General features: G+C 34.0%; 3 protein-coding genes across 3 annotated transcripts; all 3 read left to right on the top strand.

Annotated features, from left to right (window-relative positions):
* The first annotated feature begins 6,953 nt into the window (after positions 1–6,953).
* Positions 6,954–10,274, top strand: LOC123525569 (uncharacterized). Its single transcript, XM_045304712.2, has 2 exons — positions 6,954–7,189; positions 8,378–10,274. Exon 2 carries the CDS (start codon positions 8,394–8,396, stop codon positions 10,140–10,142), a length of 1,749 nt encoding a protein of 582 aa, XP_045160647.2. The 5' UTR covers positions 6,954–7,189; positions 8,378–8,393; the 3' UTR covers positions 10,143–10,274.
* A 10,286-nt stretch (positions 10,275–20,560) lies between these two features.
* LOC128555443 (uncharacterized) lies at positions 20,561–21,664 on the top strand. The gene has a single exon (XM_053537719.1). It carries the CDS (start codon positions 20,561–20,563, stop codon positions 21,662–21,664), a length of 1,104 nt encoding a protein of 367 aa, XP_053393694.1.
* A 20,655-nt stretch (positions 21,665–42,319) lies between these two features.
* LOC123525570 (uncharacterized) lies at positions 42,320–68,267 on the top strand. Its single transcript, XM_045304713.2, has 2 exons — positions 42,320–42,467; positions 65,583–68,267. The coding sequence occupies exon 2, from the start codon at positions 65,698–65,700 to the stop codon at positions 67,135–67,137; it is 1,440 nt and encodes a 479-aa protein (XP_045160648.2). The 5' UTR covers positions 42,320–42,467; positions 65,583–65,697; the 3' UTR covers positions 67,138–68,267.
* The last annotated feature ends 3,822 nt before the right edge of the window (positions 68,268–72,089 follow it).

Here is a 72,089-nt window from a genome sequence, read left to right as displayed (position 1 = left end):
TGCGACGAATGAAATATGCATTAAAGTTGGGAATAAGAAGGTATTCCAGAGTTTTGAGACTATTACTTGTCGAAAACAAGAAAGACAGCAGTCTGTAAATTTGGGAGACTATATCCAAGGAGATATTTTGATAAGACCAGATGACATTACAGTGACAAAGAAGACATCCGGTGGAAAATGTTTGCTAGGAATTGAAATTCAGGCAGGACGAGAGTAATGCTTCTGCAAGCATTATGAAACTATAGTTTATTTATGAACTGTTTAAAAACACACGATACTTTAAAAGTTTACAATGTTTTCAGCTGTTGTTTTATTTTATTATTCATGCATATAGATATATGTGAATACATCAGAGAAAGTGCATAAGTTTTGTTTATATATTTCAGTAATTAATCAAAGTGTTTTAAAACATGCGGGACGCATGTAGACGGAGGCGTGGGTAATGTGACGGATACTCACCTAATGCTTTTAAATAGGAGTCGTAACATAGTTACTTCCCTTATCTGCTTCTCCGCCATTTGCCGTCTCTACCCGTCAGAAAGGAAAATACCATACATTTCATTGGTACAGCTATTTTTCTACTGTAGGTTTTTTTTGTGATCTTACATTTAGAATAAGTTATTTAAACGGTATGAATTGATATATGTTTTCTGGAATGCATTTATGAAGTATTTGTTGTTTTGAATGCGGGAATCGGTCTTAGACGTTAGATGCTTATGAAAGTATATTGAGTTAGAAGGCGCTCTATGAACTAAGAAGGCTGAGAGTTTTAACCAATCAGAATAGCTTTAATATTTGTTGCGGGTATGATTGAGAATTTTAGCCAATCAGAATAGTCGAATTATTTGCTGCGAGATATGACTGGGGTATAAATAGATCTGTTCAATGCTGTAGAGTCAGTCTGCTGGTTGTCCATGTAAGTGTCGGATCGGAGCAGTACTTATATTTACTGATGCACAGAAATCTCAGATATCTGGCATTAAAAATATTTTACTGTTCCAGTAAAACCTCATGGGCAAATGTTTGAAAGGGTTTAGAATATATAGAGATATATTATATAGGAATATATTTAGAGTTCTTAAATAGAGGAGATCTATTTAAGATTCCTTAAATAAGCATTCGAACGAAGAGTTGTTTGAGAGTTGGGGATATTCTGAAAGTTTGAAATAATTCACAAGTTTATGATTTAATTTGTTCAAATGTTTTGAGATTTAAAATGTAATTGTTCCATAGATAAATCATTTCTTAGAATAGAAGTCAATCATAAGGTTAGGAAACCTGAGGAAAATTTATATATTTGAATAGTTAAAATCATTAGGCAAAATAGCCCAAGAAAAATTATTATTATACATATTTAGATATTAGGAATAAGACACGCTCCTGTTGCACGCTACAATATTCATCACTTCATAACTTAACATGAATAGTAAATCATTACGGTAACGCCACATCTGTCCGTATTCATTTATTTAAAACATTGTCAAATGAACTGTTTAATGTAATTTTGTTGAATCTGTCCCTCGTAAAATCCCTTCATCTATTTGATACCAATGCTTTTCTATTTTTCTTTCTCACTATATTTTCTCTATTCCATCACGATCACACCTGTCTCGTTTTCTCAGCCCAAAACTTGCTGGCAATTCCTTCTCACGCATCATAGTATTCCTGGTTTAGTTGTAATGCTTGTGGCGGCTTCTCAAGTCTTCCTACTGTTTGGACTGTTAATTACTTAGTTACACGAATAAAAAAATCTCAAAAGAAGCCGTCATGCATTCATATAGATTCCAAGGGCGCTTCCCAATGTTTATGCATATCTTGTTTTTGATGCATTTTTCTAGTTTACCTGAAAATTCGTTCTCACTTTACACGTATATAATATATTTTCAAAAGCAGAAACACAACAAGCATCACCTAGAAAAGTCTCTGTGTACACTAAGAATTTTTTATACTAACCTTCGTTTTACACAATTCCTTCTCAAGGTTTTGTTTGTAGTAAACTTTTACACATGGTTATCTCTACTTCTGCTAACTGCTGGAGATGTCCACTCAAATCCAGGTCCAAGTTCCTCTTACTCATCGGTGTCTTCCACATCAACAGAAATGATAAACATTCCAAATCATCTCTCTTTTATCCACCTCAATGTTCAAAGTATACAGCACAAACTTGATATCCTTTACACAGAACTATGTGACTTTGACATTCTCGCCTTTTCAGAAACTTGGCTTAACAATTCTGTTCCTACAGAAGATCTGCTATTATCATCTTTTCATACGCCTGAACGCAGAGATCGGGTGGGTGATACCCACGGCGGTGTTATCTTGTATATTAAAGACAGTCTTCACTATCGGAGGAGGCTTGATTTAGAGTTGAATCGTTTGGAATGTATATGGGTGGAAATAACGTTATACAGTAACAGACATATTCTCTTCGGAGTGTTTTATCGTCCTCCAAATTCTGATACTATTTACAACAATCTTGTTGAGGATTCTATCGGTCTTGCAATTGATACAAATATATCTGATGTCATAATAACCGGTGACTTCAACTACAATGTATTCAGTCCGATAACAAATCGCAAAATTACTTCAATCACACAACAATTTAATCTTGAGCAATTAAATGATCAGCCAACTCATTTTACCGAACACTCCGAATCTTTGATTGATCTTATTTTTGTTTCCAACAAGAACAACGTTCTCTATTCTGGTGTTGGTGAACACTTTCTTGACCAAGAACAAAGATATCACACTCCTGTATTTGGACTTCTTAAATTTCAAAAACCAAAACGCCACTGCTTTGATAGACTTATTTGGGAATACGACCGCGGTGACTATGATAGTTTGAGAGATGCTGTCAAAAATCATCCATGGGATAACTACATTGATGTAGATATCAACACATATGCCAATAAAGTAATAACAACTATATCTGACTTGCAAAACAAAACATTCCTAACAAGACTATTAAAGTAAGACCCCTTGATGTACCTTGGATGACAAATGACATTCGAAGAAATATACGTAAACGCAAACGTTTATACAGAAAGGCCAGAATAACATCAACACAACACTACTGGCAAAAATTTAGAACAGTTCGAAACGAAACAATCCTATTGATACGCGAGGCCAAATCAAATTATTTCCTTAAACTTTCTGACAAACTCAAACGCGGTTCTCTATCGTCCAAGGATTGGTGGAAAACTCTTAAATCCTTTATTTCTAAACCAAATAAGATAAACATTCCCCCTCTTCAAGACCTTAACACCACCCAAATAACATACTCTGACCTTGATAAGGCTAATCTTCTTAACGACTACTTTGTTCAGCAAACAAATATTGACGACGACAATAGAGAAGCACCTGACCTTGGCCCTCCCAACTCCTTGTCCTTTCTATCTAATCTAATTCTACGCCCAGTCGAAATTGAAGATGTCCTCAAATCATTACAAGTTGACAAAGCAGCTGGACCAGATGGTATCAGTAACAGACTCATACGAGAAATTTCACATGAGCTCTCCTTCCCTCCTTGTAAATTATTCAATGCATCTTTACAATCTTGTACACTGCCGTCAGCTTGGAAAGAGGCCCATGTAACTGCTATTCACAAGAAAGGCGATGCATCACTTCCAAGCAATTATCGGTCAATTTCTCTTTTAAACACAACTGAAAAGGTGTTTGAACGTCTGGTTTTTAAGCACGTCTTTAATCATCTTCAAGATATCAACCTTCTAACTACAGCTTAGTCCGGTTTCATTCCTGGTGACTCTACTGTCAATCAACTGGTCCTCATTTACGAAACACTTTGCAAAGCTCTTGATGATGGGCTGGAAGTTCGTGTCGTTTTCTTTGACATAAGTAAAGCCTTTGACAAAGTATGGCACAAAGGTCTTTTATCCAAACTAGAATATGCAGGTATTACTGGACCCTTGCTCTCTTGGTTTCAAAGTTATCTATCAGATAGGCGTCAACGGGTTATACTTCCTGGCACTCAGTCATCATGGGCTCACATTAAAGCAGGAGTTCCCCAGGGGTCAATCTTGGGACCTCTGCTATTTCTTATCTTTATTAATGATATTGTACAAGAAATACGATCTTGTATAAATCTCTTCGCAGATGACACTAGCCTCTATGTAATAGTAGAACAGCCTGATTCAGCCGCAACTCTTCTCCAGTCAGATATCCAGACAATCTCGTCGTGGGCCAACAAATGGTTAGTAACATTCAATCCATCTAAATCTGAATCTCTTCTTGTAACCAGAAAACGTAACCGTCCGCAACATCCGCCTCTACATATGTTCAATCAAGAAATACCTGGGGTCCTTGAGCATAAACACCTTGGTGTTTTCCTTTCTTGTGATTGTACATGGCATAAACATATCAACTACATCACAGACAAAGCATGGAAACGTGTTAACATCATGCGTAAATTAAAGTACTCACTAGACCTTAAATCCCTAGAAGTTATTTATACATCTTTTATTCGGCCAATATTAGAGTATGCTGACGTTGTTTGGAGCAATTGTGCCCAGTACGAACTCGATCAACTTGACAAAATTCAAAACGAGTGTGCACGTATTGCTTCTGGGACAACAAAACTCATCTCTTTGGAAAATCTACACCAGGAAATCAATTGGGAACCCCTATCGGAAAGAAGATATAAGCACAAACTCGTTATATTCTATAAAATGCAGGCAAATCAAACACCCGATTATCTTTCATCTTTGATTCCCGACGCTGGTAACCCACGATACTCACTAAGAAGCTCTGATGACATACATAACATACATGCCAAATCTGCTTTATATTACAACTCCTTTTTACCTTCAGTCATTCGTGATTGGAACCAACTACCAGCAGACGTTCGCAACTGCTCAACTTTGTCAGCCTTTAAAAGTCAAATTTACAAGAACAAAACGAAAACGCCACAGTATTATTACGTTGGTAGCAGAAAACTCCAAATTCTTCACACACGACTTCGCACTAAATGCAGATCCCTCAACCATCACCTCTTTATGAAAAACATTTCTCCGTCTCCTTTATGCACGTGTGGAAAAATTGAATCAAACTTCCATTTCCTTTTCGAATGTAGATTATACAGTGCTTGCCGTAACGTCTTACTACTTAATCTACAAAACTATGAGATTGATCTCAACACATTGCTCTTTGGAAACCCATTCCTTTCAGACCAGGATAATACTATAATATTCACGCATGTTCAGAATTACATATCTGAGAGTAAGAGATTTTCGTGATGCCTTTCCTTTCATTCCGAGACAATACTCCCCACCCCCTATCTTTCTCTGCCTTTCCTCTTTCTGATTACTTTAGTCTTTAGTACTTAACGTTGTTCTATTTTCTATTTTTAATTATCATTATCATTTTACACTATACAGATACTTGTATCACGACCTATTCCCACTACGAGTATAATATGATATAATGCTCTTTTGTGTTTACAAACAAACTTTATTGTCCGCCTAAGGAGAAGAATTCTATAAGACATGTCTTTCATTCTTATCCTTTCCTTAGTATCATGTTAACTTGTTGTTGTAAATATACAAATCTATGTTATGTACTCTTGGGAATAAATATGTTTAAACTAAACTAAGACTATGTTCAAACTCTCCACTACACCCTCGTGCAAAAATAGGTTGAGACGTGCTAATAACCACTGCAGACCCGCCATTGCTGTTTTAATAAATGTATAATGTTTACCAGTTGCAATAAATAATTGTCACATTCAAGAAGTATATTCACATATGGGTCTTTTTCTTATTTACATTCAGAAGACACATGTATAATCCTTCAAACATATATTTTCATTATCTGGCACATCTTCAAGAGGGGCCTCCGTTGTCGAGTGGTTAAGGTCGCTGACCTCAAATCACTTGCCCCTCATTGATGTGGGTTCGAGCCTCACTCGGAGAGTTGAATTCTTCAAGTGAGGAAGCCATCCAGCTGGCTTACGGAAGGTCGGCGGTTCTACCCAGGTGCCCGCCCGTAATAAAACATAAGCTGGAAAGTCTCCATATGACCTATAATTGTGTAGGTGTGACGTTAAACTCAACAAAACAAACAAACAAACATATTCAAGAAAAAAAATTTTCTGTTATTTATTTTGTTTCATTTTTGAAACGCTAAAATAACGAAAATAACAATGTTTAGTTCATTTGTTTGATGTATTAAAGAAATAAAAAGTATCAAAATTAGGTTCATCGTAGAATAACCCGAGTTTGGAGTTCTTATGCGTAAGAGGCAAAATAAAGAACTTTTACCGCGTGTAACTCAGTATTTTTAAAGATGTCTAACTCTACCCTTTCTGTTTCAGAGGTAAATTCACTTTGAACAGCAAGAAATCGCTTATCAAATGTTTTTTTTTTCCATTTTTTGTACAATAAATCAATAATAAGTTTTGAAAGAAGTAAAAACTTACTAGAAAAAAAGGAAACTGAAGAAAAAAAAATTTGGTCCCAATGGGGTTTGAACCTACGCCCCCCTTAAAATTGCAGTCAATGTAGGTTTATTGTAGGAATTGAATACTCTTCAAAAAGGAGGTACTCTATTATGGGCCTAATACCTTAAGTCAGATAATCGCGACATGACCTATAATGGTATGGTAGTCACGTTAAACTCAACAAAAGCAAATAACGGACACACGTTTAACTGCAAAACAAACCAATATATGTTAGCAATTTTGACGACATAATCCTGTGTAAGAGATTTTGAAAACGTGTATTGAATTAAAAGAAAGTACTTGTCAATGCAGTTTCAAAGAAATAGTAGAGATTCATTGTTCGAACAAACATTGAAGTTTTTAATATCCTGTTCTTAAAATCACTGTAGCTAAATCCATTTTATATTATCTTTTAAGTTAATTTCTTTTATCTGTGTAACAAGAGAAATTATACATAAACACTTTACTGTAAAATGGAATGTGTCATAATTGTCTGTTTACAATGGTGGTATCTTATATGAGACATCTGCTTATTTTTTAATGAACATCTGTACAAAGTAAAGTAGATGGGCCACGATTTATTGCAGTCATTTACCACAGTTTTCAATATAAACATAAATGTGTGTTTAAAGTAAAACTGAATCGTCACATGCCAATAGTCATACGGGTACTATTGTGAAATATAAAAATACATCTGACCTAGTTTGTCAAAGTTGTTGTGTTTACAGTAAACAGGTAAGAATGCTATGACTTTTTATATCAGCTGCTTCATTATATTATATTGTAACTAAAGTTGAAAAAATATAAATGTTTCCACTAAAAGTGTTTCGTATTTGATAACTACATTGAATGTTGTGTAGAACTGGTTTAAATTCAACATGTGTGTACCTGTTTAATTCAGTTTGAGGTAAAGATTGTAAAATGAAACTTGATTAACGAAAGTCATGTGCTTGGCGTATTGAAGATTTTATAATTCTTCTACTACAGTTGAATCGCTTAAAAGTCGCACAATGTTGCTGTTATATTAATAAAGATACTCACATACAATACTGGTTTGTCTTATAGTTTTCTTTGTTTGTTTTATTTCTCCTACTTTTGATGTGGCTTAATATATTCTCTATATACTAATCCCCAATGATAACGTGATTCCCGCCAAAACGCGAGGGAGAGTCTATTTCATGATAACTGATGAAATAATAATTCATAATGGTTACCCATTACTTGACAATTAAATATTAGTATTTCTTTCGTTTTGAATATCCGCTATATATATGGCAACATAGCTCAGTTGGATAAACTGTTGGATAAACTGCAGACACAAATTGGATATAAGCAAATCGTTTTGTGGGTTCGAATCTTCATGAGGGTTTTTTTCAGATTTGTTTTTTTCTATTCGTTTTCATTTTGTTTCATTATTTCTGTTTCTTTCTTTAATGGTTTGAATTTGTATATATGTCTTTATATAACACAATAGTATGTTCATTATTTGCATGGCTTAAGTGCATGCATTTAATCAGTATCATCTTTGATATATAATAAACTATTCTGATCTGCCATATGGACTTCTGATACCTCTCTGTCGTATTGTCACAGAGCTCATGAAGGAAACTAAATTTTTATACAAAAGTGAAATAAAAAAATTCTCAGTGCTGAGTTTCGAACCCACACGGCAAAAGATCTGTTGACCATGGACAGTATGCTTTACCACTGAGCTAATTTGTAATTCGTACAAAATCTAGAAATATTTAGATTGTAACATGCTAGAAAAATGCTGAATTTCCTATGTTCCATTTTAATCTATTTATAGTCATGTTTGTAAATATCAAGTTATCGTTGGGGCATAGTATTTATTCGTCTTTTTCATGCACAGGTGAGACATCGAAAGAAATTGGGCCTATTCCTAGTCTTGTTATTGTATTTCAGACCTCTTTGCTATAACATGAGCATGGAAGTATCAGGGAGGAAAGGAGCAACTGCAATGTCAGACACTGTCAGCCAATCATCAACTGAAGATTATGATATATCTTGTCAGCCGTGTTCGTTTGAGAGAAATAATGTTGGAGCTGAAGGCTATTGTCAAACTTGCAGCGAATATCTTTGCAAAACCTGTCTTAATGTACATCGTAAACAGTCAGCTACAAGGAATCATATCATTCTTGGAAATGACCAAATGCCAAAAGAGCAATCAAAAAGCAGAGACGTATGTACTAAGCCTTGCTCAGTGCATGTTCAAGAGATCATTAAATTTTACTGTACAAGTCACGATGTTGTTGGATGTGGGGATTGTATGGTAATAGATCACAAGTCATGCAAAGTGGACCTCGTTGAAAATGTATCAAGCACGACTGACAATGAGAAAAGGGAAGTCAGAAAACAGATTGACCAGTTTGAAAAAGATATTAAGAAAACAAAAAAAGATCTTATATCTTCTAAGCAGGACATTGTGGAAAATTACTCAAAAATTAGCCAAGATATTGCAGAGTTTAGAAAAAAAATTAACAAGAGTCTTGATAAGATGGAAGCTGCGATTGTTTTGGAGGCAAATGAGGCCAAAAAAGACGCTGAAAGTGTAATACTGCATATATCAACTGAGTTGCAAACGCTTGAGAAAGACCTCAACTATTTATCCACAGACATCAAAGGCTACTCAGGAAAACACAATGATCTATTTGTATCACTGAAAGAAACTAAAGCAAAACTGTGTTATCTGAAAATGTCACATGCGCACTTGAAGAAGAAAAATAAAATACAGTTATTTGAATTTGAAAAAAATGACAATGCTGGTATCCGTAACCTTTTGTCAGGTGATGCAGTCATTGGGATGTTAAGGATCAAACAAGATAAACCGCAGGAATTTCCAAACGTACCGACTGATCGAATACCGGTAAATATGCTGGAAATGGCAGCATTATACGTTGGAAAAATTGAATCTAAAGATGAAAAATATGAACCAAAAATGTCAGGAATAGCTGTATTGTCAGCTGACGAATTGGTTGCAACTGACAACCGAAATGAAAATGTTAAGTTGGTAAATTTAAAGAACAATGAAATTAAGTTTAAACTTCCTCTCAAGTCTGCACCTTTTGATATAGCATGCATTGGTACAAATAGTGTTGTCGTGACAGTACCCAAGAAAAAGCTTGTCAAAGTTATATCTGCGATGGATGTGATACTAACAGAACAGAATGATATTTTAGTGAATGGAGAATGCTATGGAATCACTCATTTTTCAGACGGATTTGTCATATCGTTTTGTCGTCCAGAAAAGATTGAAACGATTGATATGCGAGGCAATGTGTTAAGATCAGTTGTTTTTGATCCGAGCGGAGAAAATTTGTTCTCGAGACCACAATATGTAGATATTTGCCATTCGACGAAAAGGATATATGTTTCAGACCGGACAAAGGAAGAAGTGATAGTGATAACACCAGAAGGGAAGTTAATCGGCAAGTATAAAGAACCCACATATCCTCAGGGCGTGTGTGTTTTAAATGATGGGAGGTATCTAGTAGCGATGTATGTAGGTGATATCAATGTAGTATCCAGCGGATGCATCAAACAGAAAACATTGATAGAAAGGAAAACTACTTTAAGATGGGCTTGGGGTATATGCTACAGCTACGAGCATAAGAAACTATTTGTAAGCTACGAAAATGGAAGATACATTAATGTTTATCAGTTGCAATGAACACATATACGCGAACAAATAAAATGCTAGCACGGATATGCTTCATTTCAATAAAAAATATAAGAAATTCCCTTGTAGGCGTAGAATGCAATAAAATAATAATAGTAAAAAAACAAAAAAAAAAAAAAAAAACCCGAAAAAAACAACGTCTGTTCATCAGAGATAATGAAATGTGCAACACCTCTCACGCCAGTAGCACCGGCTTAGTGGCATTTTTTATGATACACTCGAATGGACACCATGATCCCAACAGACCAAAAATATACTAGCGATAAAAAGAAACTGTGCATGTGTAAAATGTTCATGTATCGCTCTATTTTATAAATTAAAGCTTGAAACTTTACACAGGTAAGCTGTGTATCCCTCTCGGTCATTTGCTGATGCAATAACTATATCAACTGAGCTGGTGTTAAATAAAGGTCAGATAAAACCCTGTTAAAATTTTCTTTTGCGATTTCTTATAACCTCCTAAGTTATTGCATATTATACCCATGTACAGTTTCTTTTTTCCGCTAGTATATAACAATTCTGAATCCATGTACGGGGATACTGTTTACAGTCACCACGCGACACTTAAAGAATGCTGTTGTGATAGTAAATAAAACCTTTAAGAAGATACTTTAGAGACAGTAGTAGTTAAATTTGTACCCAAGAGGTAAAGAAACACTTCTTACACCCACTAGCAGTTATATCGTAGAAAAATGGAATGAATTCCATGATGCTAAAAGACAAGAAAATATAACAACCTGACGCATCTGTGGAAATAGTATTTGCTTAAGTCAATATACATTTTAGAAACTTTTAGTTAAGTAATTTACATCAGCATATACACTTGTCAATGAATCATTCTATAACAGAAAACATATATAAGATGAAACACAAATGCAATATTTTGCCGCTAAAAAGAAAACACATAGCGCATCCGCAATCGCAAAATGTGTTTACATGTAAGGTAGGAAGTCTATTCACATGGTAATACTTTTTTCTTTATATAATTTAGTCATCCGCCTTAAGTAATTGACATTTAAACATTCGATAGAGTTGTAAGTGTTTTGGTCCTACTGATTGAAAGTGCGGATCGAGGAGGTTAACTGTTTTGGCGGTAATGAGGCACTACCAAGTAACCGCGAAAACAATTAGTTTAATAATATTTTATTGCATTTGATATACTCAGTGGGGTTTGGCACAAGTTGTATTAACATTATTAAAACCCTCTCCGAGAAAACACCCGAGATCCGGATATTTCCATCTATACCTAAAGTCAATAATAGATTCTTGTGCTTGCTTACCTTATTTTACAACTAACAGATGGTATAAAATGAAACGAATATTTTTCTTATAAGCAAGTTTATTTCTGTAGCGTATGAATTTACGCATTCAGTCATAATTAAAGTTCTAAAGTCATCTTACACCTCAGTTTTTTCCAGCACCAACGAAAACATGAAACAATCCTGTTTGTCACACTTTTATTACTTGTCTCATATAAATTGACGGTTCGTACCTTGTGTTGTTGACCGGTCTGTAGTTCAATCTTGCAGTTCTAAAGCCAAAATGTTATGAAATTTATTTCCAATGTCTTGTAATAAAACAGCTACTAATAGTTTTTAATCTTATAGTCGGAGGGAAATATTCAGAAATAAGACACATCGTGTATTAGTCCCCGCACACAAAAATTATCTGCTTGGACTTTGTCGATCTGCAAAGACATTGTCAGAAATGAAACGCACGTGTGTCTTTTTCGACTTTAGTGATAATACACGTTTTTTTGTGTCGAGGTCACAAACATATCCTAAGGGCTTCTGCAGACGTATATTCACAAAACAAACGTGTATTGTCGCTATTCTTGCATAAAAATATATTTCACAACGATTCATGTATGGTTTTCATATGTGATGACTTGACGATTCCGGTACATTTTTTATTTACCATTCCAGTTGTTCTTGGAAACGGTAAACATGTTTTAAATATCCGTATCCAGGGCCCGGAAATAAACAACACTATCAAAAGCACATCCTGAAGGTTTTTAAGCGATTTTTTTATCTCTCAGTATTACAAACATAAAATTACCAATAATTGTTCATATCATTTCACAATTTGGTGGACTCGACCACAATTTCAAGAATAATAACTTTACATTCGAGTTAAATTGAGTACGGACACGCAGTTGGAGTACGGATGAGTACGAACGTAGTGTCAAGTTTCCAAGCTGTTTATATAAATTCTTCGAGAAATTAGATAAAAACATACTGACTGATACTTACCAAAATCATAAATATGATACCTAAAAACAAAGAATCGCACAGGTAAACACGCGATTCTTTAACATTCACGGTTGTCTACAAAATCTGAATTGACGCAGAGTTCTAAAAGGGGAGTAAACAAGGGAAGAAACGAGTACGAACAATGTTGGGGACAGCGCATTTGGCGTTCGTTACTTGTCTAAAACATTCTATGGTTTAGATTGCATCTTTAATGCTTCAAGAAGAGGTTTTTATGAAAGAAAAAAGACACAGCTACCAGATGTCAATCTGCGCAGAATTACATATACGTCCCTGGGAAAGCATTTAAAAAATAAAAATCGGGTATTAACAGCACGTGAATTGCCTTGTTTGCACACGATTTTTCTCCCGTTAATACATGGGCGGATCCAGGGAAAAAAGTAGTTTTTATGCAAGAATTTACAATAGTGCATCAGCAATGAGATATTTTCAGCAAAAGCGTTTGAAATATAGTTTTTAGCTTGCTTTGATACCCACGTGATACTAAACATCTATGGTAACTGCTCGCAAGCAGTATAAGTTTTCAGAAACTTCGACTATGAAATCTAAATATCATAGCATTCGAACAGTAATCTAACAATGTAAGTCATGTAAGCCGCGGCAACAGTGTTTTGTGTTACTCCTCCAACGAAAATATATAACATTCGGATAAGTGAAGATAAGTGAATGGGTGTTTTACACCTGGCTAGTAAAAGGATCTTGGAATCTTCTAGAATTGGAGCGTCTTCTGCCTGCAACTAAAATAACAATTTCAAACAGTCTTATGGAGGAGTTGCCAGTATGGGTTACCGATGGCGATAGTAAATAAACTGAAATATAATAAGCAATATGTTATAAAACCGATGGCCGTTGCAGTGTCATTTGACAGTAAGTTATATATAAATCTGATGAGTGTTTGCTTTTAAAAACATTTGAATTGGAAGGTCAGTTATTATGAAAGTGATCCGTAAGAAAATGAAAAAGCTATAACCAACATTGGAAAATGTGGTTAGGTCAATGTGAAATGACTGTACATAAAATCGAATGACTTGAGACCAGGAGTAATGTCAAAAGAATCCGTAATACAAAGAAATTGCAAGCAAGCTTTGCAAGGTTAAAGCAGATCTAAAAGAATATGCAAAGATTATTTGATTCCGGGGGAATAAAATACTGGTGAAAGAAAATACTGTCTAAAAATCATACAAGTCAGTTGATTGAAACAATTCATTTTCTCATTGCCCAGGACCAATAGAACCTGAAGTGGGTAGTTGTTTTAGGTTTCAGAAGGTAGTGCAGGATACAATTGTAACGTCAATTCCAGAGACGCCCGTTTCTTTTATATACAAGATGTATGGCAGGGGTAGACGGATACATGGTGTCTCGGTATAAAACAAATCAACCGAACAACCGAACCGAACGCTTTTCCACTTTAACCGCCTCAAGCCTAGTGGTAGAGCGTCCCTGTTGAATATTCACCCTTGCTTTTTCCACTTCCTTCAACACCCCCGTCCCGTTCTCTATCCCTTATCTTTTTTGCATCTTGTATCTTATAATTGATATGTACTTGTCGATGGAATTTTGTATTAACCTGTCATGATGCTAGAGCTATATCTTTCCACTACAGTTTCTTTTTGTTGCGGGCCTACTTCGCGATGTATTCTTCTAATAGATCCTAAACAATTTATATTAATTTCAAATTCATTCCTGTTTCGAATACATGCGGAACCGTTGATTTCATATTTGATATACAGTGCATATATGTAAAACAGGAAATTATGTACATGACTACATGACCTATTGTAGCCGTTTTGTCACAGTTAATGTGGTTCGGACTTATTTTTATATATAGCCGTTTTGTCACAGTTAATGTGGTTCAGACTTATTTTTATATATAGCCGTTTTGTCACAGTTAATGTGGTTCAGACTTATTTTTATATATAGCCGTTTTGTCACAGTTCATGTGGTTCAGACTTATTTTTATATATAGCCGTATTGTCACAGTTGATGTGGTTCAGACTTATTTTTATATATAGCCGTCTTGTCACAGTTAATGTGGTTCAGACTTATTTTTATATATAGCCGTTTTGTCACAGTTAATGTGATTCAGACTTATTTTTATATAAAGCCGTTTTGTCACAGTTAATGTGGTTCAGACTTTTTTATGAACGTGGTCTCATCAGATCTTTTATAAATCTCTTATGAAGAGAATGACCCATGACATAGAATAAAATCATGTTTTATGATCTTTGTAAGATTTTGTAATTACCCCCTTTTGTATGAAAATATTCAACAAGCGCAGTATTTCGTTTTTTATGTAATTTCTAGTTTCACATTTAATAGATATATTGGGATTTTACTTTTTTAAAACCACATGTAGCTTCCAGATTTATTTAGATCTACTGCGCAATGAAGACAGGCAAATAGAGTTAACATTAATTTTACAAATTTGTATTTCTAATAAATTTTGGCTGCAAATATAGTACAATAGTTCTAAATTTATATCCTTCCCTGTGCAAACTATGTTAAAATAAATCTCTCTTGGTTAGGCAACAAGAATGAAAATATCATTTTAAAGATACTTCCAACTTGACTAGTCTGGAGTATAACCTGTATCAAGAACTTAGTGTATTCAGAACGGGGATCCCGTGCGATCGGAAAAAAGATTAATGGCGACATATAGCAGACTGTTAGACAATATCTAGTTATCACAAAAAGACATGTCGCCAGTCCGAGTTCCGCGACTGGACCGATCTATGACGTCATCAAAATGGCGGCCAAGTTTGAAAATATAACTTTGCTTAATTCATTACTTACTTATGTTACACAGCCAACATACTTTGGATTGTTACCTTCATATTAGAACATGTCGGTCATTTTAGCCCAGTCAGTGAGAAGGACATTTATCATGATGGGTATCACGATTGTGTAATGAATCATTTGCCATCGTCTGGCATTCTGAGAACTCCTGAAAGTTCTGTGATAATTTTGTCAATTATCAAGGGATGGCACAACATTTTTGGAGAAATTTTCATAACAGTTCTACGACAGATTTCTTACTGTCAAAAGTGGCTTTCTTGAAATCACAATTGTCAACTGCAAAGAAGATATGTCGACCATTCATAAAGTTTCTTGGAATATAGACAACCTAATCAGAGAATGGTTATTAGTAGTAAGGCGTAAAAAAAAATTGTTTGTTTCCGGTATCCCGACCTACCCTAAATTTTTGGCCCGACCCTAAATGTTTTTATGGCCTTGGAGAATATTTTTTTCAACTTTTTAACAAAAAGATGCAAAACTGCACTTTTTATGCTTTAAACATGGCCAGTGATGTTACAAATCAACTTACTGATGCTCTAAATGCATAACCCCCTTATTTGTAATAATTTCTTGACAAAAAAAATAATTTCCGAAAAGTCTCCCTTAATAAAAAAAATTTCCAAAAAAAAAAATTTTCCGACCTACCTACCCTAATTTTTTTGAGCATGTTACCGGAAACAAAGAATTTTTTTTAGGCCTTATCTGATTCTAATCTTATATAACCCGTGTAAAAGTATTTTAGTTCTATACTTCTTGATCTTTAAAGTATCATACACCGGCTGCAACCTGTAAATGTTAGTTATAACCACGAAAAGTTGCAATAGGTTTGTAGATGTATGCGTACATGTACGGGTCGATTATGTGACGAGCTGAGAACGTGACTGTCCTTGACATGTTCAAATCGTCATTCTTGATTTCCGCTGAAGGACTCAGAATCAACCAACGTAGATAACATGCAATGAAAGAGGTATGGACTTCCAAATAAGATCTTGATTATCATGGTCCTGTAAGTACCAGCCTGAGGGATGAGTATCATTTTCCCCTAAAAAATTTAGCTTAAGAGGAAAGCTCTTGTATGCTAACCTTTCCGTTCAAAAACTGAATTGCTATATATTCGTTTCATCGACTATAGTTTGGCATATTTTGTGTTTATTGCCGAATTTAGACGTATTTGAAATATTGTAAGACTTTGTGATCGCCGTTTGTAATTTTTCACCCACAGAGCGTTGGCCTCTTGCAACATGTAATATTTGCTCTTGCCAGTCTTGACAAAACAAACAAGTTTTTTCTACAACCTAAGTGGACGTTTTATATTACGAGGCCGGTGTCCGTCTGTCCGTCCGTCCGTTCTTGAAGGATTTTAAAGACACTTGTCACAGATGTTCACCACATCAAAACGACATGCATAGTGTATATTTCGGATGGCTGGCTTCAAGGTCTAGGCCACACTTATGGGTCATATGTCATACCTTCGGGCCTATATTGCTCCGCATTGCGGTGCTCTATTATAACACTTCTAGTTAGTACTAGGACGTTTGTTAATTGTCAGTCACATTCGACTCTATTGCTTTTGCAACAATAATCGTTTCGTATTTCATTTTAGCGCGATCAGTTGTGTCCCTACTGACGCGGTTCTATCACGATCTCTTTGCCAAGATGCAAAATCAGTCTATGTCAGAGAAATTGCGATCATCATATTACTTAGTAAATGCATTCTCGAATTGTAGAAAAAGCTATTGCATAAGCACTAGGGCACATTTTACCACAGTATGTTTAATATATCATACCCGTGCATAGCTTCCATATCATGAAAAGTTGTGCTACTGGAGCTTAGTGTTGTTGTGAGCAGACATTTTGATACATATTTACAGATATAAACTAATACAGAGAAGATATTAACGAACATATGTTAAAACAATATCAAGAAAATGATAGAAGCAAATTTAATGTTGAGTTTCATACAGCGGTTTAAATATTTCATGGTTGAAGGGTTTAGCGACGACACATCAATTCAAATGGGTTAATAGTGTCACAACAACAGAAACGAAAAGTAGAAAGTAACTATCAAAATGTGAAAGATAAATTAGATATAAATATACTCTTTTATTCTATAGTTATGTCCAGCTGTGTTAAATAGCAAGAGAAGAGGTCACTAGAAAGAAAAGTGTGCACTAATTCAGAAAGATACATATAGAATTATATTTAAGTATGCTAATATATAATTTTGAAGGGTCGTGAGTACCTGCGAGATGATTGTGCTTTCGGTTATAAGTTTGTTTAATCTATCATTACTGTTTTCTGTTATGTAAGATTATTACTATTAGATAATTATCAACAGGTTTCTATTTTTGATTTACATTTAATTTCGACGCAGCGTAGAATTTACTTAAACAAAGCTTTTCCTTTAGTTCACGTCCCTTTAAAGATGTACTATGCTCACCTTCTACATAAATATTTCATCATTGCATATTGCTCTGAATCTAGTAAATTCTCATTAAACATCTTTACTTTGGCTAAATATATAAACCAACTATACTGCAGTCACAATTAAATGTCTGTAAAGGAACAACATTTGTTTCAAACAATCTTCCGGAGTTTTACTAGCGTAATATATTCATACTATGTTTGTTTAATTAGTATGTAGAATTTAAACCTAACATACTACCTTTCATACTCGCAAACATGGTTATTTTATAATTCCATAAATGATATGCGATAATTGTTCATATATTCAAATATGAAATTTGGGCGTAATATATCTTTAATATTGTATAAATGACATTCCTTTGATATTGAAGATAACAGAATACTAATAATTATGTATGTGTACGATATAAACTACAAAAAAACTTCACTTTCAGCAACAAAGACAAACAACTCTGTCAGTCATTTGAAGATGATGATATAGGCTGATCACTACCAAATAGAATGTAAGCCTCCGCAGGTCTATCACAAGTAGTCCAAATATAAATAGTACTAATCTTTTTTCCTTTCCTAGTGCATTTTCTCGGCAGCAACGTGCTTACTTTTACCCTATCGCGTTTCAGTATGTATCACTTTGCATTCTAATGAAATCGGCATGTTCCTATCGCATGCTAGATAAAAATGGCGGCGTAAGAATTTAATGTCACGAAAAGAGAAATTGAAAGAAGCGAAAAGTAGTAAATTCAGCGGGTTGTATTTAACGAACTGTAGTTTTCTTATATAAAAGTTAACACCCCCTTTTCTTTTTGTTTTTCTAAAGTAGCGATCTAGTTCTTTATGGAATATAAGTGTCTGAAAATCTGATATGCTAGAAAATGTCGAAACACCGTTATGAAGTGAGTGGATTTTATATGAAATAAAGAACAGCTGGATTTAGTGGTGTTCAGCCTATAGGGGCAATACATGTTATTTTCTGAAACCCCTCGAAAATGAATGGAAATGCCATTAATCTATTCTTTATGATGTAAAACGGTAACAAATGGCTGAAAACGCTTAAATTTCTTGTGTTTTTGGAATTTAGATCGAATTTTCGACCAGGTGGCACTATTTTGGTTCGTTTTAGGACCTAGTAAATGTCTTTTCTCGCATTTTAGCACTTCAGTTGTCTAAATAATATTGAAATTAGCATGTTTCTGAATGAAAATGACAAACATCATAACGATTAAATGGATGTTAAATGTAAATTCCACGAATAAGGTAAAATTAATTGAAATATTGCTTGCACAGGGCTAAATTTTGCATATTTTTGGGGATGGGGGTGACCTGTAATGAATTGTCATTTCTCTATATTTTCTCAATATTTTGCACCAAAACAAAGCAAATCATTGTGAAATAGGTGTACCTTGAGAATGAATGCAAATTCATGGAAAAATCAAACAAAAATTTTCTCTTATAGGCTGATCACTACCAAATAGAATGTAAGCCTCCGCAGGTCTAGTCACAAGTAGTCCAAATATAAATAGTACTAATCTTTTTTCCTTTCCTAGTGCATTTTCTCGGCAGCAACGTGCTTACTTTTACCCTATCGCGTTTCAGTATGTATCACTTTGCATTCTAATGAAATCGGCATGTTCCTATCGCATGCTAGATAAAAATGGCGGCGTAAGAATTTAATGTCACGAAAAGAGAAATTGAAAGAAGCGAAAAGTAGTAAATTCAGCGGGTTGTATTTAACGAACTGTAGTTTTCTTATATAAAAGTTAACACCCCCTTTTCTTTTTGTTTTTGTAAAGTAGCGATCTAGTTCTTTATGGGAATATAAGTGTCTGAAAATCTGATATGCTAGAAAATGTCGAAACACCGTTATGAAGTGAGTGGATTTTATATGAAATAAAGAACAGCTGGATTTAGTGGTGTTCAGCCTATATTTAATTCTAAAAAATGGCCGCCATTTTGATGACGTCATAACTCGGTCCAGTCGCAGAATTCACACTGGCGACATGGCTTATAATGAACTTCAGACATTACGGAACAGAATGGTATATGTCGCCATTAATCTTTTTTCCAATCGCACGGGACCCAAAATATGGCTCTAAGCGAATACACTAACTCAGTGAACACAGATAAGTGTAAATGTTCAATTGTTAAAGTTTCAAACAAATCCATTCGTTGACCAAATTCTGATTAACCACCTTTAACAATCCACAATATCAAACGATTTATCATATTTTCCGATATATTCAACTCTACACAGATGCATTTTACATTGACAGAATAGATACACGTCAATATACAGGTATTTATATTTATGTAGTTGCGGATCGTTAAATATATAGTTTACGGTCACACATCAGAATATAGACACATACGATGAAAATATACCAATGAACTCTTAAACGTTCGATGGCAGTTGTTTAAATGAAGGCATATCAATTATAGAAGTAGAAAAAGCTGTAAATTCACTTAACAAGAACAAGGCTACCGGTAATGATGACGTACCCGCAGAAGTAATACAATCTTTAACGTGTATCGACTTCCTTCATAAACTGTTTTGTGTTTGCTTTGCAACAGGAAAGATGCCTAAAACATGGAGTGAGGGTCTAATAACACCAGTACTGAAGAATCCATCTTCTGATAAAACTGATCCAACAAATTACCGTGGAATAACAGTGACGTCAGCAGTATATAAAGCGTATTGTTCCATTCTGAACGACCGCTTAGTAAAATGGTGTGAAAGTAATGATGTTATATCTGACTCACAAAATGGATTTAGACAAAAGCGAAGTACGATAGATCACTTATCTACTCTTACAAACTTGGTAGAATGCAGGAAAAAAACTCAAGAAATCAACATTTGTTTGCTATGTCGATTACAGTAAAGCATATGACCGCATCGATAGACAAATACTGTGGGACAAAATGCAGAAAATAGGTATACAGGGTAAAATGTTGAAAGCTATAAGGTCGTTGTATACTGACGTGAGGTGTGCCGTTAAGATAAATAATTTTACAACTGACTGGTTCAATGTAGATATTGGCTTAAAGCAAGGATGTCTCTTATCAACGACCGCCTTTAACATCTATATCAATGATCTCAGTAAACAGCTAGAGCACTTAAATAAAGGTATAAACGTAGACGGAAGAATAATTTGCCATCTCTTCTATGCGGACGATCTAGTACTTATCGCCGAAAGTGAAGAAGAACTCCAGGGGCTTATGGATGTTCTATCAGGTTGGTGTTCTCGTAACAGGATGTCAGTAAACATGGACAAAACTAAAGTGATGCATTTCCGTAATAATTCTGTATCAAGAAGTGACTTTGTTTTTAAATTGAATGACACAGTTGTAGATTATGTCGAGCAGTATAAATATCTCGGATTAATGCTGAACGAAACACTAGACTATTCTAAACCAGCGAAATATGTTGCTCAGTCTGCAACCAGAGCTCTTGGTTTGCTAATTAGTAAATTCAAACTACTGGGCGGAATGCCTTTCGACGTTTATACTGAACTTTACGACACGATGGTATGGCCAGTGATAAGTTACGGAGCTGCAATCTGGGGGACAAGAGAATACTCTGCCGTTAATGCTGTGCATCATAGGGCTTGCCGATTTTACTTGGGAGTTGGGAAGTATACTTCAAACGCGGCTGTGACAGGGGATATGGGGTGGCTTCCTCCCAGTATTCGTCAATGGAAGTCTGTGCTTGGGCATTGGTTCCGGTTAAACCGAATGGACAATTCCAGAATTAACAACAAGGTGTTTAAGTGGTCATATAGACTAAGGAAACAAACAAAAAACTGGTGCTGTAATATAGAAAACATAGTGCAAAAGTCGTTAAATCGCGTTCTTGTGATAGATAATGTTTATAGTAAAAGTGAAAGATATGATACTGTTCACTCACTGCAAACTTGCTTATTTATTAAATTCAAGGAAAAATGGCAATCATGTATTAACTCAGAGACTGGAGTCAGTGGCCGTAACAGTGGCAATAAACTTAGACAATATATACAGATTTATTGAAAAATAAATATATTTATGCAAGTACGGGACGGTACGGGTTTTAATATTATTCAATTGCGGAGCACGAAAAGCTTACGCGCAAATTATCAACAACTTCACGATTGTCAATAGAAGAGGTTCTAGCACGTACAGTTCTGATGTTTTACTACAATTTGATGTCCAACACAATGTAATGTTATGCTGCAGACATCGCCGTAGTGTACAACACTGGACAATCGTATTTTTTGATGATGCATATCAACTGTTAATATTTGTCTTTTCTTGATAAAATTAGTCACATATTATGTATGATGCTGTAACAGAACCATTTGTAACGATTACTGAATGCATAAAGGGAAGTAATTCCATTAATATGCAAATTTGTAAACCTGTCAATTGTCATTGAAGTAAGATGACAGTATATATGCGCATTAAATCACCTTTGGTGATGAGCTAGCTTTTCACCGATGGGATTTGTGTGCGTCTGTTCGTGTGGATGCCAGTACATGGCACTGAAACGTTACAAAAGGTGGCAGCGGTGGGATGAAGTCAACTGCCGGACTGGAGTTGCCTTACCCATGAATTTCCTAGGCCAAATCTCGGGACGAGATTTCTCGGAGGGGAAAGTAATGTAACTATTACTGAATGCATAAAGGGAAGTAATTCCATTAATATGCAAATTTGTAAACCTGTCAATTGTCATTGGAGTAAGATGACAGTATATATGTGCATTAAATCACCTTTGGTGATGAGCTAGTTTTTCACCGATGGGATTTGTGTGCGTCTGTTCGTGTGGATGCCAGTACATGGCACTGAAACGTTACACATTTATTGTTAATTGTGTTTTCAAATTCGTCATTTAGATATTAAATGACAGATTTCAATCAAAGATACGTGTTGGGTTTGATTTGATTTACTACATCATCAAACAGAGCTCATAAAGTGAGTGTAAGATAAATACCTTGGTTATATGGAGCTAATGCTACGGAGCTTGCATAAATACAGATTTATTGAAAAATAAATATATTTATGCAAGTACGGGACGGTACGGGTTTTAATATTATTCAATTGCGGAGCACGAAAAGCTTACGCGCAAATTATCAACAACTTCAAACCCTCCCTCCCATCCCTGGTATGCTCAGTATACCTATAGTTGTAGATAGTTCAACATGTGTCAGTCAATTTTTGTTGTCTTGATAGATATGTCATTACAGTTTCATTGTAAAAATGATGTTCAACATAAGATAGTCATTGTTATAATAGATATTTCTCATACTTCTTAATTGTTAGCATGGCATTCAACATACATTTATAAATGCTGTATTGATACTTCACATGTAAATATAAATATATTGATATCATTACTTTTAACTGTAAGGCTGACATTCAGTGTGCTATTGTTATTATGCTAGTTATTGTGCCATTACTTTTTGACTATAAGACTGACATTCAACATAATATTATACTGATCATTGTTAATTAATGGATATGTATTTTAGTATTTTCCTAGATGTAAGACTATCATTCATTGCTTATTGGCATAAAGGTTAGATCTCCACCTTTGATGATGCATATCAACTGTTAATATTTGTCTTTTCTTGATAAAATTAGTCACCTATCACATATTATGTATGATGCTGTAACAGAACCATTTATTGTTAATTGTGTTTTCAAATTCGTCATTTAGATATTAAATGACAGATTTCAATCAAAGATACGTGTTGGGTTTTGATTTGATTTACTACATCATCAAACAGAGCTCATAAAGTGAGTGTAAGATATATACCTTGGTTATATGGAGCTAATGCTACGGAGCTTGCATAAAAACGATTTAAGACTGAGTACAAACGGAAGCGTATGTTAGGTCAGAAATTTTACAGAGACACCACAGAAGTGCTCTGGCAAAATTTAGGTGTGGCGTTGCCCCACTTAAAATTGAAACCGGGCGATATCAAGCTTTACCAATTGAACAAAGAACATGTTTCAATTGTCAGACTGAAGTAGAAGATGAGTCACATGTTTTAATTCATTGTCCCGTTTACGAATCTCTTAGACAAGAACTTTTTAAAAATGTTACGAAATACAATATGTCTTTCTCAATGTATACTGACTCTGAAAAATTTATTTATTTGCTATCAAACGAAAATATTGTTAAATATACTGCCAGAACCTGCTTTGAAATATTATGTGAAAGACGAAAGAAGCTGTATAATGTTACTTAACTTGTACACAATTTGTTCTTTTATATGAACTTTTAAAAATGTATATATGAATATATGTATGTACCATTATAAGGCAATTAACATGTATATCGTTTTTTTTAAAAACGTTCTTATCGGCATAGTATATTAAGGTGCTAATTTAGCTCTTTTAGAACTGTACGTGTATATCTTAATATTCTTTATTTTTAGTGATTCATTGTCTTAGGATTTTAGTCTCTCATAACTCTTATAGAGTGGTTTTGTACGTGTATTTATATTTTAAAATATGTGTTATTATGTAATATATGTACAAAAGTGAGACTTAAATAAACTATTGTTGTTGTTATTGTTGTTGTTGTTGTATATTTTGTGTACTGTGAAGGTAAGCATTATTTTGACTGTTTTAACAACTTCTAAATGAATTTAATTTTAATTTAAGTTTTCATCAGTATATTGACCATATTACTGGTGTCAGCTGCATCAAACTTTCTGTAGATCTAGTTTAAATAACCAACCTAGTTCGTTTAAATGAATTTTAAACTATATGCTATCTAGATGTTGTTCGCAATTTTCTTCAATTCTAGTGGGCCAGTCGTTCAAGTGCCTGGTCCATCTGTTCATACAGCCACTGGACGATTCTACAAGTACTGAGGAAAGTGAAAAAGTTTTACAATAAGAAACGTCCAAGCAAAGGATGGTCAGGAGTCTATCTTATACACGACAACGCCTCCTGTCACAAATGCGAGATTGTTAAGTTCTTTTTCTTTGCTTCTGAAAATGTGGAAGTTGTAAACCATCCGCCTTATTCACCTGACAAGAGTCCCTGTGACCTTTCTTATTTCCAAGGCTTAAGGAGATGCTTTAAGGTAGTTCTGCACGTTTGGATCGGAATTTTTTCTACAATGTAGAGTTTGGTTAAACTCTGACTTTTCAAAACTTCAGAATAAACCTAGAAAATTCAGCAAATAAAAATGACAGGGTCATGTGCTTGATTTTTTGCTAGACTGATTTGAAAAATGTGGACCTCACGCAATATTTCATAACGCGAGCCTATGGGAAAATCATAACTTTCATAACATTTTCGCGAACAGAAATTTTTCTACAATGTAGATTTTGATGAAACTTCTCACAGTTGTAAATAAACACGTGGCCTATAATTTGGTGGAATAAAATGTATAGGGCCTTTTTCTTATTTTTGAGATATTTGACCATTTTTAAAGTGAAGTGGACATTTTAAGACATTATTTTGAATTTTTTAATGTCATATGTTTTAATAACATATTTTGACTTCAGAAATATAGCAATAGTGCCATTGTAATAAATTTACTCACAAGTTTCGATTTATTCATAAAATGATTTTCATTTCCGTACGCCGAATCCAGGCTTTATTCTACGTTTTCCGGATAAATGACGTTACGCCATTACTTCCGGTTTATCAAACGTGCAGAACTACCTTAAGGATAGAAATATAAGTTCATAAGTTCTCTTGTCAGCGCCATTAATCAGTGTCTCAAACAGATACAAAACGAATACTATTTATCTGGTTTTTGCGATTGGGTAAAAAAGGTTACAAACGTATGTTTCGGTATAGGGGGAATACTTTGAAGGTTTGTAATAGCCCATTTCACTACGGTTTTTAACGAGAATCCACGGAAAACGGCGATCATGATCCGAACATCTAATCGTCTGACCAATCAAATGCTGGAGGATACATGTACAAATACGCTTTAAATAGTAACATTAATCATAAACAACGGCGCGTATTTACTTTTTAAAGTATGGATTTTATAGTAAAAACGTCAACTGAAACTACTTCATTATTTATACTACCACTCAGTACGTTTAACCAAAGAGTGGTAATGTGAAAAAAGGACAAAAGTCCAGCAGGAAAAACTTCACAACTAACTTAAAGTTCTTTGTCTTGGAACTTGACCTACATACGCTACGATACCAATATACATGTATACTTACTCGGACATGTCCGTTCGTGTAGTGCTCGAAAGAAACTTCCCTGACTGAGTGAAAATCGGAATGCGTATAGAGGAAATAAGTAATAATAGTAGAAATATTGAATTTTCTGAAAGTCTGTGGCAGTTTTCCAATAGAATAAGCGTCTTTTAATTCAATAAAAGGGGTGCTCGTCTGCTGCTGAAGCACTCGCCATTACAAAAGAGTCATGAACAATTAAGAACCAGTATTTCATTGGTCGAGCCGATCAGCTGATAAGACTCCACGTGATTTGATTTTACGAAAATTTCCGATAAATTCCGAAGTTCCTGTGAAATGGGCTATAAAAATAATTTTGATAAAACTTAGCACTTAAGAAATCCGAACCCAGTGACATAACTTTTTGCAGGACCCTCGTTAGCATATGTGTTTAAGTCCAATAAACTGTGCCTAGGTATATCCGCTATAAAACAAGTTTAATTTAAATAGCTTAAATATTAGAACTATTCAAAGTCTTCTATATCAATATTCTGTTACAATTTGAGATGTGACAGTTACACAGCCGTTTTATATACTATTTCTTGTCTAATGATTACTAATAGCTATCAAGACATCTGTGTCATTCATTAAAAAAATCTTTATTATTGACGTGATTGTTAACAAATTGTGATAGAAACTGCAGTTTTATTCATTTGAGCAATCTAGTGCAATTATCAGTGTTTATAAAGCCATTTATTTATATCATTTTACAATATTTTCGCTTCGTCCTTAACGTTTTCATACACCGCGGATGTACAAAAATATCTAATTACAACATATCATGCATATACGGTTTAAGATCTTTTACCCAATGTTATCAGACTAAATAAACATGCGTACAACATGTCGTAAAGATAACACTGAATCAACATATTTCAACATATAGTAGTCGCAACTTGACCGCGATGGTTGACCTTCGGCTGATTATTCATATCGAATATTTCATTGTATAAATAAAGGGTTATGACGGTAGCCATGTATATTTATATGGAATATGTTTGTATCCAGTGCAGTATCAAAGTATGTATACTTGCATTTGATCAGTTAAAACTTTCCAATACACTAATTTATAATTGTACAAAATTATATTTCCACTTTCTCATGCAGCTCGTGTTTTACGTACACTCCTTTTCAATAATAGGTTGTGCCTCATTATGTATTATAATACAAAGGTCAACCATCGGGGTCAAGTTGCGTCCACTATACCTGTACTTGGTATATAATTGCGGATATAACAGCGAAAAGTACATTGCTTTGACATTTATCATCGGCTAAATAAAATTGTAACATATCAAAATATTTTATTAACATATTGTATAATGTATTTGTTTAACTGTATTAAATTTCCTGCAGTACAACTATTACATGTTTCTACCCGTATCTGATGTGAAATTTAATTACTGAAAGCTATAAGCATGGTTTATTCGATATTGTAGTACATTTTAATTAAACTGTCTCTACTTTATAGATTACACAGTTTAAGCAGTAGAACATTGTTATGACATTTCAAAACAACGAAATGGCTGTATCAGGAAGAAAAGGGGCAAGTGCAATGGCGGACAGCATCAGCCAATCATCGATGGAAGATTATGACATATCTTGTCAGCCATGTTCGTTTGAGGGAAATAATGTTGGAGCTGAAGGTTATTGTCAAACTTGCAGCGAATATCTCTGCAAAACCTGTCTTAGCGTACATCGTAAACAATCAGCTACAAGGAAGCATATCATTACTGGAAATGACAAAATGCTAAATGCGCAGTCGAAGAACAAAAATAACTGCACTAAGTGTTGCGCTGTCCATTGTCAAGAAAAAGTCAAATTCTATTGTAAAAGTCACGATGTTGTTGGATGTGGTGATTGTATGGTGTCAGATCATAAAACTTGCAAAGTGGACTTTGTTACAGAAGTAACACATATGATTGATGATGAGCAAAGTGCGGTCAGACAACAAATTATTATGTTTCAAAAAGAACTTTTATACAAAAAAAGGAAAATTATGTTTTTTTTTGTTGTTTCTTATTGAAATAGGATATTTTAACCTTGATTTTGTGAGCAGTGCATGGGTCGGTACCGTAGATGAATCTTTCACAAAAATCTCACCGTGTTTATTTCGTGTTTTTTGAAGTATTAAATGCAAGAATAAATACTATCTATTATGCCAAGTACGATTATCAAAACTCAAATTAAATCATGTCAAAAGTATGTGAACTTTTTTATTACATAAACACTCAATCACCTGTGTAATACAATAAGGCCTATATACTCAAATTCATTTCAATTTGCTAATAATATAGCAAAGTACAAGTACGTTTTTTTCAGCTTAATCGGAACAATATATTCATAATTTTTATCATCAAAACATTTTAAACATAGTGAAGGAAATGTTCATGTACAGTGTCCAGAAAATGTTAAGGGACTGCTGTTTGTTATTAAGTAAGAATAAGTGAGTTATTGCGACATGTCCAGAAGTTATTACAAACAACTCTATTTTGTATTTGTTATAATATAGTTCATATTCGAATGTATTTACACAATAAAATCATCCAGTTCACGTTACTTCAATCTCTTAAAAATTACAGTCACAGTCTCTAAAAGAGTCCAAAGTAATTTCCAAAATAATGAGTTTTCAACTTCTTTTTGAAAACATCTATTGTGTCTGAGTTCCTTACTTCGAGAGGCAATTCATTCCAGGGTTTAGGTCCAAAAGTACCAAAACTTCTGTCGCTGAACGTCTTGCGCTTGTTGAAAGGAACAACGAAACACCCAGTAACGGAATTTGAAGAACGCAAGTTCCTTGTCTGTGTTTGTTTTATGAGAAGTTCAGAAAGATATTCTGGAGAATTTCCAACTTAACAATTATACATGTAGGTGAGCATTTTGAATGTGATTCTGGCTTTGATTGGTAGCCAGTGAAGGTCATACAGCGCTTGCCTGGAACTGTCATATTTTCCTCGATTTAGGACAAGTTTTGCACACATGTTCTGAATTCGTTGCATTTTGTTTACTTCGCTTTGAGCACTACCATACAGAATGGCATTACAATAATCTAAATGGGATATCACCAATGACAGGACAAGGGTTTCGGTAGCCTCTTTGGTAAGATATTTCCGGATACATTTTATTCTGAAGAAGTTGAGCATTGCTGTTCTACACTTTCGTTTTACATGCTCTTTTAGATTCAAGTTTTCATCCAGGAATGCAACTAGATATCGAATAAAGCTCACTGATTTCACTTCATCACCTACAATGCATACTTTGTCAGTTGAACACTGAGAGAGCTGTTGCCTACCACCAAACATGATGAACTCGGTTTTGGAAGTGTTCATTTTAAGCTTATTTTAATTCATCCAGTTGTTGATTGTTTTAGCACATTGTTCAAGTTCTCGTATTGCCTGGGATTCTACTGTTGGAGATGATGGTTTAAAGCGTTTTTTAGCAGTGTGGTCATCCACAAAGCCGTAAACTGAAATCGACGGCGGAATAACATCAAACAGTGTCCCCGCATATGTCAAATATAGCCACGGACCTCCACGGTGTACTGCAATTGGAACACTTGAAGTTTGCTTTAACTAGTGACTGTTTTACTTGACATTTACTTGTGAACACAGTACCACAAACACTGTTAGTATAAGTATTTAGTCAAGTTGGTTACTTTTGATGAGGATTTTCTACATTTAAATTTTGTTTCTAAAACAAAACTGTTTAAGCGAAAGATGCGCATTACATATCTTTAATTCCGATTAGTTTTACCCCGAAAACTATAAGAATGTTCGGGATGCGAAATTGAAATGTATTGAATTAGATGGGGCAAGTCCAAAATAAATTCAAAACTAGATGGAAAACACACATATGACCTTACTTACTGTCACAGATAAGTTAACGATGTTATATCAATTAAACTTTTTTTTTTTGGTTTCGGTCAAAACTAAAGTTTTTGAGTGGACACAGCAGTTTCTTGATTTTTTTTGTAGAAACGGTGAAGTTGACCTTACTGACCCCAATAACGTTTGAGAGTTCATTTCTAATTGCACCTTTTTAATTTTCAACGTAATGAATCACTACCCGTCAAAATTTGTATATTCAAACTGGTACCAAAGACCAAAAACTAAGGCCACTTAGGGAAGCTATAACAGTACACTGCAAAATAAAGTGTTGACGACTTTGATTTTAATATATTGATATTTCATTGAAGTAATTGAGCAGACATACGTTTTTTTTTTTCAATTTGTAGTAATGCTGTTTTTTATTATCAGTGACCTTGACCTTAAACCAAAATACACATCTGTGTATGCTGTTGAACATTTGAAAAAAATACATATCATCACCAGGTCGTACACTTCTCAGCATCAGTCCACATAAGTTTGCAAAAACTTATTCAAGGGCAACTCAGTAATATGGTGAAACAGAAATCTCTTTGAGCACAGTTCCACTTACTGAACAACAGTCGCGCGACACTAATGCCCAGGATTACATGCATATATTTTTTCTAAAAAAAGTTACTAGATAAGATCACAAACAAACCCACAACACAACTTATAATACTGAAAATATGCTTTAAAATTGCATGACTAAATCAAATACGTTTTGTGATACGTGAGAAACAAATTTATTTCCCTTTATACATACTTTTTACACAGTCAAGGGCTATGATTATGGTCTTATTGTATGAAATCACAAAAATACAACCTAGATGCACTACTTTGCATGAGTTTTGAATTTCCTACATATTATCAGGACTATAAGTCAAATCCTTGTTTAGATTACACAAATGATATCGGACGGAGGATTGAACGAAGGACGGACAAGGACACATTTAAATTCCCCCAGCCTGAAAACAGTGGTGGCGCAATATTAAAGGAGACAGTTTAATATAACATCTTTGAACATGTATAAAAAAAACGTTTTATTTGGTACCGAAAAGTATTTTCTTTGTGTGCCATTATAAAGATAAACTATCTAATTTTCCTATATTTTTTTTTATTTATTTACCCTGCATATTGTAATATGAAATAAGGCACTGCTTTAGTTGGAAAAGGGCTTACCTTTGACATTTTTAAGTCGGAGTTACTGACTGGCACAGAGAGGTCATTTCAGGACACCGGAGCGTTATGAAGAGTATATGAAAGCATTCGTTACATCAGTGCCTAAAAAATGCTTTACTTGCAAAACTGTTGCCAAAACGTCTGCGCTAATAAGTGACATGTTTTGCCGGAATATTAGCCAGAATTCGTGTAACATCATATGATGAAAAAGACGTAGTGTTTGAAATATTTGGCCAACTAGTTTCTGAGAAACATTCTGATATACAAAACATTCACACAATGTTACAAAGGGTTTTCATTTTGAAAAAAAATGTAAGCCTGTTCTATGAAGTCATTGCATGATGCAAAAGACTTTTGATAAGTTTGAAAGCATTCTGAGCAAAAAGCTTACACTACGGTGTTCCGTTAGGGCCAGCGCCTGCTCCCTGTGAACGCGAAGCGCAAAGGTACGACGGTACGATGGCGAAGCGCGACAGTACGATGGTGACAACACGACGGTGCGATGGCGAAGCGCGACAGTACGATGTCGAAGCGCGACAGTACGATATCGTTGTGTCACCATCGTACAGTCGCGCTTCGCCATCATACTGTCGCGCTTCGCCATCGCACTGTCGCACTTCACCATCGTAGTGTCACCATCGTACTGTCGTGCTTCGCCATCGTACTGTCGCGCTTCACCATCGTACTGTCGCGCTTCGCCATCGCATTGTCGGGCTTCACCATCGTAGTGTCACCATCGTACTGTCGCGCTTCGTCATGGTACTGTCGCGTTTCACCAACTTCTCTCTGTTTACTTAAGGGCCGATATTAATGTATAGAATTGTACGGTCAGACGGAGGGACATGCTTTGGATTTACTTACTTATAATCTTGTTTAACATAAATCTACATTTTTATCAATACGTTTCTTCAACTAAAACTTTAGGGTCAGTGGTAAAAAGACAGGGTCGGTCGGGTAAGCGGACACAAACAACTGTATTCTAGACCTAATTAACACTTTTGCATAAAATTTATCCAAAAGCTTCATAAACAAAATTTATACAACAGTGTATTTTTATTATTTTTAGCTGACAATATTATACTTTTAACATTTCATGGCTTGAAACATATGAGCTGATTAAACAACCTTTTCTCACAAAACAATTAATGACATGTAAATACATTATCATTTATTTTTCAACAGAGAAGTTAATTTTGAATACAATGTTATTTTGTTCATAAATAAAACTCGATTGGGTGATATTCGTTTTTATTATCCCTCAATGTAAAATAGCCACAGAACAACAAAACATATTTTGGAATAGTATATTTCAAACAATATTAAGGTATGATACTTATTTTAATATCATCATGCCAGATGATATTCATTTGAGTGACACTCTGCCGGGAAATTTTCATTTGAATAACACCAGGTCTGGTGATATTCATTTCAATAGTACCCTTGCCGAAAAGCGTACCGATTATTTGATCATTGGACAGAGTTGACAATACTATACAATACAGAGTTTAGTTAAAGTCAGCCCTTAATTGAGCAGAGAAAATATAGTGAAACGCGACAGTACGATGGCGAAGCGCGACGGTATGATGGTGACACTACGATGGTGAAGCACGACAGTGCGATGGCAAAGCGCGACAGTACGATGGCGAAAGCGGTAGTACGATGGTGACACTACGATGGTGAAGCGCGACAGTGCGATGGCAAAGCGCGACACTATGATGGTGAACAGCGACAGTACGATGGCGAAGCGCGACAGTACGACGGACTGTCACCATCGTACTGCCGCGCTTCGCCATCGTATTGTCGCGCTTCGCCATCGCACTGTCGTGTTGTCACCATCGTACCTTCGCGCTTCGCGTTCACAGGGAGCAAGCGCTGGCCCTAACGGAAAACCGTACACACTTTCTTAAGATTTCTGTTTAAAAGGAGCATAATTTTGACAAAATAAAAGCTAAAGGTATGGACCATCTTATGACGCAAAAGACTTGTTTGGAGTTTGAAAGCCTTTAGCTTGGTAGATTGGAGAACATACAAACATTTAGTAGACTTTCTCAAACTAAAAAGCGAATAGTACGGACAAAATGTGAGTTAGAGCTACGAACCTTGCCCTGTAAATTTATCTAATGATGTTAAACTTGTGTGGAGTTTCAAAGCATTTGGCCTAGTAGGTTCTGAGGACCTTGTGGAACTTTCTAAGTCATAAAAGGGCTTACTTTTGACAAAGTGAAATCTAGAGTTATGTAACTGATGTCAAAGACATATATAATTGAAGAAACTAGGAAGAAACACCTTATGATGATCCTACCACGTTTCATGAAGATCAAGTTTTGTTTATTTTAATTATTTTTAGCTTTAACGATCTCTTAAAGGTGCCAAGTGCCCTTATACGAACAAATCTGAGAGAAGACCTTACAATGACGCTACAAACCAAGTTTGATGAAGATCAATCAAGCAATTCATGAACAGAAGTAAATTAAAGGCGTTTTCTATTTTTCGTTCTAGATGCCCCTAACAAGGAACCAAACACCCCCATTGACCAAACAAGGACCGTATCATGATGCTACATACAATTTTTGATGAAGGTCCGTAAAGCCATTCATGGGTAGAAGTTATTTAAAGTTTTATTATATAAGACTGAGAGAGAACCTTACAATTATGCCACTGACCAACGGGTGAAACACAATATAGGGAGCATTTAGAATATCGGATTGTTATACATGGTTTTCAAAAATTTCCTAACCCTTTATTGCAATTTAACATTTACACTTCATAACACTAAATATGAAGAAGTTCTGTGCCAAATTTTATTGATCCAGCTCAAATAGTTTTCAAGCAGTGGCAAAAAACGCATCTAGAAAAAGTCATTTTTGAAGCGTTATGTTGTTGCACTTAGAATTTTCCATATTTTCCAAATAAAATAAAGGTATGATATTAAATATTTCCATGTAAATGTGTGTTATCAGCATAAAGACAATTTTTTAAGGATTATTATGGTATTTGATTTATCATGCGCGGATGAAAATTGTTGAAGCTGTCGAGAAAAATGTGAAATGGGTAAGATGTTATGCAGTTTTTTCACTGAAATTCTTCCTTTGTTATAATGATTAATTGCAATGTAACATTATTTTTTCTTAATATTTTGGTTCAGAATCATTTCTCTGTTGTAATAGTACTTAAAGAAAAAAAAATCAAAATCACGTATTTCTGAAATTTATTTGTATGAATTTTTAAAATTGAAAATCAGGTTTTTATGAAATGATGTAGAGTCCGTAACCAATTGTATTTTATAGATTTGTAAGATATTATGAGAGTCTTTATTGATTTTTTCTTATCAAATTTAACTGTTGACATTAAATTTTTATGCTATTTCCTGTATTGTTAACTACATTTTTGCTGTAGCACCACTAACATGGTTACGGACACTACAAAAACCCTGTAGTGTCCGTAACCTGTCTTTCAATGGTGTAAATAAACATTTTTTTAAAATTTTATTTATAGCTATTCTTATGAAAGTAATAAATGATTTCACAAGTTAATTAATCAACTTTATTTTTCATGAACTTGTTGATGTTGCAACCACATTGGAAAACCCTTATTGCGGCATCTTTATATACAGCATCATTTTCTGTTGCTGCAGCATGAAATTGTAAGATGTCATAGCAAACATTGAAGCGATGAGGGATAAAGGATCACTATTTCTTTTCAATTTAAAAGGTTCACTGATGACAAGTTTAATAAAGTCTATTAATAATTTCACTATAAAAGGTAAATTTTGTCTATTTAGTAACGCTACTTGAAACTGTAGTGTCCGTAACCAGAGCTGAAAAAGTTAAAACTTGCATCTTTTTACAGAAAAATGAAAAATTATCATTTCAAAGTTTATTAATATTGAGAAAAAAAACAAATATATGTATTTGTTGACAAATATTTTCAGATATAAAAATATAGATACAGTTCAAAAGTGCTAAAAATCATGTTTATCATCTAAATTGCACAGATTTATATTAAAAATGTAAAGATGTGATAGTGATAATTAACGAACAGTTATTCACTTAGACAAATTTCTTCAGGAGCATCATTGTTCAGATAATTCAAATTCATGTAGCTTACAATGTTTCTTTTCAAAATGTTTCAGAGGGGCGGTGTTATCTGGTTACGGACACTACAGAAATTAAAACAATGTAAAAAAACATCCAGTATTACTGAAATTTCTGTTTGGATTATTATACATCTTACAGTTCAAGTGAATAAATCTTTACAAGTATTTATGATTAAAAGTAATATCTAAAAACTTGCAAAAGAAAGAAAAATCTCTTCAAGAAGTACAAACCATGTGATGACAGGTACATGTATATTCATTTAGATGAGATTTTATATTTATGTGATGGGCATATAGTGTTGCTGCTCTGTGTATGTACGTCCGTCAGTTTGTTCAAAATCTTGTGTGTCCAACTCCTCCCACAATTAGATTGCTCTGTTTCAAACTTTCATAGATGAACAACCTTGATGTGTAGATAGCCATAAAAGAAGGAATTTCTCAGTGACTATTTTAACCACAGTTATGATACTATGATATTTTTATATAGAAATATATCTAGAAAAATCTTTTGTGTCTAACTCCTCCCACACTATTAGCCTGATTCAAACTTTTCACAGACGAACAAGCTCAAGATGTGTATATTACATAAAAGCGATGAATTTTTTCTGTGACTATTTTACTACAGTTATGGCCCTTTGATAGTTTCTGTTTAATCATAAGGAATATTGAGAAACATTTTTATGTGTCCAACTCCTCCAACACTAGTAGCCTGATTTGTTTCAGACTTTCACGGATGAACAAGCTTGATCAGATGACCGTAAAGGGAGAAATTCTTTCCGTGACTGTTTTTACTTTAGTTATGGCCCTTTGATAATTTTTGCTATATGGAATATAGTATGATAGGGGAAAATCCTGTCAACGATTCCCAAACTTTTAGCCTGATTTGCTTCAAGCTTTAACAGATGAACAAGCTTTATGTGCAGATGAAGGGAAGGAATCTTCTCTGAGTATATTTTTACTGGCGGCAGTTATTATCATTTTTGCTTTATAGAGAATGGGCAATGGCATGTGTATGTGTGCACATCTGTGTCGTATGGTTATAATATCTAAATTTATATTGCAATTTAATTGCTTTATAATAAAGTAGAAGTATGTCTGATTTCATTGTGCATTTGTGATTCAGATAAAGAGTTTTGATCTGATGAGGCAGCTGCAGTGCTGAAACTTTAAAGGCACAAAAATGCTGAATAGGTTAGAAGAGGTTAAATGGCAAGAAAGGCAGAAACTCAATCCAGGCCAATGTGAAAATTAAAAGAAAAATGAGAGAGAAAGAAAGAAAGATTGTAGAAAGAGACAGCGACAAGAAGTAGAGAAGAGTAACTCAAAACTAGATTAGTTAAGAAAACAGAACTAATATCAAAATCACATGACGAAGGAAAAAAAGAGTAGAAAGAAATTTATGTGTCCGCACAAACAGGATCTGTCATAGGAGATAAGAGACAATGTTGTTACATTTATAGATGAATCTACTATGACTGATAATAGGGCTACATTTTCAACACCAAGACATCTGAAAATCTGAAAAAAAGTTACAAGAAGATTATAGATATGTGTACTTTTGTTAGATAATTCATATTGTAGTGTCCATAACCATGAACTTAATTTCTTTTTTCTGGTTAGTGACATTCTTGAGTAAATAAGTGTAAGTGTTGTGTGATATGAATACAAAGTATTGATAATAATGTATCACTTAGAGAACCTAATATTGCTTGTAAGTTACAAGATTTCATGAAAACAGGAAGTTTTCAGATTTTGTTTTTCTGTTTTCTTTTTGATTGGTTTTAATTTGGCAAGTTGTATATTTCTGTTTGAAGAATATCAAATTTAAATACACTTTCCATTCAGATATCATTTTAACATTATACCAAATAATTCATGAGTGGATTTAATGTTTTTGACATAATCTAATGCAAAACCATTCTTGAGGCTTTATTGTAGTGTCCGTAACCAATTACTTGTATCTATCAATATTTAGGATTTTTTTGAAAATTAATCACTTTCCCTTTAATCTAAGTCATTTTGTTTCAACAAAGACAGAATTTGTGTTGATTTTTCATTAAGTTTACATCATTAAAACTGAAATTGAAGATGTCAGATGATTTGAAATATACATGTTTTTTTAGCAACAAAGTAATATCCAACAATATGTTCCTTTTTTCAGTATCTGTACCTTTCTCAGTCCTATTTTTGCCTTGCATTATGTATTTCCATGTGTTTGTCCTACAAAACAGTAAATATAATTCAAGTTTATCATAAATTTGAAGCTTTATTTTACAAAATGTACCACTTGTAGTGTCCGTAACCAGCAAAAATATGCATTTTATCAGCCTTTAAAAATTACATTTCCGATGCAAATACCAGCAAACCACTTAAGTTGCTTATACTTCAAGCACTCTACTATGTAGAAAAATACTTTTTTTGCCAAAATTAAGAACTTATTTTTTCACCTCCAAGTGCAACACTACTGTTCCCTATATTGTGTTTCACCCGCAAGTTTGAGAAGTAAAAAGGTACGGTAATATTACGTTTATTACTTAAATATACAATTATAATATCATACATGACTATGCTGTATTCTTTTAAGGTTTACTGTCACATATGTTTAGCCCAGATTTTCAACACTGATTATATTATTATCACCGTATTTTATACATTAGTTTAAAATGAATTTAATCAAGTGAGATAAAAAAGTCATTAGAAAGGAGATATATGCATAAATGTCAATTTGCCTGTAGCATTTGATTTACTTTCTGCTTAAAGTTACAATGGTGAATAGGTAATTAATCATGTAAGTTTTCAAAACTTTTCATGATCCTGGCTGAATAATATTTGATTTCTGTATATCACAACCTACATAAGCCTTTATAAGATAGTTACAGATTAATATTGTCTGAAAACCAAGGATAATATCCAATAGGAAAAGCAACGTTCAAAGAACACTCATTAAATCAAGTCACTACCAGCATTTCACTATATTACTGCATGAGTGCCCCAGTAAACTGTTTTATCACGTGTTTGACGTTGCGGGAGTGATATAAAGCCATTACTTATACCTTCATTGATAATACACTAGTGTAAAAAAGCTTTGACGTATATTGAATATTTCTGAGGGGACTTTGGTAACAATTCTGTAACATGCTTTTAAATGTCTTAAACAATGCCTCGTTGAAAATAACTTACCAAATTACATGATACCTGAGAGAAATCTGTTTGCAGATAGGATAACGTTACAACAACGTAGTAGGCTTTGCATGCGGATAGACTCTCTCCTCAGAGAGGGGCCTAGGGTGTTACTGAGAATTAAAAAGATGAGAGATGCTCTTAACATGCTCTATCGTTCACCGGAAGAATTTCGGTTATTTTCCGAACGCCGCCAGAAAGTGGAAACACTGATGCTACTGTTGAAAGTCTACAATGTTGAGAACTTTAGCGATAGTCAGGATATAGAAAGCTTTTATAGAAATATATGCACTGACGACACCGTCAACATAGTTTGTTAATATATATGTAGACTGATTCCTGAGCTTGGTGATATCTTTGGTGAAGAAAACAGAGATACATCATTGAGATTAGATCCCGATAATGTTATCAGAAATATACATGCAGCTGACGAAGGCCTCTTGATAACACTTGATAGTTAACACATTAGGAAAATATGTTTGATTGAGGGATCTGTTCTTAACATATAATATTACACCAAAATGATAAAATGTATTTTGAAATAGTGTGAATGATTTAAACTTTGATTTTGTAACCAGTTCATTGATCTTAACCGTGGATAAATCTTTCACAAAATAATCCTTTTGTGCTTATATGCTGTATTTTTGAAATAATAAACGGAACGAAATAAAATTATCAATTCTAATATGCTTGTCTCTGTTAAAACACACTTACGCTAGAATGACGTCACATTAACGTAGGGTGACGTTTATGTTGCGACCAAAAAGGAGCGCTACTACTGTATATTTTATCTACTGTTTCAGATTAAAGGCTTATTAGAATTGAAATGATTTATAGCAAACCCGTGTTTAACACTATTTATACACTCGGGCGGTAATACGTCGTACAAATAATTTCAAAACACGCTTACGCTTGAATGACGTCACGATAACGTGCGGTGACGTCAAAGTTTTGTTGTGACCAAGAAAGAGCGCTACTGTATTTCATCTAGGCCTACTGTTTTAGATTAAAGGCATATTAGAATTGAAATAATTTATATCAAAGCCGTGTTTAACCTTATTCATACACTCGGGCGGTAATACGTCGTACAAATGCGCCCTCGTGAAATTATAACGCCCGACGTGTAGCCGCCCATCGTGCATAAATAGTGTTAAAGCATTCTTTTGCTATAAACTATTTTTTAAATTACACAGTGTGCGATTACCAAAACTCAAATAAAACGCGTTTACAGTATTTCTAAAAATCTTTATTACACAACTCATATTTTACTTTAATTTGATCATCTGGATATTTCATATGAAAATTTATTATATACCTATATAAATTCTGTAAAAATTCGGCTTGTATTTCACAATTAAATACGAACAGACAGACAAAAATTCCGTATTGTACCTTTTAAATTCCGTATTGTACCTTCCGTATTGTATGCTGCCGGACTATTTTCATTAATATGCATGCCCCGATACATTTCTATAAGTAGCGCACATAAAAACTTCACTAAGTTCCATTTAATATCGATAAACATTGAAAATTGCGTTCAAGAACAAAACAAGAATCAAAATGGTCAAGGTATATAATAAAAGGGTCATTATAACAGTAGCTAGATCTGGGACTTTGTATTCGGCTCTCATGGATTTTGCAAAATTCACTCGAGCCGAATACTGCATCCCAGATCAAGCTAGTGTTATAATAACCCTATTATAAATAAAGAGTCAGTTAAGATACTCTTGATTATATAACAAAGTACGTCCTTTATATTCAGCTTCTTCGGTGGATATGATATTTATATGCAAACATGTTTGGCGCAGAAAAATAAAAAAGAGAAAGTAAATGGTGAACAAAAAATTCCAAATTCTGGCCCCGTGTTCAAAAAACAATTTTCGATCTCAGCTGAGTTTGAGTTTGATATTTTAATATCAATTTTACGAAATCTTCAAGGTTATATTTCAACTGAAACTGACCATAAATACTAAATGGCCATTTGAAAATATGTATGAACTTGAAATTCACTTTTAACATGCTATTTAGATAGAAATGACATATTAAGTGTCATAATCAAACTCAGCTAAGACTGAAAATGTTTTGTGAACACGTGGCCAGGTTAAATTGAATAATATTTTGATAAAAGATTCTGTTTTAAAGTATCGTAACCGCCATTTCATACAGATTTCTAATATACGCTACCTATGTCTTGTATTAATCTAAAATGTTCTGTGATTGTTTTTGTTGGGTTTAGAGACATCTAATGATTGTGAACGTTATCTTATAAATGCTACATCAGGTATAGAACCTAGAAAAACAGAAAATAATCCTTATAATTCCAGCAGAAGCATTTACCAAGTGCGATTTGACATGTTTCATATTTTGACTGTCTGTACCGAAAAAAGTTAAAAACAACATTTTTCCCCCCCTGAATTTCTGGCCAAGACAATTGCCATTGTATTGGAAATATTTTAACTTAGAAGTGCTCACAAAACTTTTTTTGTTTAGAAACAAGTTAATGTTATGCATTGAATTTGATTGCTGTCTGTTCCATAAAACATGACGTCAAATTTTATATTAACCATTATTTCAATACGTTATTTGTTTCTGTTAAAGAGCAATTAATATGTAAAATTAAGTAAAATTACAACTTAAACGATCATATATATATTATCACCAGTAGCATCAGCCGTGGAATGCATCGAAGTATAAACTCTGGTCAAATGATCTAAAATGTTTTTAACTTTCAGGGCCCCCAAAAAGGGGAGAAACAATGCGTAGTTTATAGTTTCATCAACGTTAAAGAAAAAAAAATTTGATGAACTTCCCTGTTGAAGTTCCGTTTTAGATTACAACACTATTCTGATTGGTTGATGTGAAAATGTAGGTCAGTCGTCGTTTCACTACATGTTTTCTCAAACTTTGTATACTAGTATGCAGCACAAACGTGCAATGAGAATAGAATAAACAAAACAGATGTATACCAATGTATGACTTCAAATTAAAAATCATTTCTAAGATGAATTTCATTCATCGTTTTGAGTTTTATTGTATAACTGTGAATATTTTATTCTGTTTATGGTTGTCTACATTCCACCTTACTTGTGCACTTTGCTGTGGCCTCAGGACCAGATGTTCATTAGGGAAAAGTTCTGTAACGTTGAAGAAGCATAAAATATATGGAGCATCTCTGCAATATGAAATATTATGACAATGTGACTGGTGCACGATGGAAGATAAATTACCGCTTGTTCAATATGCTTGGTACCCATTTATTGCACTGCAATGAGTTAGTGCATTTTCCTTTCTATGACCATGGTCCCTACCTGGGGTAGGGTATCACATCTTTCTGGTCCAGTACCTGTGGTTAACACAAAGAAGAAATTTCACGTAATATGTTAATATTCTAGAACCTTCATTTCTTCAAAGATGTTAATAATATTTAAATTAGAGGAAATGTAACTATAAAACCTTCGTCTTGTTTCATTGTGAGTCACAGTTTTATTGAAGACTGCTTGTCCTTGATTTCAGTAGTTAAAAATGATGTCACCACTGAGCTGCATTAAATTGATGTTACCATTTTAAACTGTTAAAACATTGACGCTATATATTGAGCAGATGTGGGCACTTCTTTTAGCAATAATTACCATGTAGCTTTTACGTTTGACACTCATTAAACCACGTATGTATTCCAAACTTGGATGTTAGGGTGTAAATCATTAAATTATAATTTTCTGGTAAGCGAACAAGACCGATCATAAAGACTTACTTAAAAATACAAGTACTGGTTTTTATCGTGAATTGGAAGTGTAGTCTTTTCTTCGGGAGATTATTCTGTTCTAATGCGCCACAGCAGTAACTGAAGGTAAATATATCATTTCCACATATCTTCAATTCATTTGAGAACCATGAAGAAATGATTTTAGTTTTCAAAAAAATTAGGGAAATTACCTTCTTTATGAAATTAAAAAAAGTGAAACAAACTTGTAATTTTATTTCAAAAAGTCAGGAAGGTAAATGGATAAAAATGTAATAAACAAATATTATTGTGAAAGAGTTTATTTGTTTGATAATCATCAATAAATCTTTGATAAGGAAGAAGAAACCAATGTCTTCCAAAATGTTTCCCCTTCATCTCATTGGGTGTCTTTATGTCACCAATAGCAAACCTATGTTATCAGGATCTATTGATATAAAGAGATTATTTTCGAAATCATACTAATACACACCGACCACAGCTTTCGCAGAAGCGGTGCTCCCAATGCCGAGACTGTGGAGGATTCGTGGCATAACTGGAGAATAAAAATGACCGGGCGAATGTCTTTCTGCTGTCATCAGTAAGTTTTCTAATGAGATTATCTTATTTGTTCTTACATTTTCTTTCATTTCATTCAGCCAAAAATAAAGCTACAATATAATTTAAGTACTATTATATAATGCATTTTTTTTTAAACTAATAATAGACTATTGTTGGAGGATGTTATAATTCAGTACCAAGAAAAAAGTAAACAATATTAACTAAGTCTACCAGTTATAACTATGAAGGGGTCTTTTTATTTGTGTTTATATTTGAAAACAGACACCTTGTATAACCTATGTTTATAGATAGGTGTCCTATTAGTTAAGAGCTAGTATTAATAATTAGATACCAAATAGCAACTAAATCTACCATTATAGGACGACTTTTAGATAGTATGATTAAATATATTAATAACAGAATGTGTCTTAAAACATTTATGTCACATATAGGTAGCTTATTAGTTATGATTTCAGTATTAAATAGAAGGTTACCAGTTAAGTAAGGTTTTCAAATTGTAAGTCTACGACTTGAGTCTCGTAATTTAAAGACTAGTAAAAGTTTTTAAACCACTTCTATTGTATAAAAGTCGATAACATTGCATTATAACAAATTAGTAGTACAATGTTGTTACTATTAGCTTATTAAGTGTTATTGAACAAAATAAGAAAGCTTTGGCAGCCCATATATATATAGATATATATAAAAATATATATTTCCCCCTTCTCATCTCTTTTTTGTCATAAAATGATATCTTTAATGCAATATGTGATGTTCTCTATAGAATCAAATGACTGTTACAAGTCAAATGGTTTATCGCGGCCAGAAATTTGTACAAACCGGACAGAAGTTGCGAAATTGTCATTTGTGCAGGAAAGAAGCGTTTACCGTAATGTCCAGTACTGGACAGGTATAGTGACCATGCACGGACACAGCCAATTTTCTCAGAGGGGGGGCCGATCCCCTTGCCCTCCCCCGCCCCTGGACATTTTGAAATTTAGCAGTTCATTTTTTGCATTCTGGGACAGTTTTATGGACTAACCTGTTAAATTTGGGAAAATGATAAAATCAAGCTTCCTTGAAGGTAAAATTCTTAGTTTCTTTTAGATAAATAATATGAATTATGTCGGGGTCGTATGTAGCAGCAGCGCATATACTTTACATGCAGTCCTAATGTTGCCTTTTTCGAAAAACATTTTCTTTCCTTCTTGTCTTCTTTCCTTTTTTAAAGATTTTCCAGAGGGTGTCCGGACCCCCGGTACCCCCACTCTGGATCCGCGCATGGTGACATATCATGCTTTCTGTTTATGCAGGTAAACTTGTGTTTGGTTAAATTTCAACAGAGCACAGTTGTCTGAACAGTGTACAAACTCATTACTGTTATTTCGGGGAAGGGTGGAAAAAAAGTGGTAAACAATGAAAGCAGTAACAGTTTTGTTAAAAAAAAAAATAAACAATGAGACAAACGTTTCCAACATCTTGGAAGGTTCAAAAATCCCATGTTAAACATACGATAAAGCCCGAAACGCGTGAAAATGTTCCGAATGTAAATCGGGTGAAATAGACGCTCGTATAGTTAGATTATGCGTCTAGATTGATTAAACTGGGCGAGTCTACTTACTTATTACTTGAGGATGAAAAAAACGTGTTTTTTAAATGTTGCTCTTAAACAAGGGTGGCGGTTGAACTACTAAAAGTACAACAACAGTTAATTCACAACAAATCGTACGGTATGTTTTTATAATCAGTAGAAGCTAGTCGTATTTACGCTTATGAGACCTGTTTCACCCATAAAGTAAAGAATTGACAGGTCCATCATGAAATATTTTCCCCAGCAAGCAAATACTTGACCTATTCAATATGATCGCGGCCTCATCGGCCGCGATCAATAATTTAATAAATTTCTCATGGAGGCAGTTAGTATATGCACCTTTAATGTAAAAGGGTTAGGAAACTACAAAAAAAAGACAGCAAATCTTTCAATGGTTGAAGTGTAGAAAGTATTCTATTTGTCTCCTGCAAGAAACACATTCAACCCCCTTCTAAACTGATACATGGAAACAGGAATGGGGTGGAGAAGCTATTTTTAGTGGAAATAGTAGTAACAGTGAGGGAGTGGCAATTGCTTTTAATAATACATTTAATGGTAAGATACTATGTCATGAGGAAATAATTATTGGCCGAGCGATATTTGTTAACATTGTTGTAAATGAAACAGAAATAGTCATTATTAATTTATACGGTCCAAACGAAGATAATCAAAACTTTTTGAAAAAATTGAGTCCAAAATTCAAAAAACGGATGACATCAATTTACTAACCGAAGAGACAACACAGTTATCGATATTAATAAAGATAAAAAGAATGGACAACTTGAAACACATAAAAATGCAGAAAAATCATAAATGAATTGATTGAGGTATGTAATCTGATTGATAGTTGGAGATTTTTTAATCCACATAAAACACAATTCACATGGCACTCAAATACAAAACCACGTATATTTAGCAGACTAGACTACTTTCTCATCTCTGATAACCTCGTTAACCTAATTAATAACTGTAATATAACAGGTTATAAATCAGATCATTCTTCGGTCGAAATCAGTATAATTTTTTTTAGAAAATAAAAGAGGACCAGGATATTTTAAAATAAATAATAGTCTACTCCTTGATAGAGAATATAAAAATAAAATAAAAGAACATATATGTCGCTTGACTGAAAATAATAAAGATGCTAATCCAAATACATTATGGGAACTTATAAAAGGCGAAATAAGAAATCAGACAATAAAATATGCAACCTATCAAAAACTTAAAGATAAAGAAAATGAGACAGTTTTAGTCAAAGAAATAGATACTCTAGAATCTAAATGCATAGTGGCAGTTCAGATAGCGATGAAATATCCACAGAAATTAAAAGAAACAAACAAGAACTTGAAAATATATATGATAAAAGAATAAACGGAGCAATATTAAGAAGTAAAGCTATCAATATTGAAGGAAACGAAAAAAACAGTAAAACTTTTGCAAGTCTGGAAAAGAAAAATGCAGAGAGAAAAATAATTTTTAAGCTAAAAATAGAAGGAAATGAAATAACAGACTCAAAAAGGATATTAGAAGAGGAAGAAAAATTTTATAAACTCTTATATAAGAAGAAGTATAATTTCTATGATAGCTCAGACTTCTTCAAACCAATGATTAATAAATAAAGTGACAATGATAAAACAGTGTGTGAAGGTATCCTGATAGAGGAAGAATGTTACAATGCATTAAGTGAAATGAAAACTCAAAAAAGTCCAGGATCAGATGGCATTACGAGCGAATTTTACAAAATTTCTGGAATGAACTTAAAAAGTACTACATCAGTTCAATAAACTACTCTTACCAAACGGGAAATTTAACAGTATTGCAGAAACAGGGCATAATCTCACTATCACCAAAAACAGGAAAAGATTTATTAAACTTATCAAACAGGCGACCAATAAGTTTGCTAAATGTGGATTACAAAATTGCAACAAAAGCAATTTCAATCAGATTAAAAAAAGTTATTCAAACAATAATAGAAAGTACACAAACAGGTTTCATCAAAGGAACGTATATGGGGGAAAATGTCAGATTAATATTTGAAATGATTGAATATTTGAACAAAAAGAATTTACCAGGGCTTCTCCTATTTGCTGACTTTGAAAAGGCCTTTGACAGTCTAGATCATAACTTTATGTTTAAAAGTCTGAAGCACTTGAACTTTGGTGAAAGCTTCATAAAATGGGTAAAAATTTTTTATAATGATGTTTCAAGTGTAGTGATTAATAACGGCTACATGTCTAAGTCTTTTCAAATCGAAAGAGGCGTAAGACAAGGATGTCCACTGTCATCTCTGCTATTTATAATTTGTATGGAAATATTAAGCAATTATATTGCGAAAGACAAATTAATAAAAAGTATAGAAATAAATGGGCAAGAGATTAAACAGTCACTCTTTGCAGACGATGCAACCTTCGTTAATAGTGGAACAGAAAATTCCTTTGAACGACTAACTGATGTTATAACAGATTTTGGAAATGTATCGGGTTTAAAATTAAATACTGATAAATCTACTGTTTTAAAAGTTGGATCATTAAAATACATAAATATTAAAACTAAACATAGAAATAGATTTATTTGGACATCGGAATCAGCAAAAACGCTAGGAATGATCTTTTCGAATGACTATGAACAAAACCTTGGTAATAATCTGGAACCTAAGATAAATAGTTTTAAAAACTGTCTTAAACAATGGCAACATAGAAAATTGACACTCATCGGCAAAGTAACAGTTATAAAGACTTTTGCTCTACCGAAATTAATATACCCGCTTACAGTGCTACCAACACCCTCAGATAGTAAAATTAATGAAATAATAAAAGCAATGTTTCAATTTATATGGAATGATAAACCAGAAAAAATCAATAGAGATACATTAACACTCAATTATGATGAAGAAGTTTTAAAAATCACGGATTTCAAGTATTTTCTGAATGCATTAAAAGCATGTTGGGTTAAACGTATAAATGATGAAAACAACAAAGGAGTATGGAAATTGTTTTATGAAAACATAATATGTAAAATGGGAGGATCTTTAACATTTGAAAGTAATCTTAACAAAAATGACATTGGAATTATATGCAAAGAAAATACTTTCTTAAAAGACATATTATTAGCATGGAAATCCATGAAAGATAATGAAAACTAGAGCTATCACTAAAGGTGATGAATGCACCCCCGCATGCACTGACACAATACATTGCAATTTGACGCAAACAAGATTGCATAATTATGTGGACTGTATGTATATAGACTGTATGTATACAGTATAGTAACAAAAAACAAAGTCCCATAACTATGCAGAATATTTGTCTAAAAGAATGTAACATGCACCATGCACAACTAGGGTTGGTACTGATCACTTTTGTGAAGTTTCATTAAATTGTGTGTAAGGGTTTGGTAGATTAGGCATGCACAAGATTGCATATGCAGACTGTTTGTACATAGTATGTTAACAAGAAACAAAGTCCAAAACTCTGCAATTTTTGTCGCTGAAAGAACCTAACATGCCCATGCACAACTACTGTTGTTACTGATCACTTGTTTGAAGTTTCATTAAATTGTGTCAAGGGGATAAGGGGAGATGGTGCGCACAAGATTGTGTCTATGCATATAGTATAGTAACAAAAAAACAAAGTCCCATAACTCTGCTAATTTTTTTCTAAAAGAACCTAACATGCCCCATGCACAACTACTGTTGGTACTGATCACTTGTGTGAAGTTTCATTAAATTGTGTCAAGGGGATGAGGAGAGATGGTGCGCACAAGATTGTGTCTATGTATATAGTATAGTAACAAAAAAAAAACAAAGTCCCATAACTCTGCAAATTTTTTTCTAAAAGAACCTAACATACCCAATGCACAACTACTGTTGGTACTGATCACTTGTATGAAGTTTCATTAAATTCTGTGAAGGGGATAAGGCGAGATGGTGCGCACAAGATTGCGTCTACGGACAGACGGCCAGACGGACGGACAGGCAGACGGACAGACAGACAGACAGTCAGACAACCTGAAACCAGTACACACACCCCCTTACAACTTTGTTGTCGCGGGGTACAATGAAACAGAAGTAAGTCATCAAATCATATTGAACAACTCAGATATAAAAATAAAATTAAAAAAAACAAAACATGTTTCTATAAAGAGTGGTATGAAAAAGGCATTAAGTATATACAACACTTCTTTGACTATAGGTCAAAGAGTTTTTATTCCTTCCAAAATTTTAAGTATATTTATGATTTGGAAAATGTAGATAATTTAAAGTATCATCAGCTAGTTAAATGCATACCACAAAATATAAAGGTAAAGATGAAAGAGAGTAACACAGTATATGATAGAAATGAATCTTACTTACAGCACTGTCTAAAACAAAAGCACCAAATAAGTTTTTGTATGGAATGCAAATGAAGAAAAAGGGGAAACAAAAATTAAAAAATGAAGCCAAATGGGAAGATGTTTTAGATAAAGAAGAAATAAAATGGAAAACATATATACCGACAAGTATTCAAATCAACTATAGACTCAAAACTGAGAAGTTTTCAATACAAATATATTCACCGTCTTATTTCCACTAATAAGTATCTATTAAAGGTAAAACTAAGCAATTCAAGTCTATGCAAGTTTTGTAACATGCATGTAGAAAGTCAAGAGCATTTATTTTGGGAATGCCAATATGCTCAACATATGTGGAATAGATTAACTGATTACCTAAGTGCCTTAAACATCTCAGCTTACTTTAATCTAGAAATAATCAGTTTTGGTCATTTAGTAAGCGGACAAAATAGAAATGTAATAAACTTTCTGATCTTTTTAATGAAATCCTATATTTTTCAGGTGAAAAATAGAAAACTCTTACCTGTCTTTGACAATTTTATTTTATATTTGAAACTACGAATTAAAATAGATCAGGAAATAGCCACAATACATAACAATAGAACAACACAGGCAAAAATGGTCATTTTGATAGTATTGGAGAATAATAGAGCTGTCTTTATAACCTTATGATGAGCTAAAAAATGCATTTTTTTCTATCAATAACAGTATACAAATTCTATCGAGAACATCCAAATCTTCATTTTCTTTATTTTTTTTTCATTCTATTCCTTTCTTTCTTTTACTTATTGTTGTTTTTTTACTCTCCTCCTTTTTTATCACATTTTTCCAATAATATAGACATATATAATAAAAATAAAATGAATATTTTGAAGATTAATTAAGAAAGTATTTTGTTTAATATGATCAATATAGAAAAGAAATAAACTGTCACTAATGTATTTGTTGTAAATGTGCTGTATGTATTGGAAGTAAAAATATATTACAAAAAATTAAATTATTTAATTTACTAATCTTATTACCCTTTGTGTAAAAGTCAAACAGCTGAATAGGAGTGGCCCAAACGGGCAATAGGTTTATCGACTGAAAAAGTCCGAGTTTTGTACAACTCTATTTAGGAACAAAATGAGTGATTACAAACAATATACGGTGGATACAGCTGCACTGCATTACGGTGTGTCCTATTCCTTTAATGTCCGGTCTAGGCTTTTAAGTTACCTAAACTTTTCCCGTGATTTAATTCGGTTGGGCTAAATTTCATATTGCAGAGATGCTGCATATATTTTATGCTTTCTTCAACGTTACAGAACTTGTAAATAAATGATTGAAAGAAATAGATTCGGGTAATGTAGTCGCCAGTCTTTTTCTCGACTTCCGTAAAGCATTTGATTTGGTTGATCATGAAATTTTGCTTCCAAAATTGAAATTGTACCATTATTCTCCCTCCTCTGTTGGCTGGTTTCGATCTTATCTTTCAAATAGAACGCAGTCTCTTAAATTAAATACTAGTGTTTCTAATGAATCATTCATAAAAACAGGAGTGCCTCAAGGTTCAATTTTAGGCCCTTTATTGTTTCTCTTATACGTTAACGATTGCCTTTACACTTGAAAAATTCTAACCTTGACATGTATGCTGAAGATTCAACTTTATTTGCGGCTGATCGGTCAGTTTCTCTTATTGAGACAAATTTACAGTCTGACTTACATATCATAGATAAATGGTGCGCTGCAAACAATATGGTACTTAATCCTGTAAAAACTACTTCGATGCTGATAGGTTCCCAGTATAAAAATAAAACATTCTGCATCTCTGAATCTAGCAGTGAATAACTGTCATATAAATTTTGTCACAAATCAAAAAGTTTTAGGTGTACATATCGATCAGCATTTAAAGTGGGATGTTCACACAGAAAATGTCTGCAAAAAAATATCTAACAATTTACACTTCTACGAAAGATCTCAAAATTTCTTACACTAGAAATGAAACAAATGTTTTATAATGCATACATCATTCAGATTATTGACTACGGTACGATAATTTGGTGTAATGCTCCCAAAACATACTTTTCAAGAGTATCGGTGTTTCAGAAAAGTATTGCTAGATGGATATTAGCAAAACCTTTGTTATCTTCTCCTGTTGCTATGTTTAAAGAGCTGAAATGGCTTTCTGTCGAAAACAGACATAAATTACATATAGCTGTAATGACGTTTAAAGCTCTACATGATTCAACCCCGGAATATATTACTCAGTTGATTACTGTTTCCGACAACAAGTCATACAACCTAAGATCTAATTCCCAAGGTATAATTACTCATTTTAGACTCAATTCAGATTATATGAAACAATCTTTCAAAGTTTTATCAATGAAAGTGTGGAATTCTATACCAGTTATTATCCGAAATGCAGTGAACTCTTTCTAATAAGTTACAAAAAACTTTTATTTGATGAAGTCTGCACTGCATAATCATAATGCCACAGGTGCTCAGATCAAATGTGTTTTTACCTTTTTTTATTGTATTGTTTTAATATGCATTTTTTAAAAATACTTTGTACTTTGTCGAAGGCATCATTGTAAATATGTGATTTCATTTGTATCTGTTCATGTGCATAATGAGTTTACCTTCGTAAAATAAAGAAATTATTATTATTATTATTATAACATTGCATTGACTAGTAATTCAGGACTCCTGACACCACCGGTCCATAGTGTTATATGACCGGTCTGTTTTCAATACATGCTTACCGGGCTAATGAGTAAAAATCTAATTAGTATATTGTGTAGAGTAGCAGATAAGTTTACAAAGTGAAAACCCCAACATTATCCCATTATTTTAGTTTGAAACCTGTATTTGGTATTCTAAAGCACGTTTTCCCATGTTCTTTGCTTTTAAATTGGTAGCCATGCATGTTAGTAGGAGCTTCTGGCCTTTTTATGTTTCCATTACGAATGAACTGAGGGACAAAGAAAAAAATGGAATAAAAGGCTTTCGACACTATGTGTATACAGTTAAAGTATTCTTTTAGGTTTTACACAGTTACCGAGCAACTATAGATATTTGCTTGTCCATTCGCTTAAAAGCTTATTTATTGACACGATCGCCGGAATGCTTAATTTTCTTGATGAACAACTCAATATAGTGTCATGCAATTTCTTTTCACTTCCTATTCCCAATCCATGTATCGGAATGACAACTTTGTATTTTGGTTCTGAAACGAAAATTTAACATGGTGTTTTACAATTTTGATTGGGTTTATACGCAAACACACAGCTTAACTGTTGCTCTTGATCACTGTGAAAATTAAAATTTGATGTCATGTAATAACACATTTATTGAAACTACTGTCGGACTGTTGTGTTTGTTATAAGTCAAATTTTTACAAGAGAACGTATTCTAATATGTCCAAAATGTCGATGCTCTACAAGGTCAGTGATACATTAAGGGGGAATGGTACTTTGTCAAAATTTAAGATTTGCTGATTGTCTTATATACCAAAATAAACTTGAAGATATTTCCAATTGATATCATCATCTTTTATATTTCAAATTTGTATAATCATCTTTTAGAGCAATAAACATGCGTATGACGTTACCATGACGTCGCAAACATGACCCGTTTTCGCGCTTTTTACGTCCGTTAATGGTAGCACTAAAATAGTATAAAACTCGATACTACAAGCGTATTGTTGGCGTCAATGCATTAGATTATATATCAAACGACAGAATAAAGCAATTTCTTAGTGATTATTAACATGAACAGGTATTTTCTATCTGAATTTTCGAAGGAGGTGCGAAAACAGACATTTGGTTGTTTAAGAAAATTCAGGAAGAAAATCGATTCTGATCCATTTTGCAAAAAATTGGCCCGTGGAATTTTTGCCAAATTTTTGTATGTGAAAATTCATTATGTTGTTAATATCTATGCCAAAATAGAAAAAAGTTCACCAAAGCGTTTTTGTAGTAGAACCGTTTGAACTTGACTACTGCAGCGTCGTTAAAAGACATGTAATTGTTAAGTAACGTTACATGTGTTTATTTTAAATGGCTTGTCATAATTCTACATGGAAACCTATAAACAAGCAGTTATGAGACATGAATTAAATATTTAAATCTAATCGTAAAAATATTACACATTTCATAACATGCAGTATTCCAAAATATTTTCATTGAAAAGTGCGTATCTTTTAAATTACTAGAAGTTCTTGATGTTCATTTCAATAGCCACTTCATGCACCTTTTTCAAACTCAGTTGCTCTCTAAAATAAGTCGCTATAAATACGGACAGTTCAGAAGGCTAAAAATGTTAAGTTTTTGAAGAAAGGGAGTGTCGGGAGTGATAATAAAACGGAGAAAAGCAAAATAGAAGAATCGTCGATTATGCATATTTTGGTAATGTATTTGACAATGGTTGCAAAATATGCGGAAAAAGACTTTACTGAAGCCCGCCCGCTTAGCTCAATAGGTAAAAGCGTTGGTCTACGGATCTCGGGGTCGCTAGTTCGATCCTCGGACGGGGCGTATGTTCTCCGTGACTATTTGATGAACGACACTGTGTCTGATATCATTAGTCCTCCACCTCTGATTCATGTGGGGAAGTTGGCAGTTACTTGCGGAGAACAGGTTTGTACTGGTACAGAATCCAGGAAAACTGGTTAGGTTAACAGCCCACCGTTATATGACTGAAAAAACTGTTGAAAAAAAAATGGCATTAAACTCAAAACAAAGACTTTACTTGAAAAAACCTATTTTCCGAAACTAAGTATGGTCTATATAGTGAACTACATTTTAAATATCTAAAATGCTATGGCATTTTACGGAACCCCTATTTAATAAACGTTGCAGCTGCATCAGGTAAGCATGGGATAATTAAAATACAAACATTTCCGCAACGTTCTATCCGAATGTGAATTTCGTTTAAATTGTATTAATGATACAATTAAAGGCAGATTTATAGAATTTAAGTAAGTACTACAGTAATAAGGCTGTCAAAAAAGTTGATTAATTTTCTGAATCACGTTTTTACGCTCGTTTCAACAGTATGTCGGGTAGTTTCCTTAAACATTGTTACTGGGAACGACCAGTACTAAACCCCTAACCTCCGACACAAACTACCAAGTGTTCTCACATAAAGAACCATGTTCGGTAGCGGGGCTCAAACTTACAGTCCTCCATCAGTGAGATATCTCAGTGAATCAGACCACGAAGGCAGTTCTAAAAGTTTACAGTTTATATATATACGCTATTTTTCTTTTGCAAGCAGTACAACGGAATTTTAAAATTCGAATTTTACGAATGAATTTTAAGATTCCGCCGTGTACTGTTTGCAAAGATTACACGTCAAAACATTTACATAAATGGTTACCGTTCTACCTGTTTTAACATATGTTATTTGAGCCGCGCCATGAAAAAACCAACATAGTGGCTTTGCGACTAGCTTTGATCAAGACCAACTTGCGCAGTCTTGTCAGGATCTATGTTGTTCGCTTTTAAAGCCTATTGCAATTTAGGAAACCGTTAGCGAACAGCATGGATCCTGACCAGACTGCAAAGCCACCGTATGTTGGTTCTCACAAGGCGCGGCTCATTTCATTTAAATATTTCTGTTATTTGTTGCACAGGACGGGGAAAAAAGCCTGAATAGAAACGACTTAATTATGAATTTTAAACATTCCATCACGGACAGGTGCCCCTTCCGTTTACATGACGACATAACGATATAGAATAATGAATGTTCGTCCAGATGCCGTTTGTTTCGCGGCTTGGTTCACAATATTGTCTTTCCTAAAATTCAATAAAAAATATATTAAAGTTTGCAATGTTGGTCCAAATAGAAACTAGCAGTATACACAAGAGAACGATCACTCAAAAAGATGCTAAATCCGTTCTCGACTGAGCTTTTATTTTACACGTATTTTAGAAAGAATAAGTTTAAATAGAATGGCTGTATAATAAGTCTTAATAAATCAAGAATGCTTATATTTTTAAGAAAGAAACAGCCAATGAGCGGCAGTAAGCTTGTCTATCTGCCTGACATAACTGAAATACTGAAAGGACCGTAAAACAGGATTCTATCAATCAAAACAAACAATAATATGAATTCATTTGGAGTTTCCATATAAGCCGACAATCTCGCATGTTATGCGCCCTTTTCCGAGGTCACCGTACCGCGCTACTGATAATTTCCTGACAAGTCAACACGATGCTGGTACAAATCTATACTTTAGGTTGTGTTTCTGTAATAAGAATGTATATAACAGCCGTACTTAATTAATCAGTATCTGTTTGTCTCCCTTGGCTATATTTTTGCATGGAAACAAAAATGGGATAATCTCGTAAATATTAGTACTAAAGAAATATTATCAATAAATCTATCTATAAATATAAATTTGCCATCAAAATATTATGTTTGTTTCAAAGCAACTTATCACATAAAATAAATACACATACAAAACTAATATATATGCAAATTTAACACACCCGTGTGAGTGATAATTATCTATGACTGCTATAATTTTCTAAAAGTTGAGTTTTCTGTCAATTATTTATGTTAATTTCGTTTTGAAAATTATATTATTATTGACCCTTGAGCCATTGGATATGCTATGGTATTCACTGGAAGAGGTCAATATTGTCCTCTTCCGTTGAATATCACATCATATCCGACGGCTTAACAGTCAATAACTGTTTTATTATATGGGTTCAAGTTTATAAATGAATAGCAAATATTGTTGTAACATATGTAATGTTTGAAAGTAACAATAACAGTGTGAAAATTTATCAAAGTTTACACGAAAACAATTAAATATGGTCAACTTCACAGATGCCAAAAAATTGGAGCAATTCTGTAAAAGCTATGGAGCCCGATATTCGTGATCAATTGCATAAAGAGGCAAGCAATTCTGGACTGACGTACAAACATATTATAGAGGACGATGACTCTGCAGCAACGAAATAAACAAGAGAGAAAGTTAATTCTGACATTGTAAAATTTTCAGATCCAGCACATACAAAACGGATCGTAGGAAATAAACTTGAAAAGATTAGTCGAGCCTGTCCATCATTAACCGAAAAAGTGAAATCATCATTCATTAAAAATTTCACATACGCTGTCAATCAAAACAAACAAAAAGGAGAAGCTGAATTAATACAGGCACTAGAAAGCATAGTTCCACATATGTATGGAGAGCACCATCTTTGCAGCCACTGGTGTAAAAATAGGGCTAATAATGTTAATATTCACGTGCTTACGTCATGTCTTAAGCGACGTTGTTCATTGCGTTTATTGAGCCATTGCTCTAATTCAAACGGTTGTACTAGAAAAACGCTTCGGTGAACTTTTTTCTATTTTGGCACAGCCATTAACAACATAATGAATTTTTACATACAAAAATTTGGCAAAATTTCCACGGGCCATTCTTTTGCAAAATAGAACAGAAGCGATTTTCTTCCTGAATTTTCTTAAACAACCAACTGTCTGTTTTCGCACCTCCTTCGAAAATTCGGATAGAAAATACCTTTTCATGTTAATGATCACTAAGAAATTGCTTTATTCTGTCGTAGTTTGTAGTATCGAGTTTTATACCCTTTTAGTGCTACAATTAACGGACGTAAAAAGCGCGAAAACGGGTCATGTTTGCGACGTCATGGTAACGTCATACGCATGTTTATCGCTCTAAAAGATGATTATACAAATTTGAAATATCTTCAAGTTTATTTTGGTATATACGACTATTAGCAAATCTTAAATTTTGACAAAGTACCATTCCCCCTTAAATGACATGTATAGACATAAATTATGGAGAAAAATACATACTATCCTACGAGGTGAAAAGTTTATAACTTTCTGTGAACTGAATTACAAAGAACAACTTCTAGAAATGCTGTCAAGATTTCCGTGTCAAAATATAGAAGATGAAACGAGGGTGACGCTTTTTAAAATTGTATCCAAGTTCACTCCACTTTATAATATCCTTTTATAAGATTGTATGCAACTATGTATATCACAGTGACCATATGACATATTTGTATTAGACATAATTTATGTTTAACATACATGTAAGCTTTGTTATTTTGACTCTCTTATAGAATATACATAGTGATATATATTTTCCCGTGAATATTGTAAATATGTATTTCTAATGTAATTGTAACGTTGTACATGTATATATTTGTACTATTTGTAAATAGCATGCTCTTCTTATTGGAGGAAATAAAGAAATTCTATCTATCTATCTATCCATCCATCCATCCATCCATCTATCTACTTTTATTACATATTTAGTGAAAAAGATATTGTAGCGTAATATTTGCGATTGTATAAAATAGAGTATTATCCTATATCTACAGTAAAAAAAAAAGTAAAAAAAAAAAAATGAACAGCTAAATATACCACATTGTTATGATATTCTATGGATATTATATCTTTTTATTATCTCTTGTAATTTAACTTGTTATTGTGGTGAGGTATATAATGTAAAAATCGAATCGGGCCTGACATTTATCAAATATTAGATATTGTCCATTGAAAATTTGTTAATTTTATGGGAGAAAATTGTTTAAGTACCTTTCATGTGTTCATATTATGAACATACAAAATGCAGCACATTTTATACGCAATTATTACGATAAGAGCATTGTGTTAATTCATAGAATATGTAACAAATGGTTTTAACAGTCCGAAAAGGGAAGTAAAATCAATAGAACATTATTTCCAAATATCCGTTTTCTATATCTGTCTTGTGTCTGTGTCCAATCAAAATCCTGAATTATTGAATAATTGATTATATCAAAAAAACGTCGGATACGTTACAATATCAAAATTAGAAGATTCAGATAAATTACTACGGCAATGAACAAATACACGCAGAACAACTATTACATTTTTATATTATATTCTGGTGGTAAATCGAGGGATTGACATAGTTAAAAAGAGTATGCCATTGATCTAAAGTGTCTTCAACGTAATATTATATTTAGAATATTGTTAAACAATATATATTCGCACCCAATTTATTTTCGATAATTCACTAAGCCGCGTTCCCGCGAATGATAGTTCACGCAAATAAGTTTTTCCTTACCACAAACCTAAATGTTCGTTGGCCGTAAATACGAATTTGCGCACTGGTACTATACGTGGCGTAGGGCTATTTTCGTCATATCTGCGTACTTGTAAGTGGTCTTCAAGTAACTATAATTAGTGTAAATACACATGTCAAACTTTATTCAGTACGAATAAATGATAATACATTTTAATTTGATATGAAATCAATATTCAGCACTGTACCATGTTAGACCATAACTATTTGTCAGGCAGACAATTTAGTACACGTTGGGCACATATCACTGAAAAACTTCATGATATTGCTCAATCTCTAACAATGAGAATAATTGTGTATAGCTGTCAATAATCTGTTATAGGCCCAAAAGGCTTTAATTTTATGTTAAAAAGAAATGAATTAGCTGTCTAAATGAATGCGATGCACATTTACATGGTCAAAAGAGTGCCAGAATGTCACAATATACGCCCGTCTTAGAAAATATATTCTTTACACTTACCCCTGTATTTGTTATTGGAATTTGATTTCTGTGGTTGTGTAGTAATTGTTGAAAGTCTTTTGTTTTCCCACAAAAAAATACTCCTTACCAGGTAGAGATACCTTAAAATACACCTAAAATTTGACATCTATTTTTTACCGCAGAAAAGTGGTCATGGTTTTTTCCCTACGGTCAATTATAAAAAAGTTACAATATAAGTTATTGATAGTAATAATTAAGGGTGTGAATCTTAAAAGAAAATTCTAAGTCCACACAAATATTCTTACCAGGTAGAGACAGGTCAAAATACGCTTCAAAATTGGATGTAACATGCATGTTGTACTACAGAAACGGTCTCGATTTTTCCCTATGACTAGTAATGAAAAAGTTACAATATAAACTATTTATAGTAAAAACAAAGGGAAGTAATTCTAAAGAAGGGACCTGTGCATGACACTCCATCTTATGTTGGTGAACATTTGTGCTAAGTTATATTAAAATCCCTTAATGCATGAAGAAGAATGATACGGACAAAGTTTTCATTTTTGTATCCTTTGACCTCTTAGAGTGACCTTGACCTTAAACCTAGCTATCTGGTTCTTACACAGGACACTCCGTCTCATGTTGGTAAACAATTGTGCCAAGTTACATCATAATCCCTCCATGCATGAAGAAGATATGATCCGGACAACGTCATTCTTGAATTTGAACTTTGACATCTAAGTGTGACCTTGACCTTAGACCTATAGACCTAGTTTATGCACATGACAGTCCGTCTCATAATGGTGAAAAAATTTACCAAGTTTCATTAAAATTCCTCCATGCATGAAGAAGATATGCTCCGGACAAAATCTGTGGACGACGACAAGGAGCGTTCCCAAAATACGTCCCGTTTTTCGAGCGGGCGTATAAAAATGTACTAATTTTAATACTGTTCATGAACGTTTACCGTTTGAGCCACATAATTACCGGTACTCCACATTTGCATCAGAATGCCGAAAAGCCAACTAAATCATTGACTCAGATAGCTTTATTTCGTCAGTGAAACTACTCGCGTTTATTCAAAGGATAGTTCTACTTATGGCATTTCTGTAAAATTTTATTGCTTAATGAATAAATCAGCTTAGTTTATTTTAGCGTACAGTTTGCTCATGATAGGATAGTGGTTATAGTCGGGTGCCCGTTAAAATGTCTAAAAATACGGTGGCTGATTTCTGCCTTTTCATATTTTCGTGTCCTTGGAGTAACTACACGAGGACGAGAAAGGAAAGAACGCCGCTGATGTGTCGTGTCTTTCCCAACACTAAATATGTTTGTATGACATTGTTCAGAAACAAGAACTAGATATTTGTTTGGAACTTCATCAAATCGCTCAAAATGTCATTTTTGATGTTGTTTGAGAGTGTCAGTATATGCCTCAGATGTAAGATATAACCGTATTTGAGAGCTACAGACCTAGACATTTCGTGTCATAAATGTTGTTTCTACGGAAGCGTGAAAGGGCCGTCAGACGCTAATACGTTTTAGTACGTTAAGGCTGCGGAAAGGATATAATACTCATTAAGAGTCATTTTCTTTAAACGTGTATAACAATTGTATTTGAAGGGACTAATATAAACGAACTAAACATGTGCGTGAAATTAGCCAGAGCAGCCAGAGTAGCCAGAGTTCAGCCAGAGTTTAGCCAGAGTAGCCCGAGTTCAGCCAGAGTTTAGCCAGAGTAGCCAGATAAGTCAGAACTATGGTTACTATGGCTAGCCAGAGTAGCCAGAGTTCAACCAGAGAAGTCATAACTCTGGTTACTCTGGCTGGCCAGAGTAGCCAGAGTTCAGCCAGAGAAATCATAACTCTGGTTACTCTGGCTGGCGAGAGTAGCCAGAGTTTAACTAGAGAAGTCATAACTCTGGTTACTCTGGCTTGCCAGAGTAGCCAGAGTTCAGACATAGTAGTCAGAACTATGGTTACTCTGGCAGGCCAGAGTAGCCAGTGTTCAGCAAGAAAAGCAAAAGTTTATAGGATGTTAAAATGTTCTGGCTACTCTGGTCAGCTATAGTATCCAGAATAGCCCGATTCACCTGGATTTTATTTGCTTTGGTTAGTCTAGCTGGCCAGAGTAGCCACAGTTTCTAGGATTTTAAGAGTAGCCAGAGTAACCTGGTTCACAAAACATTTTCCGTCTTAGCTGAATTTGATTATGAAACTTAATATGTTATTTCTATCTAAATAGCATGCTTAAACTGAATTTCAAGTTAATTAATATTTTAAAGTGGCTATTTAGAGTAGCCAGAGAAGTCAGAACTCTTGTTACTCTGGGTGGCTGGGCAGAGTAGTCACAGTTCAACCAGAGTAGCCAGAGTTCAGCCAAAGTTCAGCCATAGTAGCAAGAGTTTCTAGGAATTTAACATGTTCTGACTACTCTGGTCAGCCGGAATAGCCCGAGTCACCAGGATTTTATTTGCTCTGGTTACTTTGGCTGGTCAGAGTATCCAGAGTTTGTAGGATTTTAACATGTTACAACTCTGGTCAGCCAGAGTAGCCAGAGTAACCAGGTCCCATGTTTACAAAAGTTTTTCAATTTTAGCTGAATTTGATTAAGAAAATTTAATATTTTAACCGTGTCATGAGAAAACAAACATAGTGGCTTTGCGACCAGCATGGATCCAGAACAGGATGCGCTTTTAAAGCGAATCGGACTTGGAGAATCTGTTAGCAAACAGCATGGATTCTGATGCGCAGGCTGGTCTGAATCCATTCTGGTCTCAAACCCACTTTGTTGGTTTTCTCATGGCGCGACTCATATGTCATTTCTATCTAAATAGCATGTTTAAAACTGAAGTTCAGCCAGAGTAGCCAGAAACTTGGTTACTCTGGCTGGCCAGAGTAGCCGAGTAACTAGGATGTCAGTTATTCTGGCTACTTCGGCTAGCCAGAACAGTCAGAATTTCCGAGATGTCCATCGGTTCAAGCTACCCAGGCCAGCCCGAATAGCCCATATGGGAAAATTAGACCCATCGTGAAAATCAGCACAAAAGCCGATAATATGTTTGGCCAGGTAAATCGGCTGTCGAGACTGTTCGCTAGTTTTCAGCCTACTCCGTATTTCAGGCCGATGTCTAACCCTTCTTTGCCAAGTACCGTTACATTAATACTTTTGGTCATATGGATTTAGGGATACTGTTAAGTCTAATTTACAGTGATTGCAAAGATAGATTAGAAAATAGAAACCTAAATGGTAGTTGGTGGTTTAATCAGAATACCATTTATAACGGTATTCTCAACAAACACATTATTATAAAACCAAACAATGACTTTCCAAAAGTAATTTCTACTTTGTTACAATCAGATGGAAACTCGCTTTTATGATACTTTCTTTGATATTCATAATTATGAAATATAGATTTTAAGGATAACATGGCGTAATAGCTATATTTCAAATCTTGTAACGGGATGGTTATATTTAAATGAAATTTTGTCACTTTACAGACATTCAAAATTAAAAACTTTTCACCGAGAGATTTTTTAAATGTTATCATTTTTAGGGGAGGTAATCGGTATTGAATTTAACATTGATGCCTATGGGAAATATATAATTTCTTTGATTATGAGAATCTGAACAGGAGTTTCGAGAAAATTTTGCGGTAGAAAGCTGCATTATATGATTCTGATACAAATATCAAATAGAAATCTAAAATTCCCTATAGGGAAAAGGAGAAATTTTTTTTTCTAGTTTTCAGGGGAGATAACTCATGAAAAAAAACTAACAAAATTATAAGGGGAAGTAATTTAAAGGGAATTTTTGAGAACTTCTGTCACTATATAACTTGTCAATATGCACCTTATTTCTATCGTTTGACATTTTTAAAGCTTACATTATGAAGTTGTATGTGCGCTTTTGGTGGAATTGAGGCCTATTATACCATGTTATCCTTAAGTAGTTTTTATGTAATCGAATAACTGCATATTTATTATTATGTCGTGAGCGGTGTCCAATTAGCTTAGAATCTTACGCCAGCTCGAAGATCGAAATTCAACTTCATAAATTATCGAATTTTGATCCTAAGCTACACTTAAAGATAGAAAAACGTCAAATTTCAAAATAGCTTTTAATTTCGGGCCAACTCAATGATCGAAATTTATAATACATTGTTTTATTCCAAAAGCCAAATTTCAATCTCGTATTGAAAGAACAGCCTGTTCCAAGATTGATATTGAAACGAAAAAGTCAAATATCGAGCAAGCAATTAGTGTCGAGCCATCTCGAAAATCGCACTTCAAATTTTGAAAAGCTGAATTTCAGTATAATACTGAAACTGCGATCTGCTCAAGATTCAAAGATTAAAAATCGTGCAAGATTGGATATATCGAAATTCAAGTTTTTATGTCCCCGGCATCTACTGATGCGGGAGGCATATAGTGATTGTTCTGTCCGTCCGTTCGTTCGTTCGTCCGTCCGTCCGTACGAGGTTAACCAAATGGGACCGTTTCGTCTGGCATCAATACCTCTTACTAGAATGACTTGATACTAATGCAGCTTTAACCTGTGACCATTCCTCATCTTCAGACATCACCTGACCTTGAACTTGACCTCGTTTTGGACTTAGGTTGCTTTGTATCGACAAGGATGCCACCGGGGGCATCAAGCGTATATTGAACACAACTCCTTGTTAAAAATCTAAATAGATTATTCCCGGTATTATATTTCAAGCCTGCTCGAATTGTCAAAGCAATCGAATTTAAAACTGGTATTGAATGTGAAACTATCTTTTAAACAGCCAGCTTCCTGGAAAAACATTCCTGGTGTCATATGAGAAGTCGTGGTCGTGGCCCTTTTGGTGCTCGAACCTGCGACCCCTGGGTTGAGCGGCCGACACATTATCCACTGGACGACCGCTCCCCTCAAAATATTTGAATTTCGGTCATCCTGTTGGATCTAATTTCAATTCTGCCTCGAAATTCGACGAATTATTTTTATTTTAATTTCGATTTCCGAGTCTGTGCAAAATTCAATGTAAGCGAAATTCAACATCACCCTTTCAAAATTTTAATTTTGATTTTGTACTTCTAACCTGCCCAAAATATGCCGCTCAAATTTCAACGTTTCTTTTTTAAATTTTGAACTTCGATCCTCAAGCTGTTTAAAATTGACTATTGACTGTAAACAAATCATATTATGGAGCGTCAACTAATTCATAAATCCTACATGTGTGCTTCTAAGCCGGTGATAAGATATCAGTCTTTACCGTTAAGGAGCTTTAATTCCGTAAGAATTGACAGAAACTTACGAGAATATTCGAGTCTTTCCGATAAGGAAAAATACCTATACTCATCTGCAAAATGCTTAAAAAAGACCATTTTCTTCTTCACCTAGAAAACTGAAATTAGTGTGAAACAATAGCTAAATGAATATAGATTACTAAGTCGTTTGCAAAGGTCTTAAAGCGCACATAAGAATCTATTTATTCTTTGTTAAACAGAAGAAATTTCAGCAAATTATCCATATTTTACTATGTTTCTAATTGTTGATAGACAGACATAAAGTATACGCAAAAAAGACCATTTTCTTTTAAATTCATTTTAAAAATAAAATATTCATAAGAAAGACAATGCATTGAATATGATCACATCGTTTCCAAAGCTAAAATACCTATAATACTTTTTCCATGAATTTAAAAAAAGTAAAGGGCTCCTTCTTTGCGCTATGTAAAATATTTTCACTCGTGTGAAAAACCAATGGGTCTAATTTTCCCATATGCAGAGAAAATACTGTAATACCTATTGCGAAATGACCCTTTAGGTTCTCTCAGGTTTGATTTTTTAGTGTTTTATATGTATCAAGTGATTCATAAAACGGACTTCAAAAAATTGTCTTATTTTTCAGACAGCAGCCAGAGTAGTCAGAGGTTATAGGATTTTAATATGTTATAGCTACTCTGGTCAGCCAGAGTAGTCAGAGTAACCATGATTTCATTTGTTCTGGCTACTCTGGCTAGCCAGAACAGCCAGAATTTCCGAGATGGCCATTGGTACTAGCTACCCTGCTATCAGAAATAACCAAAGAAAATACAGTAAAACCTGTTGCCAGAGTAGCCAGAATAATCAGAACTCTGGTTACTGTGGCTGACCAGGACAGCCTGTTTCATTATTTTTACATAGTCTGGCTACTCTGGCTGGCCAGAGTAACCAGGAATAACTGAAATGCGCACGGGTTCTGGTAACTCTGGCTGGCCAGAACAGCCAGAGAAAATACAGATAAACATGTAAACTAGAGCCATTTTAAAAATTTATGACCCTTTTTCATAAAAATCATGTTATACATGATTAGGTTGCACTAACTGTTATACATGATGAGGTTGCACTAACTGTTGTATATAATTATAATGTAAATAAAAAGTTAGACCTGTTGCATGTTGTGTGTGTGGTATATGAAGGCTGAAATTCACAATGATTAAAACGAACAGGTCTATATATTTTTGGTAGTTTGAAAATCTTTAAAACAAGCCTAAAATATAAAATATCAAATAATATAACAACAACGACAACAAAGAAACAGTAAGACGGCATGATTTTCGAACAAAGTTAAAGAATTACACGAATCAGAAAATGACACTTTCAAAAAAAAAAAAAAATAAAAAAAAAATAAATAAATAAATAAAAATAAAAAAGTAAAAATAAAATAAACAGGTATATGCAAAGGCTGTTTGTTTATATACTTTGTAAATAATGCTTAGGTATGTTTTCTGTTTATATAAGTTGTAATTTTACAAAGAAACCTGCCTCCCACGAAGGGTAGATACGGCGAAATCCTACAAAATCTGACTACTCTGACCAGCCAAAGTATCCAGAGCAGATAAAATCATGGTGACTCGGGCTACTCCGGCTGACCTGAGTAGTCAGAACATGTTAAAATAATAGAAACTCTTGCTACTATGGCTGAACTTTGGCTGAACTCTGGCTACTATGGTGGAACTGTGGCTACTCTGGCCAGTCAGCCAGAGTAACAAGAGTTCTGACTACTCTGGCTACTCTAAATAGCCACTTAAAATATTAATTAATTTGAAATTCAGTTTAAGCATGCTATTTAGATAGAAATAACATATTAAGTTTCATAATCAAATTCAGCAAAGACGGAAAATGTTTTGTAAACCAGGTTACTCTGGCTACTCTTAAAATCCTAGAAACTCTGGCTACTCTGGCCAGCCAGGCTAACCAAAGCAAATCAAATCCAGGCTACTCGGGCTATTCTGGATACTATGGCTGACCAGAGTAGCATTAACATTTTAACATCCTAGAAACTCTGGCTTATCTGGCTTCTTTAACCAAAGTTCTGGCTACTCTGGCTGAACTCTGGCTCCTCTCGCCAGACAGAGTAACCATAGTTATGACTTCTCTGGCTGAACTCTGGGTCATGACTTCTTTGGCTGAGCTCTGGCTACTCTGGCTGAACTCTGGCTACTCTGGCTAAACTTTGGCTGCTCTGGCTTATTTCACGCACATGAACTAAACATTAAATTACACGTTTATTCATTGGAGTTAATGGTTGTGACAAGATATGCTACCTCCTTCACAGGATGAAAAATATTTTGGACTGGTATTAGAAATCCATGACACTAAATTGTTTAAAAGGGACTCTTATTTCAAATTGTATATGTTTAATTGTGATATTGTGCGAGTCAGATTAATGTGTTTGTTATTTTATTTGTAGGCATAGTCACTCTGCAGACATTATGTCCATAGCAACGCTACAGCATTCACTAAACTGTTGACATTTAGTTCTCATTTGTTACTCAGTCTTTTCGAGAAGAATACTTGTCAAGAACATGGCTGTTTTCTTGAACGAATCGTGTGTTATATCTCAAATACTTAGTCACATAGGGTATGATAGAGGTATGAGAACAGTCAGGCAAAATGCTTACAAATGTATGGAGACGTCACTTAGTAGAAATTTGCTGTTTCAACAAACTGTTATATCGGGGAGTAAGGGTGAGGGACTATCAGCTCTGTATGAAAGTGACTTTGATTTTATGTATGTTCTTCCAAATGTTGTGTGTTCAGAACACCCAGTGCAGCTTTACAGCGGAGAACAAATGAATAGGTTTGTTTTATTTAAGCGAGGTTTCGCACCAGGATACGCCTTACTTCAGCTAATAAATATTTGTGAAAATTTGCCTGTCACAGATATTATAAAAGATTGTCTAGTGGAGCTTTTACCAGAGCAATATTACATTTCTAGTGATATATGGAAACAGATATTTAAACAGAGCAGTATTGAGTCCTGTCTTCAACCAGGCAATCGTGGTCTCAGAACCACTAGTAATGAAACGCATGGTCCGTCAGTCGTAATATCACAATTTCAGACTGATTGTGATAGAGTTTATACTATGATCTGTTACTGTCCAACTTATCTGTATTCTTGGGTGACTAGAAAACGTCAATACAACTGGCCTACCACCGCTGTCATCGAAGAAGTGTCCGAGTTGGAATCACATGCGGTACCAGTGGGTAACATAAATAGTCCTTTACAATTCTTGGAATGGAGGATATGCTACACTAGAGGTGAAATTAAGCTAATCCACACCTTGCCGGATTGCCTGGTTAAAGTATACATCTTAATGAAGGCAATAGCAAAAGTAGCTTTAAAGCCAATAAGTAAAGACATGTCAAGCTATATTATAAAGAACATAGTTTTGTGGACGGCTGAGCTCAGCCCTTTTGTATGCTTCTCGGAGGGGAATTTGGTAACAATTCTGCAATATGCTTTGAAATTCCTTAAACAATGCCTCGTTCAAAACAACTTACCAAGTTATATGATACCTGAGAGAAATCTGTTTGCAGACAGGGTAACGTTACAACAACGTAGTAGACTTTGCATGAGGATACACTCTCTCCTCAGAGAGGGACCTAGTGTTGTGCTGAGAGTTAAGAAGATGAGAGATGCTCTCAACATGCTCTATCGTTCACCGGAAGAATTTCGGTTATTTTCTGTACGCCGCCAGAAAGTGGAAACGCTGATGCTACTGTTCAATGTCTACACCTCGGAGAACTTTAGTGGTGGCATTCGGGATATTGAAACAAATATTAGAATTTTATTAACTGATGGCGTCTTTAACAAAATTGGACAGTGTGTATGTATTATTCTTGGCCTCGATGGTATTTCTGGTGATGCAGCATTGAGAATAGATCCCGACGATGTTATCAGAACTGTACGTGGTACTGAGGAAGGCCGTTTGATAAGCATACTTAGGAAATACGTTTACTAACTGGATCAAGGTGGATCTGATTTTTACATGCCATGATACACAAAAAGCACAAATTGTTGTGTTTTTTTAACTAGTGAGAACAATTTTAATCTTGATTTTGTAAGCAGTTCATGGATCATAACCGTAGACGAATCTTTCATAAAAACCCTACTTGGTCTCTTTTATGCATGTTTGGAATATTGAAAGACAGGAAATAATACTTTCTATTATTCAATGTATAATTATTAAAACTCAAATGAAATCATGTTAAAAGTATGTCAGTTTTTTATTGCATAATCATCCTCATAATCATGTAATACAATAAGGCTTATGTGCTCACCTTCATTTCAGTTTGCTACGTACATGTTTGTTATATTTAGATAAGGCACAATATATTCATAATAAAAAAATATACATTTTAATATACAGAAGGAAATGTTCACGCACATTTTCTAGTGAAAAATATCTAATAAACTGCTATCATTCCGAATTCGTTATATTCAAAGGTTTATTAGAACTAAACTCACGCTTGAAAATAAGGACAATTACTTCTTTTATTTTGTTGGATTTAACGTCGCACAGAGACATGATAGGTCATATGGCGACTTTCTAGCTTTAATGGTGGAGAAATTATTTCATCACGAGCGGGCACCTGGGTAGAACCACCGACCTTCCGTAAGCCAGCTGGATGGCTTCCTTACATGAAGAATTCAACGCCCCGAGTGAGGCTCGAACCCACATCGATGAGGGGCAAGTGATTTGAAGTCAGTGACCTTAACAACTCGGCCACGGAGGCCCCAAACAATTACTTCATAGTATCTAATAATAGTGTGAAAAAACAAAAAGTGAGCATGTTTGTGTGTATAAACAGTATTGTGTTTTGTTCTAAATTAGTACACACTAATATATGGAAGCACAGTATGAATGTGTTCTATCTCTATAACAATGCAAGTTTGTTTTAACAAATGACTGTTTTACATGACATCTACTTGCGAACAAATTGATACATTTAATGAGGATGTTCTACATTTAAATTTAGTTTTTTAAAACTAAAGTAGTGAAAAATGCAAATTAGATATCTTTAATTTCGACCAGTTTTACCCCGAAAGCAAAGTATTTTCGGAAAGCGAAATAGAAACATATTGATTTAGATTTAAAACCGGATGAATATAAAAAACACACTGGTGACCCTTTTCTCTGTCACAGTTCAATTGACAATGTAATATCAAATACACTTCACCTTTTGGATTCAATAAAAACTAAGTTTTTGAGTGGACACAGCTGTTTCTTCTGCTTTTTGTAGAAACGGTGACATTGACTTTACTGACCCAATAAAACGTCCTTTCTAAACGCACTTTTTCAAATTCCCTTTTTGGGTAAGAACCGCTACCCGTCGAAATTTGTATATTCAAACTGGTACCATAGACCAACAACAAAGGCCACTCAGCAAGTAAGGAACCTATAATCACGGTGAGGATGCGTACACCGGATATTTCCATTTAGTGATAAGATATTGTCCGAACATGTGATAATTTTCCGTCAACAAGGTACGTAAAACCTCGATTTATTGTTGTATTATACTACTATAGAAAAATAGAGAATTAAAAGTTAGAAATGCTAAAATCTGTGATAAAAAGACAAAGTTTATCATGTGATAAATGCATGCCGTGATCACATTTATCCCGATACCATTACCTATTTACATTGTGGGGAAAATCTGAATCGTACGATTTATTTAGTTACATATAAAGAAAAAATGTGCAAGATTTCAGCTTTTTATATGTTCAAAAGAAGGAGAAATCGGTGATAAATGAGCGTCTATGGGATACTGTGTATTGAGTTTTCAATGTAATATTTGTACGGGCATTGCAGTTTTGTGTGAGTATTGATATTGAAAATGGTGCATATTTTCAGAATTGATTGTCATTAAATAGACAAGGCATGAAAAGGCATTTGCCCAGATGATAGAATGTCTTTTTCTATTTGCAGATGACATTAGATATCGCAGCGAAAGCACCAGTCAGTTACAGCGACATGCTAATAGTCACTCAGAGAAACTCTCTAAAAACTAGCCATTGCCAAGTACAGGCCCAGCCATAAGTACACCGGTGAAGTTTTTATAATAATGTTACACAGGATATGATGACGATAAGTGTGGAAAAAGTTTCCCCTTATAAGAAGAGCAAACATGAAAACATGTACAAAAAATGTAGTTCCCTTTAAACTTCAAAGAGACATAAAACTCGGTCAATAGATTTACCTTATTGATGTTGGTGCCAATACTTCAAAAGTCAAGGTCGTAGTGGCTTTGAACTTTTAAAGTAGTTTCTCCTAAATAAACTTAGACTCATTTGACATAGAACCTTCGAACTAGTTTCACTTGAAAATTTCTTAAAATGATATAGTCAAAGCTATATTGTTGCTTTAAATGTATTGTTCTGAAAGGTAATCAGCTCACCACTTGCTTCATACATAGGTGTCATATGCACTGAGCAATTTGTTTTAAAAATAGAAGGAAACAGCGTCATGTGTTATTCTTGAATTATATTTTGCACACTTCATTTACAAGATATATGCCATGTCTATGCAAACAGTTCTTTATTACTTTTATGTGATCAACTTCCCCGTTGGTCAAAACAGTACATGTCTTGTCAAGGTCAACTTTGAACAATAACAAACGATCAAGAACTGACTTGAAGGTTATAACCAAAGTCTGTATTTTTTGTATGTATTCATATAGTTGAATGTAAAATGATTATGATCCCTCTTATTTTATGAATTGTGTTTACGTTTCAAGTTTATTTAATAAATATTTCAATGGACAGGACTTTTTGTTCTTAATCAAAGTAAAACATGGCCTTTATTGTCAAATAATGTTTGCTAAAATAAATCTGTTACAACGTATTTCAGTATCAATGCCAAGACGTTTATGTGGAAGTAATATACTCTCATCACATTTATGCAGTAACTGGCTGCTTCTTTCAATGTAAATGAGTATTCGTCTGTCTGGCTTTTCTCTTTCCTCTTAATTTATAGTCGACTTCAAGAAATACAGAAATTTATATCATTTAAAGGAAACTTTCCGGGAAAAATAAACTGATTTAAGTCTATGTATTTATTTTTCAAGTTTTAAGCCTGTTCTTCAAAACAACTTGCAGTTGGTTAAGTCGATGGAAAATATCCTTCAGCAAATAAACTTATTATAGGCTATGTATTCATCCATTTATTTGGTCACATTCTTTCAAAGACTGCATAACAATGTATACTCTCCTAAAATCTCGTCTGTCCATGGAATTGCACTCTGTGTATCATTGAAGGTTCAATGTTCACCGCTGTATGGGTGTCTCTAAATTATATTTTGGTACTGGTAGCATGTGTAAAATGATGATTTCTGCTAGAGGGCGTTGTAGGCAGCATGCATTTCCACTGCCGTCTGTAAACAGGCTCCTCACAATTTGCCCATATCAAATTTGTCTTTACAACCTTTCGAAGGGTTTCCTTTTGTTGGAAATTGGCCCCTTTAGTAAGCAGGTTCCTTTTTTGATTTGTATTTTAATATTTTCTGAATCAACTGTATTTTTTTCTGCCTTTTTTCTCTGCATATTTCTGGTGTAATCTTGTAATTCACTTTTTGCAGTTTTGGTCGTAAGCGTACTATATTATTTTTGTCATTTGGGTGATATTCAACAATATGACGTACAATGTCCTTAAACTCGTTCGTCGAGCAATAAACACACATAAAGAAGTTGAATCTGCAACGAAATAAAATCACAATATAGTATTTATTAGTAGGGTCGGACTTTCTGCACGCCATTGAGAGTAAGACTTTAGTGACATAACAATGCCAAATTTAAAAAGATGCGTTTAACTCTTTTTGAGATAATTGATGTAATATTAGCTTAAACAATGTTCAATATCACATAGAATAGGATAGAACATACATTAACAACTGGTAAGCATAACAAAAATTATTGCCCAATGTTGCATTATTGTAACTGTTAATGTAGGGATAACGCATGATTTTTCGTGTTATAACATCTGTAGAATCCCTCGGGATTGGTTTACTAACGATTCCCGAGAGATTCAGAAGATGTTATTACACCGAAAGAACATGCGCTAACGCTATTCTAGTATAAAACGCGTAAAATCAGGTAAATGAAAATATTGTCCCTCAACTTCATTAAATTTCAATGAAATGCGCGGTAATACGCTTTGCCACGGACCGCGTATGTATGTATATATATATATATAAAGGTGCGTTATTTGAACATTACAAAGATGAAGTTGTGCACATGTTTTCTTTGTATGTAAATAAATCGTAATTCAGAATATTTATCACAAAACAATAAGTGACGATATCGGGAGAAATGTGTCCCCTGCCTGCATTTATCAAATGATAAAGTTGCCATTTTATCCCAAAGCTTAGCGTTTCTTCATAAGATTGATCATTTTACGTTTCTGAGAGCATTATCACAGTAGATGGTTTCCAAAAATAAAATCCCTCTTCTCTATAGTAGTAAAACAAAGTAGTAAATTAAGATTTTTATTTTCCCTGTTAACAGAAGTCAATCACTTTTTCGAAAAACACCTTATCACAAAAGGGCAATATTCGGTATACGCATCCTCACCGTGATAATTACACACTGCAAAATAAGATGATAATGACTTTGATATCAATTTATAATTACACTTTTTTTAAATTCCCTTGTTGGATAAGAACCGCTACCCGTCGAAATTTGTATATTCAAACTTATACCACAGACCAACAACAAAGGCCACTCAGACTGAGGAACCAATAATTACACACTGCAATATAAGATGATAACGACTTTGCTATCAATTTATAATTACATGCATTTCATTCCAATCTTATGTTATTAAGCAGACATTTTTTTTTTCATTTGTAGTTATGCTCTATTTTACGTAACGATAACATTGACCTTAAAACAAAATGCACAACTTGCATGCTGTTG

Source organism: Mercenaria mercenaria, chromosome 3 (assembly GCF_021730395.1).
Source record: "Mercenaria mercenaria strain notata chromosome 3, MADL_Memer_1, whole genome shotgun sequence".
NCBI lineage: Eukaryota > Metazoa > Mollusca > Bivalvia > Venerida > Veneridae > Mercenaria > Mercenaria mercenaria.
This window is presented reverse-complemented; position numbering and strand designations above follow the sequence as displayed.

Coding starts and splice junctions, on each gene's coding strand:
- LOC123525569 (XM_045304712.2), top strand. CDS start 8,394: ATGAGCATGGAAGTATCAGGGAGGAAAGGAGCAACTGCAATGTCAGAC.
- LOC128555443 (XM_053537719.1), top strand. CDS start 20,561: ATGCAGAAAATAGGTATACAGGGTAAAATGTTGAAAGCTATAAGGTCG.
- LOC123525570 (XM_045304713.2), top strand. CDS start 65,698: ATGGCTGTTTTCTTGAACGAATCGTGTGTTATATCTCAAATACTTAGT.